Genomic DNA, 72,089 nt, shown 5'->3' on the forward strand with positions numbered 1-72,089 from the left:
TAAATGTTATGAAATACTTTTTGCCTCCTCTAGATTGAATAAATTTTAGATCACATACATCAGTATGAATTAATTCTAGAGGTTCGGTTTTTCTTTCAACCGATTTAAATGGAGCCTTAGTTAGTTTCGTTTCTACACAAATTTCATATTTATGATTAGGATTAATTTCAAACTTTGGTATATAATCTAAACCAATTAATCTACGTAAAGCATCAAAATTCACATGTCCTAATCTATCATGCCATAAATTTGACTCAAGAATATAAACAAAAGATGTGTTATTCATAGCAACTTTCGGTACAACTGTCATTACATTCAACTTAAAGAGACCATCACTCATGTATCCCTTACCAACATACATACCACTCTTTGTTAATACAAATTTATCAGACTCAAATATAAGCCTAAAACTATTTTTACTTAACAAAGAACCAGAAACTAAATTCTTCCGGATGTCAGGTACATGCAGTACGTTGTTGAGGGTCAATTCTTTCCCTGATGTCATCTTCAAGATTACTTTTCCTTGTCCAGCCACAGTAGAAGTAGAAGAATTTCCCATGAAAAGTTGTTCACCATTTGCAGCCTCATTGTAGGTAGTGAATATCTTCTTGTCCGCACATATGTGACGAGTTGCTCCAGTGTCACCACTCTTTGGGATTTCCAACCAAGTTAGCCTCAGACACCATAGCAGAGAGGTTGATGTTATTCACTCCGTCAGAGATGTAATCCAATTCTGTTACATTGATTTGATTGGTGGTCTTCTTACTTGTACTTCCATGATCCTTCTTAGGGCGGCGGCAGTCAGAAGCTCGATGTCCAGTCTTGCCATAGTTATAGCATTTTCCTTTGAACTTCTTGTTGCCATTGCTGTCGCCTTGTTTAGGACCATCTCCAGCAAACTTCCTCTTTTTGTTATGTGATTTATGAACTTGTTCAACCACATTAGCCTTGGACTCAATGGGATTTTTCCCATTCCTCTTTTTAACCTTTCGGTTATCTTCCTCAATTCTTAATCTTACAATCAACTCATCCATGGTCATCTCTTTGCGTTTATGTTTTAAATAATTTTTGAAATCTTTCCAAGCCGGTGGTAACTTTTCCACTAAAGCAGCGACTTGGAATGACTCGCTAAGAGACATACCTTCTGAATGAATATCATGCAAAATTATTTGAAAACTTTGAACTTAAGAAATTACCGTTTGGGAGTCTACCATAACAAAGTCTAGAAATTTATTAACGACAAATTTCTTCGTGCCGGCATCCTCTGTCTTGTATTTCTTCTCCAAAGAATCCCACAATTCTTTTGCTGACTTCAAAGGACTGTATACATTATACAGCATGTTGTCAAGGCCATTGAGGATGTAGTTTCTGTATAGGAAATCTGAATGTTTCCAAGCATCTACAGCGGCAACAACTTGCCGATCACTTTCACCCTCTTTAAGTGCTGGAGCCACTTCATGGAGAAACCGGGCCAAATTAAGAGTTGTAAGATAGAACAGCATCTTCTGCTGCCATTTCTTAAACTCGGTATCGTTAAATTTTTCCAATTTTTTTCCATGATTGATTGGTACATGAACATGGTTCTGGATAGGGACCGGTGTTGGTGTAACAATAGGAGTACCACTACCAGATGCAGTTTCAGTTGTAGAAGCCATAATATCTGATAACAAAAATCAGAAAAAATTAAAATACAAATTAATTTTCTAGTTACTAAAACCAGAAAATAAATTTATAATACAAAATAATTTTATTTTCCTTGTTACTAAAACTAGAAAAATAAAATATCACAATAATTTTCTGTAACACAATTAATATTCAGCAATTGTTAATGACATCAGTATGTTACTGCTAGTTGTCAAAGAAAAGAGACAGTATATTACTACTATCTGTCAAATAGCATAAACACTATTTGTTTTTCCAACCAGAATATGCCTTATGAAATCACAAAAAATTAAATACAATGAAGGTTCCAAAATGAATCTGTCTTAAGATTGTAGGACAATCTTCACTGTATTTAAATTAATTAAATTCTGTTGTGTACTAACAACAACCAGAATATAAAGAAATAAAGGAAATGAGAGAATTTGTTTGATTACAAAAATCAAACCCGAAATAAAAATAAAAATAAATAAATAAAAACAGATTTTATTTTGTTACAAAAACAAAATTAAAATCTGATTTAAATAAATAATAAAACATTGAAAATAAATTAAATAACTTACTTGATTTAATTTCTTCGAATTATAATCTGATCAAGTCCAGTGTTTGACACTGTGTCCTTAAGACAGATTCGTCCTCTCCACGGTGTTTTCAAAAATTGGACGTCTATCTCCCAGGATGAAATGATCTACTACAAATAATAGCAGCACTACAAATTGTTTGCTTTACGAACACACTAAGTGTTTACACTCTTTCTTTCAGAAAATAAATGCAGCAAAATGCAGAGATTTATATCAGAGGATGGAGTACGAAAATTGGAGTAAAATCCAAATGGGAGGCTAGTCTATTTATAGATGTAAAGGTGGCTATTGGTTTTGAGTTGAACAGGTATGAAACCTGTTGGTTTTGAATTCAAACAGATTTGAATCTGTTGGGTTATATTTCAAACAGATAACAAAACGGGAAGGGCCCTATTTGGGTGTGCAATAATACCAGACTGGTTTATTTCGGGAAGGGCCCTGTTTGGATGTACAGTAAAACCAAACCAGTTTAATTTTGAATTATGGATATTATTTTACCAAAAAATAAAATTAAATTCAAATGTTTTTGGCCTAAAAAGATTAGTATTGGGCCGAACAAGCCCAACCCAACCTCACACCACGCACCCGCGCCCAAGCCCAGGCCCAGCCCGCCCGACCGGACAGACGGCGGCGGCGCGCGTGCGTGTGTGGTGATTTTTGGGTCCAATGGGTCTATCCCATTTTGCCCATAACCTCTCCCTCTAAAACACTTGGGTACCCCTTGGGGTACACCCCAAGTACCAAACCCAAGCCTTATAAACCCATTCAAAACCTCCCACCAAATCAATGTGGGACAAGTCATTTTACAACCTTAAGGAATTTCCACCAAAACTCCATTTCCATGGAGCACACTTTGGCTTCAATTTCCCATTCACTCGGTAATGGTTTTGAGCAACCAAATATACCACGTGAATCACAACGCAGCATAGAACGCGTTACCACTTTGACCCGTGAAAATCGACGCACGGGGCCCACCTAAAAAATAGACCGAACTTAGGATAAAATTCTGGTTTTACCCAGAATTTATAACCATTTCCAACAATATAATCGAATCTTTTATTTTGCACATAGCCATGACGAGTAAGTATGACAAATAAGATAGACAATTAAAAAAATTGAAGACAAGACATGAGTATCCTTATATGTTATTTGACATTCATTTCATGCCCATAACTCTCCATTAATTTCATGTATATTAATAAAAATATGGCTGCACCAAGGTGCCAGTAGGGCATTATGCCACTCCATTTGGAAATAAAGTTGGGTTATAGATAAGGATGGCTGCACCAATCATTGGCATAAAAAAGTCAGATAAAACTGACGAGATTCATAAAGCCCCAATCATTTAGGTAGTTCGGGTACTTGCATTTGTTATTTTTAAAATAGTTAAATTATCACCAATACTTGCATTTTAATATTAACAAAAGTATTCATATATTTCCACGATAAATTTGAGATTGTTGATAATGATGAGAATGAAGAGGTTCTGAAAGCAATCGACAAGAAGTGTAAAACCCTTTACAAAAGTTGGCGTAACAAGATGAAGACGCATGACTCAAAGTTGGTAGACACTAGTGTTGACCCTTACACTAAGCCATACAAAGAGGTCTACCGTGAGGCTTGGGTATACATGATTAATCATGTATGGCTTAATGGCGATCATTAGGTAAAATTTCATAACTTAAAGAATCATGTTTCAATTTCAATTTAATTTTACTAATCAATTACTTCTGTAGAAATTGGCTGAAAAATGAAGGAATAGTCGATCGAAGTTATCATATAATCATACAATGGGCTCTACGTCATTTCAAGCTGCAATGTATAGAGAGGTGATGCTTTTAATATATTTAAAAGTGTGATTAAGTTAAAATTAATTATGTATGCTTACTTTTAAATTTATGGAATTAGGGTACCGCGAAGGTTGACATTGTAGACTTCTACAAAGATTCCCATTGGAGCAAGAGAAAATCATATTGGATAGCCCCAATATGTGGTGAATTACATGTAAGTATGCCAATTAATATAGTTACATATTTATGTAATTGGTTTTATTTGTTAAAGTTGTTTACAAATTGATAGGAAGCTTTGAAAGAGCGATGTGAAGAGTCTTCGGAGCCTGGGGCAGTACCTTTAACTCAGGAGTAGCTGTCAATTAAGGTTATTGGAACGAGTAAACGGGTTTCGGAGTTAGTTGAAAACCATCCTCATCCAAATCTTTTGTTAGTCCACAAGCACATGTTGAGGTGGTTTCGAGCCTACAAAAACAAATAGAGTCATTGAAGAATTTGGCTAAGATCCAGCAAGAACAAATTGCAGCCTAGAACCTAATAACACAAGAGCAAGCTAGAAAGATTAAAATGCAAAACTAAAGGTTTGAAGATATTGAGAAGTTTATGAGGATGCACAAAGATCAGGCAGACATGCAGGTTAATGAAGAGGATTGTTCATCAGAGGAATTTTATTGACAGCTGGCTCTGTAAGTATACTTTTTAGAATTTAATTTTCAAATCACTAAAAACGCTTCATTTAATATAGTTGTTGAAAAAAGTTGTTGCTATAATGCTCTTCAGTTGGCTGATTTGCTATGTTTGTTGATGTATTGTTCTTCTTGATTGTTATTGATTGATCCATCTTCTTGATTGTTGATGGTGGATTATATTTTTAGAAATTGAAATTTGTGAGTTAGATGAATCCAAGTATTATTCACATATTGTGACACACTACACAAGGGTTGGCACTTAATTAGCCATGATTTTCATTTGTTTATAAAAATAATAATAAAAAAGCCCGTTTCTAATATAGATTTGCATCTAAGTTGTGTGGATCAAATCCGGGATAAGGAATTAGTTATTGCTTTTGTGGTAAATAGAATGCCATTTGAACTTGAAATCAATTTAGATGCTTACTTGGATATTATGAGTTGTGTATAGATCTTCAATTTCATCTTCTATTCCATGGTGCTCTTTTTGTCTATAACAAGCTTTGCTCTAGTCTTTAGGATATTAGTACATCATACTAGATTGTGTATAAAATAGTATTTTCATGTAGTCTTTAGGATATTAGTACATCATACTAGATTGTGTATAAAATAGTATTTTCATGTATGTGGTTGACACTAGCCCTAATTGGCACATATCATCATTTGTGGGCACAATGTTATCAAACTATTCATATTCATTCTAGTTTTTATTTGAGCAACTTTTTGGCGTTAATGTAAGTGAAAGCAACCTCAAGTTTAAGATTTAGGGCTAAATGATTTCAATTTAGTCATGCAAGTAAGGGTAACACTTTGGATGAAATCTCATTCCATCGGTAGCTCCTACTCTGTTGATATTTGCTATTGTTTTGGAACCTTGAAATTGGATTTGATCAGTATTCCATTATGACAGAATTTGAGCTAGATTTTGGTTGGACAATATGAGACTGATTTACAAACTTGTAGAAATATTGCTTGTAATTAGTTCACATATGTCAAGTTTTAACTGGTGAATCACGTGTTACTTTTTGGTTTCAGTATATTGAAATCTTGTAATTCACTGTAGGAAAATTTGCTTCTAATTTGTTTATTTATAATGTGAAACCAATATTTTCAGACCAAGAACTTTATTATGAACATTTTCATATTGTAATTTCTTTTTCATATATTTGACAGATTAGCAATGGATGGAATATAGTTCGGGGAGCAACAAATGATTACATTTTGAATTTTTGGATATATTTTGTCATAGGTTTTTGTTATGAATTTGCAAGCTTGGGGGTTCTTTTGGAATTACATGTTTGAAGTTTGGGGCTGTAAGGGATTTGTACTTATTTTGGATGTTTTGGATTTGATATTTTGCTTATGTTTAATATGCTATTACTTTTGAATTAAGTTTATATTTTGAATGCTTTGTACAAGTGTGTTAATTTGAATTACATTTTGCTTATGTTTATAGGTTTATGAATTATATATTGAATAGGGAAATTGTAAAGAAAAAACTTATAAATAATTAATTTTTGGTGACAAGATTTTCAGTTGTAAATTTACTTTTGGTGACACTTTGTTTCTGTTGTTGAAAGTCTGTGTGAATAATTTTTTTAGAGACCCAAAACTTGATTGGTCACCAAAAGTTTTAACATTCAACAACCAATTCATTTAGTCGCTGAAAGATATTTTTAGTGACGCATTATATGTCGCTAAAACCTAACATGTCATCCGCTTAAGGCTACTTTTAGTGACCAAATGTTAATTTATGGCGACAAAATTTTAGTCTTTTGGCGACTGAAATATTTGGTCGCCGATTTATTTATGAAGGCAACCATAATTTATTTGGTCGCCGAACCATTTAGTGACAAGGTTTAAGCGACCGATTTTGTTGATGTCGCAAATACTTTCAATGACCTGATTCGGAGTTCCTTCATACTCTGCATTTAACGGTCGACAGGAAGTAATTTCTTTTGAAAGCATTGCCAACGCCGAGACAGAGTCTTCAAAGGCTTCCAAAGAGTGAAGATGTGGCAAGGCAATTGACAATAGAATCGGAGAGTGAAACTAAAGCATCAGCCGGCAACCTTTGCTGCTAGAAACACAAGTCACCGGAAACTAAGAACAATTCTTGCATTCTCTGTTTTTTTTTTAATTTGTTTTTTTTTTCAATATTTTTCTTGGGACTGGACACTTATAGCTTCAACTCTTTTTTGTACAACTTTAATCTGGGTTTGGTCCTTGACATTCAATAAAAAGAGTTTTGTTTTGTAAATCCGAATGGCATGAATGGCACTTAAGCATGAAAGCCATTTGTTTTGAATTTTGAAATTGAAAATGGTTGTATTTCAATGAGTTCTGAACTGAATATCGAGCCTATACCTAACCAAAACACAAAATATAACTCAAGGAAAGGGAAATAAAGCAAAAGCCATCCCAAATGCATCTATTTACACTTGCCGAAATAAAATGGACACAAAACAAAATATCACCGGTCGCCCGCCCGGTCAATAACCCGACTGAAGGATATCACTGGAGATAACTACTGTGCATTTCCGGTGAGTGCTTGACTTAAAGAAAAAGTACAAGTTAAGGTGACGAGGACACGAGAGTGCAGGGAAATGATAAAAAACCTGACTTGACTGTGCCCTTAGTTCATCGCTTTTGGCTTTTTCTTTTGGTTTTCCTACTAAGAAGATTTTGATCAACATGAGAGTTAGATTAACATGATTGTTCCACTCTTTATTTTGATATCATGTAAGTCAAGCTGTGAACATTGAAATTTTTCTTTTTTGGTCTAATGGTCTAAAGAATAGTCTGATTTTTGCAAAAATGGAACAATTTTTGATAAAATCAATCAGCTTCATTAAAAGTCCACAAAATCTATTTTTCTCAAATGGCCACTACCTGATCAACATAAAAGCAACATTTGAAATGCACAAACTCAAAATTATACAACCTGAGCCGGATATACTGTATGACCGCTAAATCTGTCTTGCAACTGAACCCGTCATGAAAAAGAGATAGAATAATCGAACTGAATGAAGATAACCCAATTGATCATGGATAGAATAGCCTAGTTGAATAAGGATGAACCAATCAAACATGGACGAAACATGCAGGTTGAAAATGGTTGGAGCCAAACTTCAAGATGAAACTGCTTATGTATCCGAAAGATAGGAATCGGGGCATATGTAGTTCACGGGTGGCTAAGGTTCACTCGGGTATTAACTTTATCCTTTTGTGTTCTAACTTTTGCCAAAGCCGCCCTTTCTGGGTTTTCGACCTTACGAGCTTTTTTCTTTTTTCATTTTTTTTCATTTTTCATGCTCTAATTTTTTCTTGGGTCACCCGTCTGAGTTTTCAACCCAACGAGCCTCTCAAGGGTAGTACTTGTTCAATTTGCCCATGTTGGTTGGTTGTGAGATCTCTAATTCATCTAAATCTATGAGAATGACTGCTACTCCTAGCCAGATAGACATGATGATGTAGGGACCTGACTAATTGGGTTTGACTTTGCCCCTTGGGTTATAGATAGAAGTTTAATTTTTCCAATCTTCATTGGCTTGGGAAACAATCTAGTTTGAATCTTCGATCACATTCAACCTTATTGCCCTTAGTTCTAGGGTTGTTTCCAATCCAGCTATACATGCCTCATATTTTGCTTGAGTTTTGGAAATTCTGAATCAAATTTTGAATCCTAGGAGGGTCGGACCTTAGGTTAAGAGTGATCCTATGCTGTACAATCTCAGGATCAATTCCAAGCATGTCATCGCAAGACCATGCAAAAACATTTTTTGAAACCTCTTAATAAAACGATTAATCACTCGTGCTCCTCTGAAAACAATGTAGAACCAATTTGGACCAAGCCAAGATCCTTCTCAATACCTACATTAACATAAATGATTTCATCTATGAAGGGCTTAGCGTATCTCTCTTCTTCTCAGTCGATCAAATTCCACAAATCTTGAGAAATTCCTTCATCTTGGTTTTTATCAAAATTCTGGAAAAAGTTTTGAAACTTTTTGGTCAATGCAATGATTTAGAGGCACAGAGAAGTATGTGAAAATTACTGCATTTTCATTTAGAACTTCTAGCTCAATCGTTGAAACTGACTTAAAAGAAACTAAAAAGGAAAACACAGAAAAAACAGTGATGTCCAGGTGATCACCCTAAGACTGACTCATTCCTTATTCTAGCTCCACAAATTTGCCGGAATCAAGTTCAAGCTTAATACTCAATTCAGAAAATAAAATGAAGTCATTCTCAAATTTTTTTTTAAAAAAAAAAAAACCAACAACAACAACAGTGCGTACCATCCACTACGTCTGGAAAAAAATGTGTGGAATCAGTAGGTGGTCCATCCTCGATCGCATAACTAGTTGCAACACCCCCCAAGTTCATTGACCCATCGTTGGTAGACTTTGTAGGTTTTTTGGGTGGGGTGATACGTCTTTGGGGTTGAGGTGGAGCTATAGCTTTGTTGTCAATGCGATCTTGAATTGCATGGTGTAAGTGAAAACAACGATCAGTCTTATGACCATGTTGTTGGTGAAGGTGTAGTATTTATTAGGGTCGTGTATGGCTAGTATAATATCAAGGAGAGGTCAGGGATCAAGGAGCTTGAGGTGTCCCTTTTCTATGAGGATGTCCATGGCACGAGCTGGGGACATGTGGAGTGGATATATGTGGGGGTCCAGATGACTCGACTATTTGTGGACTAGCGTTGGTGAAGGGATTGGCTATTTTGGCAATAGTGGCACTGACTGTGTTGAGTTTTAAAGATTTGGCCTTAGTAGGTAGAGGTGAATTTGGAACTTGATGAGTCACCAGAGGTGGTTCGGTAGTGGACATCCCAGATTAACGTTGTAATTTAGTGAGAGCATCACCATGAGTGGCAACCGTATTGACAATAACATCTGTGCTTCGTTGGATGGATAAAAATATGTTTGTTACATTCTCTGGAATTTGAGACATCACTGATTATGGTGAGTTGATTGGGGATGATCTAGCTAGTGAATGAAGGGTACTTTGAATAGTCTACCGGTGCGAGTCTTATAGAACTTGGGGGATATTGGACCATTCTGAAGCTATAGTGCTATAACTACCTTGCAAAAACAAAACGGAACTCCCAATCAGAATTTCGCCAGTATTCTGGCTCAACTGATCATTATACAACATGCCAAAAAACTGAATTCAACCCCACAGACTGAAATGCCTAAACCACTGCTCAAAATGTGAGAACCTCAAATCCCATACATTGCACATAGCAGAAAAGAGAACAAACACCCCTATAAGGGCTAGGGTTACCCTACCCTAGCTTTGAAATGATCTAGGGCTTAACTATTCAAACAAGTGGTATCATACATCCTAGAAATGGGAGAGCATCATGTCCTAATTTTGGAAGGTACTATAGCTTATTATATGTACAAGGTTGGCTCTACTCTAGGGGTTGAAGTCAAGGTGACATTACCAAAGAGTCCTTTGGGTCACAAGTAATGAAGATCCCAGGAAGTCAGAAGAGTCAATATAGTCTCTCTTCGAAGTTTGAGAACCTTAGATAGCAGAGCTACCTTTTTGACACATCTCAAAAGGTCATAACACAAGGCTTTAGAGTAACGTACAAATACATATAGTGTCACAAAGGCTTGCTTATGCTCCAACCAATATATGGGCAACACAGGGACTTTAAGTGCACCAATGCATGCGATGAACATATGATTGAAAATAAAAGTCATATCATGGAGTTTGAGTCAAGGTTTCATAAAATCCCCAGCAGAGTCGCCAAAAACTGTAACCCTCGACTTCTTTGATCTAGTCTCACGAGTGCAATGTGAAACATAGATAAGAGTCTAGATTTGACAACTTTTATACAAAATTCGTTTTAATACAAAATCTTTGCCAAAAATAGACTACATCACCAGATCTTAGACTCGCCACCTAATATTTTGAAAAAATTAGAAAATCTGTGACTCGTGCCAAGGCCACTGTTCGTCGTAACCAAAGATGCTTGGCTCGGAACTTTAGGTATGAGAGGAGAAGGTTATTAATTGAGTACCCCTGCTCACCTGATCAAAGATTAACCTCTACTAAACCATGATATGTGTTTTATTTGTCTTATATGTTCATGTTTAAAGTATTAATAAATCCTAAAAGTTAGTATGTAAAGCATACAAGTATAAACCATGCCATTCATTTTGGAGCAATTTGATTTCATGTGTTTTGAAAAAGTTTTGAAGATGTACAACTTAAAGAAATTGAGTTTACAAATATAAAAGTCAACATCATTCTAAATTAAGCAACACAATCTTCATCCACTGGTATTCATACAGTTATATCAAGTAAACAAGTAGCCTCATGGTAGGATGCAAAATGCATTAAGAAAAACACACACAAGCAGGATGCAAAAGCATAAAACTTACATGTTTACAGACGTCCTGCGAACAACTAAAAAACAAAGTTAGGAAATATGTATATATAACTTCCTAATGCAATTCACTCATAAATTCAACTAAAGATTCGGTTTCTAATCTATGACATGTGAATTATCCCAAGAAAATAAGGTAGCACACATAATCACATAGGAACTGATTAAATTCATAAATGCAAACTTAGCCGAATCAAGATGCATGAAACATGGATGTAAAGCATGAATAGGAGTTAAAACAAAATATGGTGCATATTCACAAAGGAAAGCAAGTAAAAAAATGGGATAAAGAGAAGCAGGGCGGTGAATTATTACAATATTTTGAATAAATAATTACAAACCAAATAAAAGAGGGAATAGGAAAATAATACTCAAATGAAAACAAAATAGAAGTTTCATGTGCCTTGAAGACCACCAAGAATTGGTATGCTCAATACTGAAAGACTACTCCGTTCCGTCCAAAAGAAGTTAACTAGTCGGTCAAATAGGCCGGCAGGCCAACTAGGCCTAGCAAAACCTGTCTTGTTTGCAACACCGAGAAAAAAACAAACAAGGAATATATAGACAAACAAAGAATATGTAGGTGGCTCAACTAACCACTACCAGTTAGCTTACAACAAAACTAATATGAAATTAAAGTAATATAAGATTAAAAAAAAAATGCAAGAAATGAAATAAATTGAAAATTCACCTTCCAAAGAAAGAATGTATTTCTTGATTTCCAAACTTCCTTTTGATCACCCTCAAGGTTGTGAATTATGTTCTCAATCCTCAATTCAAAAATTTAGAATTTTAGCTAGAATGACAATTTTAGGTTGTTTAAAATGTGTGTAGGGAAAGACGGTGAAGACCCAGATTTCACAATTCACTCTAGTTTTCTCACTTCGACACAAACTGAACACTCCTTGTTCAAAACTACAAAGTTGACTATAATGGAATTTTTGGGATTAATAGCAATGTATAAGGATGGTATAACAATGTAATGAAATTTTTGGGATCAAATAACAGTGTATAAGGAAGATATAACAGTTAATGAAATTCACAACTCAACTTCTCTACTTTGACACCTTTCTTGATCAAAGCTTAGACTCTCCCTATCAATCTAGTCCTTCGTCATCAAACTCCCCTCCCCAACAACATTTCAGATCTCTTTATATAGACACTACAACTGGATTATATCAGTGGAGGCAATCAAAAGTGGAAGAGAAAGCGGAGCATTAATGTCGTTAATGGATCAAGCACTCCCTTTGCTTTAGCTCTCTCTTTTTTGAAGGGTCAAGTTCTTTTGGCAATGGAACCTGAGCGTGTATGCATTTAGTCCATGAATATATCAGAAAATTAGATAATGGAATGCCCACACGAACTAAACAACAAAATCTAGACTGCACTGTTTTGGGGCGGTCGACCGGCCATAGAGGAAAAAATCTATTTTTCTCCGTTTAACCCAGTTTCACTCTAGTTCAGCCCAGTTTTGCTCTGGTTGTCCCACGGGGCTCCTTGAATCAAGGGATTATGTTTGTACCTTACATCAATTTAGTTCTACATTGACTTAATCAAAACTAGATCATGTTTAAGTACATAATTAAGGTCCCTAATCATCCACTATTCCATTTCATCCTAACTAAATCCAAAAATATTCAATTGAATTAGAACTAAGGGCATTTTGGACTTTTCACACCAAATTCTCTATAAATACACCACCACCCTTTACATTTTACACATCAAATACACACACTAACACAATCTGTTGAGAGAAAGAAAAGACAGCGAGAAAGTGAACTTTGGTGGTGGAGAAGAGGAAAAGAGAAGAAAATTGTGCAAACACTTTACATAGCTTCAAGTAAACCACAATACAACACCCTCTCTTCTATTTTTTTTTTTTTTTATTCAAATACATAATTTTAGAGGTCCTTTAGTATCATTTTTGTTCTAAAATTTTGATGTTCATATATTTAAAATTGATGAGTCGAGTTTTGATTCATCTTCTACTTGTATTTTCTCTTAATAGATAGAAACCTATCTTTTTCTACCCATACCTCACATTATCTCCAAAGGCACACCATCACTCTAAAAATATGAGTTATTAGTACATTATTTAATATGTTTTCATCATACGAGAAGTGAAAATTTTCCCTTAGTTGCCTTTCTTTCTCCCAAAATCTTCTTATTTTTAGTATTATGCATGAAGAACTGATTTTTACAGGTCATTTTCAAAAATTCTAGAAAATTGCAAAAAATCCCCTTGACCTCATTTTTACATCGAAACATTCCTTTAAGTGTTAGATTTTATGGAAAAAATGTTTTATCGAAAAAGCGTAAACGATTTAGAGAAAATTCGATTTTCATAACAGTTGATGAATCTGGACAACATTGGAGTATTTCTTAAATAACTAAAAATTTAGGAATGCTATTCCATTTTTGCAAAATGTTCTGAAAACTAGATAAAATGTTCTACAAACTTGAGAACGCCAAGTTTGGAAAAAATCTAAAAATGTCTCTTTAATTGCTATCTTTAAAGTGCACCAAATTTGAAAATTTACTTTTGTTGATGAATTCATGTTCTTAACTTCATGGATGTGCTTACTATCACTTGTGTTCATGTCTTGGTATGATATTTGCATGCGTTATGGTTATATCCCTCATTATAATCCCTTGAAGATGCTCGTGCTTATGTAGAGATTATTGTCTCAATAGCTTGTTCTAACTTTAACATAAAACATCTAACTCAATGGAAAACTTAATTGGGGGTGGTAATTGGGTTTCAATCACTTGAATAATATTATAAGATCATGTTGTGTTGAAATTGAATTGGTTGACAGGACGTGTTCCCTATTTGAAGTAAAGTTTTACACAAGTGTGTCACAGTACCCTAAGATGGAATGGAGCGTATTCTGACTATCTATGGATTTGGGTGTGGAATAAGGATGACAGTGAGGATCTCATACAGGGCTTGTCTCCCTGGAAATCTGTTGCTCCTTGGTAGATGTCATAACCCCATTCCGCCTCTAGATGGCCAGTAATCCGAGATTACCAAAGGCCAACTTACAAAGTTTCACACAATTAGAGTATACATATGGGGCTTACATGTGTGGAAGCAATAAATTTAAATCTAAGTAGTCCATAAGAGCGGTGCATAGATCTAATGAAATGTCATACATCTTAATAATGGTTTTACACCTCAAATAAAAGACAAAATAAAGTACATATTACATCTTGATCAAAATGCTTCTCAAGCCGAAATATGCAAAAGACATGAATCAAAGCTAAGAAGCATAATCTTCAAGATGTTAGCAAAGCGAGAATCCAAAACAAGCTGCAAACAAAACTTAGATGACATCGCCTTCTTGCTCATCACCTATATATATATAAAGGAGATGGTGAGCTTGGATACTCAGTGAATGATATAAGTAATAAATGTTTGAATGAATGATATTCGAGATCTTTATCAAAACAGTACATATCATAACTTGTACAAAATCAAGGGATGAACCAAGTTCATCTATCAAAGTCTTTCAAAGCTTCAAGGAATGCTTACTAGCATCAACATAATACAAAGGATGCCATTCCTGACAAAACAAGAGAATAATCGACCCGGAATCGATTAGACAAACCCACCCATACAAGACCGTTGGTGGCAAGGGAGATATCTCAAACAAGGGTACTAGTTGCATTATAGTCCCCTAGCACTGAGGACTTTCCAAGAATGTCATCAAAACAAAGGTAATACTTGATACAAAAGCTAATGGATAATCATTCATACTTGATCAAATATTTTTCCAAAACAAAACAAAGCAAAGCTTTTATCAAAACATTATAGCATAGCTTTATTAGAAATATCACTCACAATAGTTCTTCGGATGTAGGGATTAAGGCAAGAATCCAAGACCTACAATCATATAGCAAAGTCTACTGAATGCATTTCAAGAAGACAAGAAGGAATGCTCAAAGATGGTTGTGCAATGCATTCTTAAAACAAGCTTTACATGAATGAAAATGATCCCGACATTTTTTTCCAAAACCAAGTCAAGACAAAGCAAAACATGTGCTGGGAGTCAAAACACTATTTTTCTTCTAGGGAAAACATGCTGGGTACCAACCAGGTCTCGGAATGGATGCACAGAGATGATCTAGGCCAAAATGGCTTAGCTAGGTGAACTCAGGAAGTCTTGGCCGAGGTGTGACCTCCTAGGCCTAGGTGTGCGGCTGTCTGCCGAGATGTTACAAGGTGCCGACAGGGGTGTACCATGGTCGGCCTAGGTGTGTGGTGGTCGGTCTAGGTGTGTATGCAAGATAGGCTAAGGTGCAAGTGATCATACAAGGTAGGCCAAGGTGAGATACGATGCTTGGCCTAGGTGTGAGTTCTAGGCAAGAGTGGGTCTTAGTGACCACACTTAGGCAAATGAAGTCTGGAAATCTGGGTTTCCTCTTGAAGAACATGAAGAACATAAACATGAGGAACATGAATGCTAAAATCATAACTTCTTATTCAAAATCTGAGATTTCATGTTATGAGTTCAAAAACATGAACTTGGATACCCATACTTGAAGATTTCATGAAAACAAACACAAAAACATAGGACTTGGTATAAACTTTTTGATCAAAACATGGTTTTCTTTCAAAAACACAAGAACATCACTTTCTCTCTCTAAAACAAACTTTAAATCAATGCATGGTTCATGAATCATGCTAGATCATGCAATGTGATCATATCAACGTAAAGAACAACAAGAGTAGATCAAGAATCTAACTTCAAAACACAAATCGAACGGTTCAAACTCTAAGGATCAAGCTTGGAAATTTATTCTCACTCTAAGAACTCCTTTTTCCTCTTCCTAGAGTTTCTCTCTCTTCAAAGGCAAAGATATGGTAATGATATGCTTTCTCTACTGCCAGCTGACTTAACCCTCTGCTGGGACACGTGGCAACGTCTGGTTGGATCTCCTCAAAAAGGTGCCTGAATGACAAGACAAGAGTATGACAAAGTGTGTACAACAAGTGAGGTGACAAGGGCGTTCTGACAAGGCAAGGATCTCGGATCAAGACATAGGCTTCGGACAGGAAGGTTTCAATGATCTCGGCTAGGAAGGATAACACTTGACCTAGGTGTGCCACACCTTGGCCTAGATGTGCCACACCTCGGCCTAGGTTGTACCAGTCCCAGAATGAAAGGTTGCTAGGTTCAAGGATCATGGATCTCGATTGCCTAGATGATTAATCATCTCGGCCTAAATGATGCACATCTCAGCCAATGTGCCTAGGTGATAGTGGAAGTCAACCAAGGTGGTTCCAAGATGGTCCTAGGTGTTGGCGCTCAACGGCCTAGGTGTAAGAGGTTCAAAGTTGTGACCTAGGCTTGAGACAGCAAGGATAGATGACCTAGGCTTGAGATGACCTAGGCTTGAGACAGCAAGGAAGGAACAGAGCATGCATATAATACTTAGGCAAAACATGATAGCATCAAAACAAAACAAGAACCTTTACATAGGCAAAACGAATCAAAGTCTAAAGATGCAAGCTTAACAAGGCAAAATCATGTAAATGCTCATGAACATGACTAAGACAAAAATGAGGGTTGTTATAGTATACCATTGATGTTGCGACTCGAGTATATAATTCAGAGCGTAGGTATCCTTGGCGCTTATCCTGGTATAGGGCCAAGGAGAGGTCTAAATAACTTGATGTCCAACGCTTAGTGGTTGGTTAGGAACGATGATTCCGCGGGGAATCACCTAGAACAAACTTAACAAATAGTTAACCTAAAGAAATGAATCCTATTATAAGCTCTACTTGATTATTGCCTCTATTATAAGTTATTTCCTACCAATGTTATGATTGTGTATTGGATTGGGAGGAAGGGTGGGGTGTGTGTGTTTACTGAGTATTCCAAACTCATGGCATTTCATGCCAGGTACCGAAGAGGCCTTCGTAGATGACAGAGAACCAAAGACCTTTGAAGATTTTGGTTGTCTTAAGAATAACTAGAAAATATTTTGTTTAAAATCCATCTATAATATTTTGTCTTTTGAACGTAATTTTGATGGAATTTTGGGTTGTAAATAAATCCAAACTTTTGTAATTATTATTACTTACATCTATATGTATGTATTTTGAGAACCTATCCTTACCATTTAGTTAACTTATGTAGACCTTAGCCTTACCATTCAGTTAACTTATGTAGACCTTATGTTAATACCTAGTTAAGATCTATCAAAAAGGTAGCCTTGCTATCAAAGGTGGTTAGACTTGGAAAGGAGGGCATATTGACCCCTTCGACCTCCTTGAGATCTTACTTAGTTATTGACCAAATGACTCATTAGTGACATTTCCTAGAATTGTCACCTTCGGAAAATCCTGGAATTATTTGTTCATGTATTCCTTGATGTTCCTAATTTTTGGGGTGTCATAATATATGCAGAGGATTGAACTACTAAAGATGCTAAAAAACTATTAGCCTCTAAAGTTTCAACAATTTGACGATAAAGACGACCCAAAGCAACATGTTGTGCACTTCATGGAAATGTGTAGTGGCACTAGAATTGAAGGAGATTTGCTGGTCAAGCAGTTCATGCGTTCCTTGAATAGCTATGCTTTCAACTGGTACACAGAGCTTGAGCCAAATTCCATGGACAACTAGGAGCAATTAGATTAGAGATAGAGTTCCTTAGTCGCTACTACAATACTCGATACTCGATGTAGTGTTAGCATGATCGAGCTCAACAATACTCGCCAGCAACAAGAAAAATCGATCATCGATTACATTAATAGATGGAGAAGCCGTAGCCTCAACTGCAAGGATCGTCTGTCTGAAACTTCTACTATTGAGATGTACATCTAAGGAATGAATTGGAGTTTTTGCTACATTTTACAAGGTATAAAACCAAAGATTTTGAAGAGTTGGCCACACGAGCTCATGATATGGGACTTAGCAGCTCAATCTATGGAGAAGAAGAAATCGCAATTGAAGAACCGCAAAATGAAATTGAAGCAACGTCATGTGCAGATACAATGAGCATTACGCCTTTGGACTTCATAACTCCACCAAATCAACCAGTTGATCTTCAAAATGCATAACATTCAAAGCTCTTGGATACAAGTCTAAACTTTATGACGTCTTCTAAAAATTGAAGCTTCCGCAAAAGCTCAATAATGCACGAGCCTAAATTGCATGTTACTCCTTGTCCACATGAGTTAAAACTGTGAATGACAAAAAATTGAACTACGTCTGACTTGATCCTTTTGGGGTACATTGGCAGCTTGGACTTATGTTCAAAGTTCAGTCAACCAAATAAAAATAAAAAATAAAAAATTCAGTACGTGGTGAGCTTCTAAAGTAGTGGTCTCAAATCAAGACCCAAGAAGTTATTGCTAAATCGTCTAGCAAATCCCAAGAAGTCAAGTTTCGAGACCGACTCACTTTTCACACTTCTGGAATGTGTGTGCAAGCAAGTCTTGAGGGGACATTTGTAAGCATGAAAAATTTCAGCCAGTTACAAACTGCCACGTACTACAAAAGCTTACAAAATATGGCACAATTGTTGGCAAATTAAATATTGCCACATGTCTAATTGGTCTCAAATCAAGATTGCATGGTGATCAAATTAAATATTATCATGTGTTAAAATGATGTAGTACATCTTTGACTAATCAAATTAAGTCATAGTGATGCATCAACTAACTTTTTGACTGATTAAATTAAGCCACTTGTCACATTGAGGTGGTCAAGCTAATAAAATTATGGCACGCTATTAAAGTGATATTTTGATATTTATCTCTAAATAAATCAGAAATAATTATCAAAAAAGTTGAAGTCTATTAAGACGCTTATCCATCCATTCCTATAAATAAGGGTGACATCCACCAGAATGTTACATATAATTCTTCATACAAATTCTATATACATGTATCAAGTTATAGAAATAAAAATTTACATCAAGCCAAAGAAAAAAGCTCCATCGGATTCAAGCCTAGAGCCCTAAAGGTCTTTTCACCGAAGTTTTATCAATCTCTATAAAGTATAAAGCTCGGAAATTCAAGTCAAAATTCGTCAAATTGATCTTCTTCTACTAATTTGGAGAGGATTCTACAATTTGATTTGGAAAAAAAAGCTCTCAAGCTCTCAAGTCAAAGTTCTACAAATCCGTTATCTTCTTCGCGCTACTTGGAGGAGATTTCGCCGTTCAATTTGGAATAATATCCTAGAGATTATAATCACCTTATTTTAAATCAATAAATTTATATTTTCTTACTCTATTTTTTTTATCTTTATTTTGTAGACAAGAATTTGTATATATATAGTGATGTGATCCAAAAAAGTTAATTTTTCTAACACTTCTCAAAATTGTTGGCTTTGGATTGGGAAGGAAAGTCTTGATTATAGTAAAATTTGAAATGTTGATTTCTTAGGGCCTGTTTGGTAACCATTTCGTTTTCAATTTTTAGTTTCTTTTCACAAATATTTTAAAAACTTTCATAAAAACTTGTTTGATAATTCTTAGGGCCTGTTCAATTTTTTTTTTCAAATAATTTATTTTCAATTTTTTTTGTTCAAATAATTTTTTTTCAAATAATTTTTTTTTTCAAATAATTATTTTTTCAATTAATTTTTTTTTTCAAATAAATTTTTTTTAATTATTTTTTTTCAAATATTTTTTTTTTCAATTAATTTTTTTCTCAATTAATTTTTTTTTCAATTTGTTTTGAATTAATTTTTTTTCATTTTTTTTCAAATATTTTTTTTTTCAATTAAATTTTGGTCCAATTAATTTTTTTTTCAATTATTTTTTTAATTAATTTTTTTCAATTATAATGTGTGTGATCCCATGTCGTAAATAATAAAAATAAATATAAATAATTTAGGCCTGAACAAACATATTTTTTAGTTTATGTTTTTAAAAAATTTTAAATATTTTGTTCAAACCAAACGCGTTTGTAATTTATGTTTTTTTAAAAGTAAACAAAAATCAATTTATAAAATTTTTGTAAACATAAACAAAAAACGTAAACGCTACCAAACGCTATCTCAGTGAATAGAAATTCTGATCAAATAAACTAAAGTCAATAAAATACATTTTTACGATTTTTGAATTATAGTCAATCGTAATTATATAAATTAACAAATTTTACAATAATAATAATAATAATAATTATTCACAAGAGTTGTTCCTATCATGTTAGTTTAGTGGGTTAGTTTCAATTACTAAAATTTCATTACATGTATATATGTAAGTTAAAAAAAAAAAAAAATGAACTTTTGCTTGTTTTGGTTTTTCAAAAACACTTTTCGTGTTTTTTTTTTTTTTAATGAATTTTTTTTAATATTTTAAGATTTTTTTTTAATTTTTAGACACACCTAACATAAATATACATAAAAAGTATAATTTTGTAAAAAAATATTTTAAAAATTCACTAAATACCAAAAATATAAAATATATATATATATATGAGAATTCAGTATTTTTTCGTATTTTTCTATATTTATTAATTTTTTCACAAATTTTTTACTTTTTAGATTCATCTAAGTAAGATGCATCTAAAAAAGTAAAAAAATGGTTAAAATTTTAAAAATATTTACTTAAACAAAAAATATGAAAAACAAAAAAATTAATCCAAAAAATTCAAACCAAACACGCACTAAATTTTTTATTTTTTTAATAACTGAATATCGAGATAAGTTATGTCCGCATCGACTAATTAATTTGTATAAATCTTGCTCTATTTGACAAGTTTGGCCAATCATTATAAATCCACCATAACTTCACGATAAATAGTACAAGTAAATCATAATAGAATTGACAGTTGAGGAAAGTGGTTATGTTTTTTTCTTTCAAGAAATCAAGCAAAAGCAATGAAGTGGTCACCCAATAAACATCAAATCGTCCAAATGGTGTCAAAGTGCAGTGGACTTGACCAACCCCAAAGCTGGCTAGCATTCCCACCCACCAACCATCGGTATATTCAAAAAAATTTACTAAATATAAAAAAAAATATAAAAAATTAATATATTTCATATTTTTTTTATTTATTGAATTATTTTATAAATATTTTATTTTTTAGATATATTGAAGTTAAGTTCTAATTTTAAAAATTTATTAATGCTAAAATGTGAAAAAGAATTCACTAACAACAATAAAACATGAAAAATTAAAATTAAAAAAAAAAACTCAAAACTATATTTGAAAATTCAAAGTCAATAGAATGATGTTTATTTTAATCAAATTAATTCTAATTTTTCAAAGAAATTTAAAAAACAAGTTCTACAAACTCAAAACATATTTGTTTTTGTTTTCAGATTTTTATTTTAATTTTAATTTTCTAGAAAATATATAAAGTAAGTTCTTATTATTTTTGTTTCTAAAAACACAAAAAAAAAAAAAAATGCAATATGCAAAATGCAAAATGAAAAGAAAAGAACGGATCCGAATTTTCTAAATTTGAATTCTTTGTTTGAAGTTGTTGTATATTATGAATTGTGATTCAGTTTTTGCCACATAATGCATATGAGAAACTGACAATGTTGTTTTGTTTTGGACAGAAATATATATTCTCCTATATTTATACTATTATTGAAAGTGAATAATTTACTTGGTATTCATCAATTTTTTTTTTCATATTGTCAAGTGACCTTCTCCCTTCCATCCAAAAGGAAAAAAATAATAATAATTACAAGAGGGACATAAGATTTAAACATGTGACCATTAATTAACTTAATAAAGAATACTTTCACCACTTATGCAACATAAAAGATATGCTTTTAATTCAAAATTGAAATTCATATTTTAAGTACACTCATCAAGTGAACTCACATCCCTAATATGTATATATATATATATATATATGACAATGTTGTTGAGTTTTGGACTAGTTTTCCATGTTCCTCACTACCACCACTCGGATTTGGGAAGGCACAGCAGGTTATTGTGAGTGTCCCTAGTGGTTTGTGCCAAATTTATTTATTTTGATAATTTAAATTATTCATATTATAAAATTCGTAAAGTAGATTATTCATTTAACAAATTAGATTAATTGAACATTTGTAACTTTATAACAAGACTGCATTTTCTTTATAAAAAATAAACGATTAAAATGATTTTCATAATTTTTTTAAAACCAATGAGGAGTTAATCATGGGACTATTGATTTTTTATTATTATGATTATGTTTATGGAAGATATATTTGATGAACCCTACAATATAACGTTTTGAATCATCAAAATATGCTTAAAAAAACTCGTAACGACCTTCGCAACAAGGCTACTATACTTCATACCCCTGCTGCACCAGCACCATCACTATCACCATCACCATCACCATATGAGAAGGCTCCACACCACTCAAAAGTGATGAAATTCACTATTTTAACCAATCAAACTTTAATTTGGAGCATCAAACGAAATATAATTTCTCCCAATCATATGGTCCATCCGTACTGCACCTTTGTTTAACGAAACATGTTTATTGGCCCTGTTTGGTACAGCTTAATTTCAGCTTATTTCAGCTTTCAGCTTAATTTAAGCTATTTTGATGTGTTTGGTTTAGCTTATAGCTTATAGCTTATAGCTTTGTGGAAGTCAGAAAACAGCTTATTCTTTGAGTGGGGCAGGAGATGCTTTAAGAATAAGCTGGAAATCAGCTTAAGCTGAAAGTTATAAGCTATAAGCTGTTTAGGCATAAGCTATAAGCACTTTCCCACAGCTCTACCAAACAGGGCTATTATCAAATTAGGAACAATTACTTATCAGTGAGTGTTAGAGAATTGTATTATAAATAGACAATCTTTTTATAATTACAAGACAAATAAATGAAAGAATTTTAATTACAAAGGTGGTTAAATTGATGAGTTATGCTAGGGACCCCAAACAAATTATCAAATTTTCTATCAAATCTCTCACATGGGTGCGGGACCCATACACATTTGATTTGTGTGGATCCCACACACACATGTGATAGGCTTGGTAAAAAATTTGGTAATTTGTTTGGGTCCATAGCATTTTCCTAAATTGACTGTAGCTCTCTCTCTCTCTCTCTCTCATCCTTTCTTCCCTCCTTTCTCACTTTCTCTCTCTTTCTTTCTTTTTTCTTTTTATTTTGTTTTCATCTATTTTTAAAAAAACATGTACTAATAACTTTTAATATATAAATTTAATTTTTATAAAATTAATCGTTAAAAAAGGTATTAATGATATCTTTAAAATGAGACTAATATTAAATATATAATTTTAAATTTTAAAATAAATGAAAATACAATATTTTTAAAAATCATATAACTAAAATATAATTAAAGTTGATATGAAGACTATCTAAAATTACTTAAATAAAAAATATTATTTAAATCTCTAAGTAAAAATGTAAAAATTAAAACAACAAAGTTATTCTGAGGGAAAATGATAAAAAAAAATTTAAAAATAACACACTCTGTTTTGTTGTTTTGTTATGTTTTCAAAATATATATTTTAAAAATGTATGTAAATTAGTTCAACGAAAATAAAAAATAAAAAAAAACTCAAATTATACAATTAAAAATAAAAATAAAAATATTCAAACATACAAATATTTAAAAAAAAAATATATGGAATCGTATCAAAATGAAAATGATTTTTTTTTTTAACCAAAATACTTTTAATTTTTTTAGAGCAAATAAAATACCAAGTTTAAAAATTCAACCAAATATTTTATATTTCAACTTTAAAAATAGGTAAAAAAATTATTTTACAAAATTAATTGCATAGTACATTTTGACTTTATAAATAGTTATAAAAATAGTAAAAATTAGTCACAAAAAAGAATAATTCACATAGTATATTTCAACTTTAAAAATATTTGTGCTAGGTGCAAGTCCAATTTGTGTCAAGTGCAAATTCAATCTGTATGGTATAGCTTGTGTGGGGTTGCAAGTTGAATTTATGTGAGGTGCAAGTCAAGTTTGTATGAGGTGCAAGTCTATTCTGTGTTGGTGTAAGCCAAGTCTATGTAGGATGCTAGTCTATTGACATTTTTAAGTTTCTTACACATATTCGACTTGCACCTCATATAGATTAAATTTGCACTTGGATGCAAATTGTTGTACTTCCACTCCGCACATATATTTCTTAAAGCTATACTATGTGAATTCTTTTTTTTTTTTTTTTTTTGTGACTAAGTTTTGCTATTTGTATTTTTATAACTATTTATAAAATTGAAATATACTGTGCGATTAATTTTTTTAAATTATTTTTTGTAACTATTTTTAAAGTTGAAAATAAAATATTTGGTTGAATTTTTAAATTTTTTCTTCTATTTTTTTTTTCTAAAAAATTAATATAATTTGGTAAAGCAAATCATTTTCATTTTCGTATGATTCTACTTTTTTGAACAAAAATATATTTTTTAATATTTGTATGTTTGTATATTTTTATTTTTATTTTTATTTTTATTTTTAATTGCATAATTTGACTTAATATTTTTATTTTTATTTTTATTTTCGTTGAACTAGTTTACATATATTTTGAAAACATAACATAACAAAGTGTGTCATTTTTGTTTTGTTTTTTTTTTTTTTTTTTTATCATTTGCACTTACTGTAATGTGTTTTTTTAATTTTTATATTTTTACTTAGAGACTTAAATAATATTTTTATTTAAAAATTTTAGATAGTCTTCATACCAACTTGAATTATATTTTAGTTATGTAATTTATAAAAATAGTATATTTTTATTTATTTTACAATTTGAAATTATATATATATATATATATAATAAAAGTTATACTCCTACATGTTTTTTAAAACATAAATGAAAACAAAATAAAAAGAAAAAAAGAGAGAGAAAGTGACATATCTGGCATAGGTTAATAGGTTAAAATAGTCATACAAAAATAAAATAGATTAAAATTTAATAAAATAAAATATTATATTCAAACTATAATAATTTTATTTTTTCTCTCATAAAAATTAAAAAAATCAAAAATTCAATCAAAACGAAAATTTTTAACCTCAAGTTAAAATAATAATAAAAAAATCAAAAAAGACTTTTCAAACGAAGCCTAAGAAAGGACAGACCGAAGATGAGAGAGAGAGAGAGAGAGAGAGAGAAAGAGAGAGAGAGAGAGGAGGCGGGAACTAGGGCTGCAAATGAACCGAGCTGTTCATGAACAAGCTCAGCTCGGCTCAGTTCGGCTCGACTCGTTTAGTAAACGAGCTGAGCTCAAACTCGAATATTAGGCTCGTTTAATAAATGAGTCGAACTTGACCTCGCAAGGATTCAACTCGTTTATCTTTATTTAAATTATATAATAAATATATTATTTATATATTAAATAATATAAATAATTGTATAAATACATTATTTATATATAAATAATGTAAATAAAATATTTTTATTTAAATAATATGAATAATATTAAAAAAAAATTATCGAGCCAAGTCGAGCCGAGCTGAGCCAAGCTCAAACCCAATTTCTTATCGAGCCAAGTTTAAATTCAATAAACGAGTTCGATAAGTAAACGAGTCGAACTTGAGTTCGGTAAAACCCGACCATTTGCACCCCTAACGGGAACGGGATGAAATGAAGAAAGAGGGTGATGAGTCGGCGCGTGGAATCAATTTCCCCACTTTGTAATTAAAATTCTACCATTCATTTATGTTGTAATTATAAAAAATTTCCACTGATTTATAGTATAATTCTTCAACCCCACTGACAAGTACTCGTCTCATAAATTTTATTTTTTATTTTTTTGATGAGAAGAGGCCAGTATTATTTATCGAGAGATTTATTAGAATTTTTTTTTAAAATGTTTATATTTTAATTAGTTTATAAGATATTCTTATATTTCAATAAGTTTTATTTTTTGAACACTTTAAATACCAAATCTTATTTATCATATTTAAAGTATTTTACGGATATTTCTACCATTTTAAATATTTTTTAAACGGTTAGCGGTTTGGTGATATGAATATTCATATTTTACAATGTGAATATTCATATTAACATGTGAATGTTCACATTGACAGTGTGAACATTTGCATTAATAGTATGAGCATTCACATTGACGGTGTGAACATTCACATCATTGAACATTCACACTGTAAATGTGAACATTATTAAGAGTATTTTGGTAACTATGTCGCTTATAGGACTTATTGGAATATAAGAAAATAATGTGGACTAAATGGACCATAAGTAGATGAAAAGAAATTTATAAAAAAGTCTCTTATTTATAATAGTAATGATAGAGACCCTCTACAAAACACAATCTCATAACCTCCAAAATGATTTGAACTATTCATGTCATTATCAGACATAACTCTCAAACAAAACTCAAACACATTAATGATCAATACATCAGTAAGAGTACCCTCTCTGAACTTCCAAACATTTTCCTATTGACCCATTTTGGGAACATGGTAAAAAGCCACGTTTTTGGACAAAATGTCCAAAAATGTGGCTGCCAAAAACGCCAAAAAAGTCATTTGGCAAGTGCTAAAAACGCAGCCCTAAAATTACAAATTAGGGCCTATGAAAAATAAATAAAAAAATAACTCTCTTATGTTGGGTAAGGGTATTTTGGTCATTTTAATTTGATTTGACACCATAAATAAATATTAAATTAAAAAGCAAAAAGTCAACTTTTTACCAACTTCCCAAATCACTTCCAAAAAAGTCAAAAAACTTGGTAAAAAGCCAAAAGCCAAGTTTTTTGGCTTTTTTGAAAGTGATTTGGGAAGTTGGTAAAAAGCTGGCTTTTTGCTTTTTAGTTTAATATTTATTTATGGTGTCAAATCAAATTAAAATGACCAAAATACCCTTACCCAACATAAGAGAGTTATTTTTTTATTTATTTTTCATAGGCCCTAATTTGTAATTTTAGGGCTGCGTTTTTAGCACTTGCCAAATGACTTTTTTGACGTTTTTGGCAGCCACGTTTTTGGACATTTTGTCTAAAAACATGACTTTTTACCATATTCCCAAAATGGCACAATATTAGTTGGGTACGCAACAAGTTTGGGTAGTCATCCCACTTATGTCGTTGACAAAACGTGTAACAACCTCAGGAGTTTGAGGATATAATACAAGGTCTCCTTGGTTATCAAAACAACAACTTTTGCAATTTGATCTGCGCGAGTAGAGACGCTCCAATTATGTCTAGGAAGAGACCTGCAATCAGATATCAGAGGTTGAATCTATGGTGGAGTATATTTATTTGTCTCATAATATTATATGGACAGCGTTTGTTTCTCCCAAAGATGGGTCTCTGTCAACTCTCTCTCTCTCACGCAGGAAACAAAACCATTTGGATAAATTACAAGCACACACCTCAGGTTTATTTAAAATATAAATTAATTTTTATAATTTAAAGATTATAAATAATTTTTTATTTAATAGAATAAATAAATGAAAAATTTTAATTATTCTACAATAATAAATCTATTTGAATTGTTAACTGAAATATATTTTTAATATCATTAAAAATTATTAAATAACTTGATGATTTATTAATAAAAATGAATCATTTATTATATGACTAGAAACTTGAAGGGGGGGGGGATGTATATATTCTAAAATCATAGAAGACAATCTATACTTTAGATAAATCTCAAAAGGTATGTATAATTTATGTAAAAAATTTAGATGCATAGCAAGAACGGGACATGGTAAACAAAATTTATTTGGATTCGGCACAAATTTGACATCTGTTGATTTTGGTCAAGTTTGGCAACCCAAAATAAGTACATACTTTTTATCTTTTTTTCATCACATCATCTCTCTACTTTTCTGCATATCTTTTCATAAAAAGACAAAAAGTACACTAATTTAGGTCATCCCAAACAACTCATTTATATCTTGTTCTCTCTCTATGCACATACATACCTGCTACTGAAATCCACATGTAAATATGTATGTATGGGTGCCACATCTCTTGTTTAAAAGTTTTGAAACAGCCGAGGAGACCTTGAAATTGTATTCCTTTAAATATTAGCATCAAATGAGGAAGATTTTGTTTATTTTTTTTTAATTGGGATGAGAGAAACTATACTATAAGATTTTTATTAAATTAGACATTAAACAATGAAAAAAAAAATGCAATCACATGACCCAACAGCCAAGACTCAATTATGTAGTTTATTATTTTTTGTAATAAAAATAAAATAAAACGAAAGAGAAGAGAGGAGAAAAGCTTTCATTACTCATGATAGTGAGATTTGAACATAAACAACATTGAATAGGAGAAGACCTTATTCATCACATCAATTTCTTAGCCTTTGTTTGGCAAGTGGGTTAGCTTTTTGACTTTTTGACTTTTTTAGTCTGGGACTAAAAAGTTTGGTTTATGAAGGACTTTTTGACTTTTTTAACTGTTTTTGTGAGAGAAGAGTGTAATGATTATGGGTTAGATTTAATGTTTTGTTTTTTGTTACTAAAATAACTTATTTTGTTTTTTGTGGCTATTTTAACCCCTAACCCACCAAAACTAACTTCCTAAACTATGCCTTAGTCAATTAAGTGAATTATATTAAAACGATAAAAAATAAGATAAAATAGAGTACAGAACTATATGTGGGGTAGCAGAAACTTTGACGATCATATTGACTGAGGAAAATTAAAAAATTAAAAAAAAGGGAGAAAGAAAAGAAGAAAAAAAAAATTTTAAAAGGAGCAAAAAGGGAAGGTAAGAAAAAAAGAACACCTAGATTGCATCTCACGTCAATTGGAATTTCCCTACACGTAAGGCAATCTGTTTCCCGTTGGTGAATCCAAGGCATAATATATAATTTAGAGTAATGATTCATCCCCCTTTTCCCCCACCCCCTTTGACCCCCTCTCTCTCTCATTGGTTACCTTTTCTTTTTCTTTTTCTTTTTTTTCCTGCTCCTCCAATCACCCCCTGCCACATGGCAAAGGGGGTGAGGGGGTGACCCCCAAAAGGGGATCCCAAGCATTATTCTATAATTTATTGAATAATGTTGTATATATCAATTACTGTACCAATTACTGTATCAACTAATATACAAATTCATGATTTGATATAATTTAAGAAAGTTTTGGTATTTATAATTTATAGGGGTCAAAATAATGTCATACTGAGAGATTTTTTTTTTAAGGTTCCTAATATTAAAATTTTACAGTATAAAGGATATTCAATATATTCATAATGTCTAAAGTCCCTCAATATCGATTCAAAGAAAATTGTCCAATCCAAAGAAAATTCAAGAGTAATCCAGAGAAATTGCCAAATCCAGAGAAAATTCACAAGGCTTCATTATTATTCAAATATCTTCACTATTTTCTCTAGTTTACAAATCTCTTCAAGCTTTTAGTACTCTTTTCCCACAATTCATCTTTGATATCTCTACCACTGCCTTTGATGAATGCGGTGGTGGTCTGAGTAGTGGTTTCAAACCAGAAAAAATTGAGAAATTCTAGACTTCCCAAACCCAGAGAAAATTGAAATTTCTCTGAATTCAAATTTTTGCAACCTACAACTCAAAAACTAGTACCAATTGTGGTGCTAAATACCAACATTATGACAATCTAATCCACAATCTTTTAAAAATAACTCACAACTAATACTGATCCTACTTCAATATCAAGATTCTAACTTCTATCACTCAACAAAATGCACTTGAGAATTTCTCTTTTGTCCCCCTTTGTCACAGCATTCTAACATCATAGAGAAAATTATTTAATGCGGAGAAAATTGTGTGTTGACTCAACTAAAGAAAATTGATCAAACCAGAGAAAATTGCACTTCTCTCTTCTCTTCCAAAGAAATTCTAAACCAGAGAAATCTAGAGAAAATTAAACATGTCAGAAAAAATTGTGTTTTGACTCAACTAGAGAAAATTGATCAAACCAAAGAAAATTTTTGTTCTCTCTTCTCTTCCAACTTCATTCTCCATCTTTCCCAAATTCTCTGGTTTGCTTATAATTATTGTTTCTCTTTTGTTTCTGAATAATAACGAAGCCTTATGAATGCACCCTGCAATAAATTATAGATTTATGGTGATTTAGTAAACTAAGGTCACGTTTGAGTATGCAGCTGTTTGTACAATTCACAGACAAGTCAAAAAATGTATGGTTGTATAATTCCAATTCCAATTCCATAAACAACTGGACCATTTAGAGATTCTGATTAACAAAACTATAAACAAATCAGCAGCAAGTACATACAAATTAAGAGTGAATCCAAAGGAATTCACAGAGGCACAATCGCATCAAAATTTTTCTTGATTGAAATCCACAATGAACTTCAAGTTCATATACAAACTCTGTTAAATCACACTCTATAAGCATCAGCTCATCAAAATACTTTTCAATTCATAAAACTACAAAATGAAAAAATCAAGTGCACACTGAAGTGTTCTTTGACTCATGTGGATTTTATCGTGGAAATTGACAGTGAGAATGAAATCAGAGTTGGAGTGATCGGCGGTGATGTTGAGAGAGGTGGTGGAAGATGAAGAGATCCAAGTGCCTTCGAAGCGATCTCTTTGGACGTCGAGGAGAGGAGTAAGAGAGGGAAAAGTGGTGGAGAGACAATGAAACCTTGGCTATTTGATATGAGGGATCAAATTTCCCTATGATATATGGGTGTTGGGGGTTGAGGGACCTTAGACATCATAAAACAATATTATGGATCTTTTTCATTACAAAAAATTGGAGAGAGATCTTAGACTAATTTTTTCTCAAAATAATGTCATAACTAGTATTGATACATTAGTAAATACACTAATTAGTGCATGTAGTATCACCGTAATTTATTTTATTTGTAAGGCTAAATTACACTTACCTCCTCTTATTAATAACATAATTGTACAAACTTCCCTTATTGTGTCAATAATAACATTGATTTTCATTTCTTTTGAAACTATTGCCATGATTCTCTTATTGTTAACTTTTCCTTAGGTCATTTAACAGAATTTGTTAATATCATAAGTAATGAGGTCAAAAATGCCAAGAATGCTCCTTAATTACATTATCTATAAAAATTAACAAAGACCCATGCATATTTTAGCAATTTTGTACAAAATTTCTAAATTCCATACAATCTTAAACAAAAATCCTAAATTGTTAAAATATTATTAAAACATTTTTAAAAAAAAAAACTAATTTTCATTGATACAACAATATCACTAAAAATAAATTTTCTTATAGAAAAACTCTATATCACATGAGATATATTTCACACTACATAAATAATAAAAAATTTATTATTTGAATTAATGCATTTATTGTTTGAATTTTTAAATTTTTTTTATTAAAAAAATTTAAAACAAATAAACTTCTTTATTTATTTATTTTTAAAACAAAAATGAACTCCTTGAAATCCATCAAACGATCCTTCAATGTTGCATATTTCTTTAATTAGATAATCTTTTACTCTATAATTTAGACATGTTTTTATTCTATAACACAAAAGAATCTCAAGTCCTTCGTATTCAATTCATCAATATATATAAAATTCTAGAATAAAAAAAACTTTACAGATTAACATATTATGTCTCACCGTTATTATTAAACCTTAATTTAAAAGAATATATGTAATCAATTAAAACGATTAGATCCAATGTTAGTTTTCTTAAATAATAAATAGAAATCCATTCTATTGTGAAATGGAATCGTTGCCCATTTTATTACATAGAACCAAGACACATATAATGACCAACATATATACACAAGAACAATTACATATTAAGAGCCAATGCATGACCATTAAACCTTATACTAAAATTAAATAAGCTGTTTATTAAAAAAATTACAAAATATAAAAAAATTCAAATTCCAAAAGAAAATCACCAATTTATATTTGAGCATATAAATTATTAAAAATATATGACAGAAAATAGCTACTTTGAGACATTGGAGTTTGAATAAAATTTTCCAAAACATCTATTTTAATAAATATATCTATATATATATATACACACTAAGTGCATATAGGCATTTTGAATTTTTTCTTATGAAAAGTTTTGAGAATTTAATAAAAATTTGAAAATACATATTTTTAATAAAAAAATTTATCTTAAAAATACATATAGATATTTTGAATATAGTTATTTTGATTTTTTTTTTATTAAAAATACTTATTTTGAGAAATAATTAGTGATAAAAAATGGAAAATTACATGTTAGTGATGTTTCAAAAAATAAATTAAAAATTCATGAAAAAGTTTATAAGTTTACATTTTAATGTTTATAAAGCCTTCCATTAATTTGAAAATATATTTTTTTTAAATATACACTGATGTGTAATTTTTCTTTAATAAAAAAAGATAAAAAAATAAAAAGAAGGTGAATTGGAGAGTTGGCAGTATTAGAACTATGGAGAAGATGAGAGACGCATTTTCATCATTTCGTTCTAAAACTTAACAGCATCTACGGACTAAATGACATAAGAAATTTTTTTTGAAAATGTCGAAAAAAATAGGGAGAAATTATTTATAAGTCCTATTTGGAAGACTTATTTAATGTGAAGTTTTATGAATCTTCTTTTAGAGTTTTAAGTCGTATGTAAATAGGAATGTATTCCATAAGATCCTATGAATTGTAAATGAATGATATTTGTGTACTATTATATCCCTAATTTGTTTCTAATGTCACGTTAGGTTTGGAAATGTCACATTGAGTTTGGGATGTTACATATTATATTTACGTATTGAATTTCAAATTTCTAACCATATAGATATGATCACAATTTATGACAATATTGGATTTTTCATATATGATATTTTCATTAATTAAGTTATTTTGAATTTCAGAATCATATGGCAATGCTATGTTGATTTGGAAATGTCACATTGAGTTTGATATGTTACACGTTACATTTAGGTTTTGAATTTTAAATTTTCAACCATATAGATATAATCACAATCTATAATAATATTAGATTTCCCATATATAGTATTGCCATTAAGTAGTCCATGTATAGAATTACCATTAATTAGGTTGTTTTGAATTTCAAATTTTTGACCATATAGATTTGATTACAATCTATGGTAATAGTGGATTTATCATATATTCAACTATATAGATATGATCACAATCTATGATAACATTGAATTTTCTATATATAATATTGCCATTAATTAATCCATATATAGTATTGTCATTAATTAGATTATTTTGAATTTCAAATTTCTAACCATGTAGATATTATTACAATCTATGGTAATATTGGATTTCCCATATATGGCACTCCCATTAATTAGGTTGTTTTGAATTTTAAATTTTTAACAATGTAGATATGATCACAATATATCGTAATATTGAATTTTCCATATATGGTATTATCATTAATCAAGTTATTAATTAATTAAGATTGTGGGTAGACGTGTCCATAAGAAAATCACAAGATCTATTGGCTTATAAGTTTTTTTATAGGACCATATTTTGTATAAGTCTTTCAAATAGGATTCATAAATAATTTATCCACAAATCTAAAAAAAATAAATAATTTATCCAAAAAGTAAAGGGGTCGGTGTAAATTTAGAAACTATAGGGATGTCATTGTAATTATGCAAAATCTCAAGAGAGTTAAAGTGTAATTTTTGACCAAAAAAAGGTGTAATTTATTCCATTTATAATATATATACATCGGGGGGGGGGGTGGGGGCTGGTTTCCTGAATTCCGCAGTTGAAAGTGTTGAATGACTAAACAAGCTAATTACCCAATTCAACCTTGGCACCAGGCGGGTTATGAGATTTAGGGGGCAAAGCGGATTTTGGAAATGTGACCTCCTCTTATATTGGAGAAAAAATAATTATAAATAAAACGATAAGTTATAATAATTTTGGGTATAGCTTCTGTTCAGTTTGGGATCGGATTAGACCGTACTGTTGGGTCTGTGGGAGTCCACTACGGATCCCGTTTTGATAATCTGGACCGTTCAATGTGTAGAAATCGTCGAGTACTATATGGTTGTAAAAAATCACATTGATCGGATATCGATAGCTATATGATCAAATCAGTTCCATATTAAAAAAATTGGACGGTGAACAAATTAACGGTTGATAAAAAACTGTTTTGATCACATAACTATCGATATCCGATCAACGTGATTTTTTATAGACATATAGTACTCGACGATTTTTACACATTCAACGGTTCAGATTATCAAAACGGGACCCGTGGTGGGCCTCCACGAGCCCAACAGCACGGTCCAATTCGGTCGGACTGGACAGAAGCCATACCCAATAACTTTTTTATTTGTTTGTAGTTTGTATATATAATTATTAAAACTATAAATAAAAATTTACTTTCATATATTAAGATAAGAAGTAATTATTACAAATAGTCAAAAAATAAAATAAAAATCTAGTCTTGTTGCTTTATAGTTTAGTAATATCGAGTTTATAATTGAATCAACTGTCACATAAATATTACTCTTCTCACATTTTTAGCTGCAAAATTACTAATGAAACTTGCATAATCGAATTTACCTACCATATCTTTTTCAATGGCTAACAAAACTAACCCATTCAAACTAGTATTTGGACCTTTATATATATATATATATATATATCTAAAATACAAAATTATATTTGGAGCTCCTATTTTGAGCCCGAATTTGGAGCTCAAGGCGCAGGCGTTTCTTGCCTGCCCTCAGTGTCGGGCCTGCTCGACACATAACTTTAAATACAAGCTTTGGGGCGCAAAATATTTTCAACGGTTTGAGCTAGGTTAATTTGGAAAGATGGTTAAAAACTAAATTTTAACTTTTAATTTATTTTGGTTTATATTGTCTCTCTACTTTTTTACAAGTTTTTTCAAAAAAAATCACAAAAATCAAAAAATCAAAAAATCAAAAAAATCAACTTTTAACTAACTTCTTAAATACAAATAGGGCTGAGCAAGAAATCCGTGAAATCTGTAATCCGATCCAGTCCAGTCCAATTCGATAGGTTTGGATTGATTTTTTGAATCCGTGGTTCGATTCCGGATTGAAGAATTAAAAATCCGTAATCCACGGATTAGTTCTAGATTGAACCCCACAGTTCCGGATTGGAACCGATCCGGACCGTATACAAATAGTCTATATTTTTATTATACATCCTCCCTTATAGGATCTTCTTTTATTCTATATAAAATCTAAACTCAAACCTAAAACCGTATAATATCTTCTTTTATTAATTTTATTTGTTAGTTTTTAGTTTTAATTCATAATGGTCTAAATACTTATGGTGAAACCAGTCTTCTTATGGTTGTTTAAATTCTAGAACAGTATGTCGCTATTATAAAAAAACATGTTGTTATTGTGAAACTGATATAGCATTATATTTATATTTTTATAAAATTAAAGTGTTATATATATATTTTTTTGTTATTTAATTATGTGAATCTGTGGTTCTAAACCAATCCAATCCATATTTAAATAGATTGGTTCGGATTGGTTCCATGATTTAAACGGATTGAATTGGTTCCAATTTTTCAGGAACCGTAAATAACGGATTGGTCCTAGTTTTATCCCAATCTAATCCAATCCAAACCATGCTCACCCCTAAATACAAATGTGAAAGAGAAAGCACAACCTCCCACACAAGCATACTAGAGTTTTGGTTTCTCTTCTAAGATCAAATATTAACACTACGGGTATGTTTGGTAACATTTACGTTTTCAGTTTATATTTACAAAAATTTTATAAACTGGCTTTTGTTTATTTTTTGAAAAACATAAACTACAAACACGTTTGGTAATTGACAAAATGTTTAAAAAATTTTAAAAATATAAAAAAACCTGAGAAATGGCAAGTGGTGGCAAGTGGCAGCAGAAGACGATGGTGGAAAGTGGTGACGGTGGGTGGTGAGTAGCTGGCGGTGGTGGGTGGTGGCGGTGGATGGGTGGGTGACGGTGGCGGGTGGTAGTGAGTAGGAGGTGGTGGTGGCGGGTGGCGGGTGGTGGGTGGTGGTGGCAGGTGGGTGGCGGATGGCGGGTGGTGATGGGTGGCGAGTAGGTGGCGGGTGGTGGGTGGTAAGTGGCCTTTGGCGGGTGGTGGTGGGTGGCGGGTAGGTGGCGGGTGGTGGTGGGTGGGTGGGTGGGCGACGATGGCGGGTAGTGGGTGGTAGCGAGTGGGTGGTGGTGGTGGTGGTAATGGTGGCTGGTGGTAGCGAGTGGGTGGTGGTGGTGGTGGTGGTAGTGGTGGCGGGTGGGTGGCGGATGGCAGGTGGTAGTAGGTGGTGGCGGGTGGGTGGTGATAGTGGGTGGGTGGCTGGGTGACGGTGGCGGGTGATGGGTGGTAGCGAGTGGGTGGTGGTGGTGGTGGCGGCGGCGGCGGCGGGTGGTGAGTGGTGGTAGCAAGTGGGTGACGGATGGCGGGTAGGTGGCGGGTGGTGGTGGTGGTGGATAGGTGGGTGACGGTGGCGGTGGTAGGTGGTAGCGAGTGGGTGGTGGTAATGGTGGTGGTGGCAAGTGGGTGGCGGGTGGTGGTGGTGGTGGTGGGTGGGTGGGTGACGGTGGCGGTGGTGGTGGTGGGTGGGTGGGTGACGGTGGCGGTGGTGGTGGGTGGGTGGGTGGCGGTGGTGGTGGTGGTGGTGGGTGGGTGGGTGACGGTGGCGGGTGGTAAATGGTAGCGAGTTGGTGGTGGTGGTGGTGGTGGTGGTGGTGGATGGTGGGTGTGGGTGGTGGTGGCAGGTGGGTAGCGGGTGGGTGGTGGGTGATGGTGGTGGTGGTGGTGGTGGTGGGTGGTGGTGGCTGGTGGGTGGCAAGTGGCTGGTGGTGGTGGCTGGCTGGCAGTGGCAGGTAGTGAATGGTGGTGGCAAGTAAGTGGCGGGTGGTGGGGGCAGGCGGTGAATGGTAGTGGTAGGTGGTGGGTGGTGGCGGGTGGATGACAGGTGAGTGGTGGTGGTGGTGGTGGTGGTGGCGAGGGTTGGGTGGTGGTGGCGAGTGGGTGGCAGGTGGGTGGTGGGTGGTGGTGACGGGTGGTGGCTGGTGGTAGCAGGTGGGTGGTGAGTGGTGGTGGCAGGTGGTGGTGGAGGGTGGGTAGTGGGTGGTGGTGGCGGAAGACGGTGGTGGAAAATGGTGGCGAGTGGTGGCTAATGTTGGGTGATAAAAAAAAAACTAAAAACTCAAAATTGAAACACATTGTTTGTGTTTTCATTTTTTGGCCAAATTTATAAACTGAGACTACTGATTTATAAATAAAAAATTTTACCAAACAAGTTTTTATTTGAGTTTTTTAAATTTTTGTAAATATAAACAGAAAACTGAAAACGTAAGTGTTACCAAACGGCACCTACATGTTTAGATTTAAAATTTATGAAGGTAAAAAGAAAAAAAAAAAAAGAGAAAAAAATAATAAAGAGAACTCTGCCTAAATCCTTCTGTTATTATTAATTTACCCTTATTATTAAATTGAGCTGAAATTGTTGGTTTATTTGCTGAAATTGAGTATAAATTTAGCTGAAATTGTTTCATTATTTGATAAAATTGAGTTGATATTAACCCGTAATGAAGTAATTATTCAGATGAGATTGAACTGAAATTAAAATTTTTTGTGGATTTTGTTTAGGACAAAAATAATGTCTTACCTGTCTTTTGTCCAGAAGGTTTTATTTCACAAACTATTTGGCACAATGAAGTTTAATTTCAAATGTAGTTGACAGAAACAAAAATTTAGGCCAAGTTTGGCATATACAAAATAATCCATCTTTTTATCTTTTTTTATCACATCATCTTTCTACTTTTCTACACATCTTTTCGTAAAAAGATAAAAAGTGCACTTATTTAGGTCATCCCAGACAATCCCTTAGTAAGAGAATTAATTTCCATAATCCAAAAAATAGGAATGTATATTAAACACCATTTACTGTATAAGAATATTTACCCAATTACATGATCAGATTATAGCTAACTTGATGACTTCAATTTTCTTGCCTAAAATTGAGCCACGATCTGCAAACCGAGAGAGAGAGAGAGAGAGAGAGAGAGGTGGAAAAAGAAAAAATCAAATATCCAAAATGAAAATGGAAAAACTGAGGTAGGTACTTCTAAGTTTAGCTTTGTTGAACGGAGGTAAACACCATTTAACAGGCTTGATGTGAACATTTGAACAAGGTATAAAGCTTCTTCAGAGAACTATAACTAGGAATTCTATCTCAAATCTCATTGAAGCAAAAAAACATCTTCTAGTCATGCAGGAAGTTACAAATTGATAGACTAAAAAATGTGAACATGTCATATCTTCCTATTGTGTTTAATGAATTGACGAACATCAAACAAAGTTTCAAGAATTATTCCAAATTTCCACAGCCAATCCTTTCCTTTTAACAAAAATATTCACTTCAAAAAGTTCTTATGAACCCTTCTGCATAAGGTGGACCAAACCAGCCTTGAACGTCTGTGTTGTTCGTATGTTAAAACCCTGATACATGACAAGGGTCCTTCATTAATTGGTGTGTGGGGATTGTTCAAGAACTGGAAATGAAGCATTGGTTTTACCACAACCAAGTGATTCTATATCAACCGAATTAATTATCTGAAGATGCATCAATTGTAGGAGAATTGCACCAAAATTCTCCAACGGTATCAGCTTCCAACTACGTTGTCCCGTTGAAAATGCTGTAAATATCACTGGAGATTGCCACAGTGCTCGAAGACACAGCAGTAAAAATCATCACCCACGATACCAGTCTATCTTTCTTTGTTGATATTGCATGAGTATCCCTGTATGAGGAAGTAAAAAAAATATATATATCATCATGATGCATTAGAGACAAGGTAATGTCATATTCTGTAAATCTGAGATGGAAGGTTCTAAAATCAACATGCAGATACAACAATTCAATCTGCAGATTCTCCCTTTTTTAAGAAGTGAAGCTATTTGATTGAGTTTTTTAGTATAAGAAAACAAATTATGATCCTGGTACTTTACATGGCCCAAAAAACTTCAACAACAGGAAATTCTTGCCAGTAAAAAAAATAAGGGTCAAGTATGGCTGTGAATCTAAATTAAGAGGCTTTTAAAACCAAAATGTCCTTTTTATTTCCAGAATAGATGGAAATCCTTTAGAAAATAGTTTGAATCTTTTCTACAACATTCTAAATCAAAATGAAAGTTAAGTTTTAACAATGGAAAATAATAAATATATTTGAGGATTTTTTTTTTTTTAATAGAAAGGTACAAAATCATCCAACAATGTGCCTTTTGTATACTATCTCAGGATCCAAATTGAACTAATCTTATTGTGCTAGCTACAAAATAAGGCCAGTAAGAAAGGAATTGTCGAAATACTGTTAGTCTGAACCTTAAACCAGCAAATTTTATTTTTTTGGACCATTATGGATCTGAAATACAACGAAGCATGTTCACATTTCTTGGAATGGACTATTGCTAAATGTGGCAACTTGCAAGTAAAGTAACTATAATCATTGTGACTCACCTAAGAGCAACAGCAGCTGGAAAAATGAATCCAACGGAGACAGTAGCTGTGGCACCAGTGAACTGGAAGGCATCCCATATGCTAGGCACAAAATTGGCTCCCAGAAAAATGAAACCCATGAGAGCCGCTGTTACTGAGAAGAATCTCCTGTTGTCAAAGGCAATCGGAATGGCATATGGAAAAAGTAGACCATCTAGGTTGAGGCGAAGGGAAAAGAATATGATTGGGAAAACAAGCATTAGGTGGATGCAATAACTCACTCTCACCACATCATTAAGCAAGGAACTATAAGGGATTCCAAGATCAGCGTCAAAATTGGCAAGTACATCATCCAGTGTGTGATTCCCAAAGAGGAGAAATCCAAAAAAGCTGGTAGCAAGATAGACAGATAAGCATAATGTGATTGATGTCCGGACAATTGACTTCATCTGGCTGGGGTCTTGTAGTTCATTGTCTATTGGGTGAACTGTAAAATCCATTAGAACAAGAAAGAATAGTAAATTATGTGGAACTGAGCAATTAAATATATCTAAATTATTTGAAGTCTTGCACAGAGATAACTATGGTATATTGTAAGCATTACATTTCATGCAATGCTATAAGTAGGTGCCATCTTTGCAACAAATAAGAGCAATGACCATCTATGAAGACCTCAATCAGCTAAATTAAGTATTTAAGTTGCAGGTAGCAGATGGCCATTTTATTATAGTGGGCTTCAATCAAATGCTACAATGAATAAAAAGTAGCCACATATATTATTACTCTTCAACAACAAATACCTGTGGAAAAGGTTTTTCTTCAGACTAATTGCAAAACTTGAATTTCATCATAAAGAACAGGCATACCAATCATGAGCATGTCTCTACTTCAACCTTTGTTCACATTCATATTGTCAAACAAATGAGACTAGATAGGGGAAAAGAACATTTTAATGCATATAACAGGAATATTTGTTTAACAATAGCATCATCTAAAATATAAATCAATAGCACCTCCTTGGTAATTGGGTATTTTTAACCTTTTGTCTTCAAACTATAAAAGTAAACTTAAGAAATCCACTGCATGACCCCATGACCCCTATAACAGAAACTTTTCTTAAACTAGGCTTAAAGAATAAAGTTGGGACTTTCTAGTGAAGTTAACAGTCAACTTGTTCAGAACTTGATAAGTTGGCAAATCCTATTAAATAAAAATATCACTTTCCTGTTGCATTCTTTATTTTTAAGCTTACCAATAGCTTCATTTCGGACTTACAAACAAAGCATCACAAAACCAGGTAGCCTGGAAGTCAAGTCAAGAAACATATATAACCATTTTGGGACAAAATTGAGTATTTGGTTTATGAGGTCAAAAGAATACCAAACTTTGAAGGTTATAGAAGTTTTTGTGCTTTTCGGAACTAAAACATAACAGAGAGGATGAAGAGATTAGAACTCACTATTATGGTGGCAGATATAGGCAGTGACTAGTATAGGTACAGTTGTGAAAAGCTTCCAGAAAGATGCCTGATCAACAAGTTCAGGCAGCAAGCGTGGCATTTCAATGCTTCCATTTCTCAATTTAACAATAGCTACTCCTGCTGTGATCACTACAAATACGACAGCCAAACCAACAGACAAGGCTGATGTGTACCTCAATGAATCTGAAATAATAAAAACAAAAAGAATCAGTGAAATTGTCATTTATTGCAACAAATGATATAATAACTGCAAATAAGTGACAAGATGTAACAATATATATCAAAACACTAAGAAGCACGGACACGGATACAAATGCGGATACGGGACACAACGATTTTAAAAAAATGGGGACATGGACACGGCTGGGACACGGCAATAAAATATTTTTTCATATATTTTTATTTGCATTCTAGATTAATATTACATTCACAAACAATCAGTATTAATAAAAATAACTAATTCTACATTTAAAAAAAAAAATTTAAATTAATACTTATAGTTTATATCTTTTTTTTATAGATGATCTATTAAGTATTTAAATCTATAAAAAAAAATAGTAAACATTCACCATTCAATATTCGTTAAAAGTACTAAAGAAAATGGGGGAAAAAGACAACTTGGCATATCCCTAGTCTATCCCTAAAGTATCCTGGCGTGAGCCCTAAAAATAAATTAATTAAATAAGGTGCCACGCCATGTGGCGTGTCCCATACGTGTCCCCAAAGTAGCCGCATGTCCCCGAAGTGTCCATGTGTCTGACATGGATACGTCATTTGTTTTGAAGTGTCGGTGCTTCATAGTCAACCCATAATTATATAAGAGAAATTGTCATTTATTGCAACGAATGATATAATAGCTACAAATAAGTGACAAGATGTGACAATATATAATAACTCTTGTAGTTGATTTGTATTTATTGTCTTATGAAGTAAAAATTGATTACATATATATCAATACATTCGTCAAGACGTGACAAATGATGTTTATCACTAAAAGAAAAATTTATCATTGAATTTTAGGAGAGTAGTGAATGATTTTCAAAATTTCAGGATCATATTTTCTGATTCCCGATACGTGATGCTTGATACTTTGGATGCCATTACACTGCGACCGATACTAATACGTATCCCAATACTGCTATTTAGAACCCACCGACAAAAAAAAAAATCTAAACTAAAACTGGTGCCTACTGAAAGCATTGATGTCAAGAGCAATAAAAACAGCCTCTGAGGTTTTTTTCTCCAACATTCCAACTGTGCAAGCTTGTCCAGCAAACCAAAGGGCTTTCCATTAATGAAGTTTGGAAAGTGTTCACCAGTACCATGTTCATTGGTTCCACAGCAATCTAAAATATCCAATTGGATACTTTCACCATAAATACAACCAATAGCTTTGCAATAATGCTTCCAAATTTCCTTTTACTGATCTTCATTATTTTCATTCTAGTAAATTGATTGGAATAGTTGTCCTCTCCCCAACGCAACACTAAAAGCCATTGCATTGTGTTGTTAGGCCTGGTAGGGCTCTTAAGTCTTAATACTGATGATAACAATAAGATGCAAATAAAGAGATTTCTTGAATCTTCAAATATAAAATAGGAATTCACTTTGTTGGTTAAGTGTAACCAGTCTCATGATGCTCATTGCACCTAATGACTTGGTGTACCAACTAAAGGTAATCAATAACCCCATCAGTGGATTGGCAGGTTCTTAGAGGAGGGCTGTATTGAGCTTAAGTAGGCACCCATTGACTTTGAAAGCAACGTCAACGCCAAATGTCAATTTGTTTAATCACACATGCTATGCTGAATGTGAAGATAAACAAACTGAGCTTACTACAATGTTTACTTTTTGAATCATCACTTATTCAAGCCGGTTTAGTTCTTTTACTTGCACATAAACTAATCACAGAATTGGACACAACCCTCTCACATGGGTGTGGGCCAGACACAACCTTTTCACATGGGTGGTTCTGTGATCAGTTTGTGTCCTAGACTTTTTCAAGGTGGTTTTCTAGTAGAAAAACAATCTCACCTCTTCTCAACCCCACCTAAACTACCTAAGCCATGCTTACTAGAGACACAGATAACTGAATTTTGCGTTTTATCTTCACATTAAGTAAAATTAAAAAAGGTTATACATATATATAAACGGAGACACTATTCAAAGACTCACCAAGGCGTTTGAATGAAATAAGAGGAGCAAAAACAAGGATGGTTGTGAGAAGCAGTAGGACGGAACGTTTGTCCCACCATTGTTGCCCAAACCATTCCTCCATCACACCTGAATAGTGGATCCCATCTGACCATGTCCCTGACAGCACGTCACCTGTTCACAAACTCACATTGCTTGATCAGTATCAAACAGTCAAAAATGAGCAACAAATTAACCAACAAAACAGTGTCAAACAAAACGTAAACAAAGAAGAGCACTAGCATCCTTAACATGTAGGCGAAGGAACCTAGTTACCCAATTGAAGGGTGAACCGTGACCCAATTAAGAGCAACTATGGCTGCGTCCAGAGCAAGGTACAGCATATTACTCACAAGGGTGAATTACAGTTTTGATCTTCAATATGACATTTGTGTCATTTTGGTTCCCCAATGTTTAATTGTGTCAATTTAGTCCCAAAGCTATAGAAAGTGTTTCAATTTGATCCACAATGTATAGAAAGTTATCCCCAAACCTCTTTTCGTCATCGACGGCATTAAAGTCAAGGGTAAATGTATAACTTTGGTGATCAAGATAAAACCGATCACATATTTTAGGGACAGGATAATTTTTTACATTAACGACACCACATATTTTTGGGACTAAATATGTAATATTTTAAGTGAATTCCACTCTTAATCCTGACTTTAATGCCTATTGATAGAATTTGTTCGGAGATAAAACTGAAACACTTTTATATATCAGGGACAAAATTGACATAATTTCAATATTAACGACTACAATGACACAAACTTCATACTTTGAGAACCAAAAAAAAAAAAAGTAATTGAACTAGTATTTTATCTTAACCAAGCCAAAATTACTCTGGCACTAGTGTCTGCTCAATTCAAAACATATAAAACCTAAATGTATGATCAACAAAATAAACAAAAATTTCAAAAAACTGATTTCGTAAATTGGAAGTATGATCAACAATAGAAAGAGAGGTCAATGGATTGTACCAATGATGATCATGTAGACAACGAGCGTGCCGAGATTGTTGATGACGATACAGGCCTGCAAGAGGTTTCGTCCTGCACCACCGAACGCATCGCCGACGAGTCCCGAGTAAGAGAACGCCTTGGAAGCTCTGCTGAACCTCAATATCATATCGATCGAAGCCTCCGTCAGCATCGCGCCGAGAACGATAACGATGAGTCCCGGGACCATCCCCAACTGCTTCAGAGTGGCCGGAAGGGCCATGATTCCGGCACCGACGACGGTGGTCGAGAGGTTAAAAACTGCGCCGGAGAACGACGCGCCGCCGAAGCCGCCTTCGGAGTGTTCGGAGTCGCCGTGATTCTGAGGGAGGAAGGGAGTCCTAGGGCTCCGACGGTGCTTCCGGTCGGCGAAGGTCATTTTCTTAATTTGCGATTGCGAATTTTGGGGCTTCCGATTTATGGGATGGACGATTTTAGATTCGGAAGAGTGGACAAAAGCAAAAGCGAGCTACTAATTTTTATTAACGGTTTTTTAATGCGGGGAATTTTACGCGGGAACTAACTTGGACAACCATTTTCTTCCTGATACGACGAATGAGTTGATGACACGTGTAAATGGTCCCACTAAATAGCGTGGAGCTTCGTAGACTCCGATCGTTGAAAAGTAAATGAGGCAAGTGGTCACTTGCCATACCAAACCTACTCAACAATTAACAAATGAAGAAAAAAAGTTAATATAATGTTGTTCGTGGTCACCATCAACATACTGGTTTACTCTCCGATGTACCCGAAAAAAAAAAAAAAAAAAAAAACATACTAGTTATTATTGAAAATTACAAACATATAGATCAGATAATACCGATATAGATAAATAATCATAAATTAATTTTTAAAATTAAATAACAATGTAAAATTTATTTAGAATATGTAGTAAAAATAATTTAAAAATAATTAAATTGTATTCATTTTTATTAGAGTTACATATAAGGAAAAAAAAATTCTTCTGTCGTTAATTGTGTACTCTAAGTTCTTAATATTAGGAGTGAGCATGGTTCGAATTGGACCGAATTGGGATAAGATCAGGACTAATCCGTTACCTACAGTTCCTAAAAAATTGAAACCAATCCAATCCGTTTAAATTATAGAACCAAAGTGAACCAATCCATTTAAACACTAATTGGATCGGTTTAGGACTACAGATTCACATAATTAAATAATAATAATAAAATATGTATAGCACTTTAATTTCATAAAAATATAAATATAGCGCTATATTAATTCTACAATAGCAACATGTCTTTCTATAATAGCGACATACTGTTCTAGTATTTAAACAATCATAAGAAAACTGGTTTCACTATAAGTATTTAGACCATTACAAATTAAAACTAAAAACTAACAAACAAAAATAATAAAAGAAGATATTATGCGGGTTTAGATTTGAGTTTAGGTTTTATACGGAATAAGAGAAGATACTATGGGAGAGGATGTATAATAAAAATATAGGTTATTTGTATATGGTCTGGATCGGTTCTAATCTGGAACCATGGGGTTCAATCCGGAACCAATTCGTGGACTATGGATTTTTAATTCTTCAATCCAAAACCGAACCACGGATTCAAAAAATCAATACGAACCTACTGGATTGGAATGGACTGATTCGGATTACGCATTTCACGGATTCCTTGTTCAGCCCTACTTAATATAAAATATATGTCATAATTTAAAAAATTTAAAAATTATATTTATGATAAAATGTAGGGCAAACTTCACTTTATCCCCTGTGGTTTGGGCCGGGTACGGTTTACCCCCTTGACATTCCGAAATCATCACATAACCCCCACGTGGTTTGTGGATTGAAATGCACACTAACTTATGTTAACAGAAGTTGTAAATTGACAATTATATCCTCCTTATTCTTCTCTCTCTCTCTTCTTTCTCTTCTTCTTCCTCCATACCCATATTTTACATATATATATATATATACACATATCAAACCCATATTTTACTGTCCAAACTTTTTCTTCATCATACCCAGAAGTTGAACCACACGCCATGTATCACACCTCGACATAAAGCTACGATCTCCCATATCCTGGTGACAATGCTGGCTAACTCGAAGACATGGATCCGCTGGCGATGCTCAACGCTTTTGCAACACTTTGATACAAAAGTTGCACACAGAAGTACACAGCCCAAACAATAGCGATAACAAGTAAAAACCACTGCCGATTCCACACCCAAACACATAAACCAAAAATCGACGTTGGACCTAAACCAGCAAAGACTCAGGCTGGTGCCAGAGTAGCTAACAAACTCAAAATCTAAATTATGGTGTGATAAACATCATCAGACCTCTGCAACAACAATAAGGATAGTTGTGAAACCTTTCTTGTTTGAATTCATCTTGTTCCTTCGAAACTAAAAAGCATACACAATACAATGACTCCAAGAGGGATGGAGCTTATGGCAACAAATAAACCACCCCATTATTTCATTAAATTACTTGTGTCTTTTTTTTTCTCTTCCCATTCTTTCTTTTTCAAAATTATATTCACACTTCCTGTTATGAGCTTGGTCTTTCATATAAAAACAAAAAAAAACCAAGCCATCTAACCTTCTCACAAAAGAGAAACAAAACCTTCTCACAAAAGAGAAACAAAAAAAACGTAAGAGGAAAAGAAAAAGGAAAAGAAGATGAGCAGCAGGGTGGGGAATGTGTACCCCACCCATGAATGCAAGAATAGTTGCAACAAAATATGGTATGATGGTGATGGTGATGGTGTGGTGGTGGCCAATGTGATGGTACTAATTTAGATGGAATGAAGGGTTATTCTTCCCAGACAAAACAATCACAGTTCGCTAGAATACTTGAATACTTGGAAGATCTATATAAAAAAAAAAATAGAAAGAAAGAGCAGAGAGAGAAAGATTTATGTTAAAAAAAAAAAAATAGAGAAAGAACAATGGTATAGCGATTCCAGTTTTGACCCAACCTTTATTGTATTCCAAACTCAGGTTTCGTGCTTTAGTGTTGTTCATCTCTTTTTCCCTTGTTTTCCTTTAAGTTTGTCTTTTGGATTGTTGTGGTTGTGCTTGGAACAGGTTGGTTGCTTGATTTTCAAACTCTTGTTGCCCAAATTTTTGCTCATCCGCTCGAGCGGCACTTCTTGCACTCGAGCAGACTTTACAAACTTTCAATACTTTTGCAGGTCTGCAAAACTACTTGGAGAGTGTATTCTACGCTTGAGAGGTTCTTTCTACGCTTGAGCGGCCATTTCTTTCGCTTGAGCGGTTAGTCTGTTTCCTGTAAAACTACTGGATGTGTGTTTTCTATGCTCGAGCGTCACTTCTTGCGCTCGAGCGGTGAGGGTCTTTTTTCATTGTGTCTTGGCGCTCGAGCGGTACTTCTTGCGCTCGAGCAGAACAACTCATTGTGTCTGGTACTCGAGCGTCTGTGCATATATTAGTTCACAATTGCATCTTTTTACATCTTTTCCCATCAAAACCCTAGATCGAGACCCCCTTTCTCTAAAACACTCTCTCTCTCTTTCTCTACATTTTCACCTAGTTCTAGTGATATCTCTATCCACTTGCCTTTGTTAAAAAGTTAGAGCATCCCAAGGGCTACATTTTGATCCGATTAAAGCTTGGTTTTGGCGTTCTTGAAGTTTCTTCATATCTCCCTTTGGTCTTCTAAGCTTGAAGTAGTGATTTTCTACACCTTCTTATGATTTTTAACTTAGTCATTGATTGTTATGTAACAATAGTGGATTTTAGGAGTATTTTGGACAAACCTAGGGTTTGGCATGTAAAATCAGAATAGGGGTTTCTAGTGAATGTGACATAAATGGTCATGGGATTTGAAAATGAGGTTATATTGTGTCACAATTGTTGATTTGACATTTGGGAAAGAGGAAAATTAACCTAAAATGGTTCAAATATCTATTTTGTATATAAATAAATGAAATTGGTTTTATAAATATGAAATTAGATGAATGTTGATGTAAATTGTGGAGTTGGATATGCATTACCTCACACTTTTGGAAATTTTGAATAAATTATCGGTCTTGAGATTGAATATCTGTTTAGAAATATCTGTAATTGGGCTATCGGTGGAGGATAGCTATGATTGTTGTACAAATTGCATGAGGATTAGGTGAATTAAAACTAATCTTTTGTGGGTTGTCATTGAATATGACTATGTTTTAAATACATTGTATATGTATGATTGGTTGAGAGGAGCAAGGAGAAAGGAGATGTACTCCATGTTTAAGAGGAGATAGGGGATGGACTCTATTGAATTAAGTTGGTCTGTGTGTCCTGGATGAAAGTCTTGAAACTGCGCGTATACATGGGTGTTGATCCTGCGGATGAAATTTTCGTAAAATAACAAATTGAAGTGTTTGTGTGATAATTGTGATAATTTGGGAACCACTGAGTTATATTCTCAGATGGGTTGCTTGAAAGATAATGAAATTGGCTCATGAAGTGAGATGAAATGAATTAATTTGAATTGACGCGAAGAAAAAAGGATTGAGATGTGGATTTTGGTACTTTATGATTATATAGAATATGGATTTATATTAGATGTGATAGGGGTGGTGAATATGATGCACCTTTTAATGAATTTTGTGCACAACATGACATTATTCACCAAACTACAGCACCCTATTCTCCGCAGCAAAATGAAATTACTGAAAGGAAGAATAGAACCCTAAAAGAAATGATAAATGCCATGTTACTAAGTTCAGGCTTACCACAGAACTTGTGGGGGGAAGCAATATTGTCTGCTAATTATGTTTTTAACAGAATACCCCACAAGAAAACCAACAGTACTCCTTATGAATTGTGGAAAGGTCGACCGCCTTTCTACAAATACTTAAAAGTGTGGGGGTGTTTGGCAAAAGTTGAAGTTCCTATTCCTAAAAAGACTAAGATTTGACCAAAAACAGTAGATTGTGTGTTTATTGGTTAAGCTCAGAACAGTAGTGCATATCGATTTCTGACTTATAAATCAGAAATACATGATATAAATGTGAACACTATTATAGAGTTTAGGAATGCTGTATTTTTTGAACATGTCTTTCCTTACAAGAAAGGACAGGAATTAAGTTCACAGGAAAGAACTTATGATTGTACACAAAGTCAAGAGACTAATGACAATCAAACACAAGAGGCTAGTAATGGTTTCGACCAATAGGACTTAACTGATGATGAACCAAGAAGAAGTAAGAGAGTGAGAACATCAAAATCCTTTGGTCCAGATTTTCTAACATACCTGCTAGAAAATGAACCTCAAAGCTTTAAGGCAGCAATGACAGGTCCTGAAATACCTTTGTGGAAAGAGACTATTAATAATGAATTGAATCCATTATGCAAAATCATACTTGGGAATTGGTGGATCTTCCGTCAGGTTCTAAACCTCTTGGATATAAATGGATATTCAAGAGAAAAATGAAAGCAGATGGTTCAATTGACAAGTATAAAGCAAGACTTGTAGTAAAAGGTTACAGACAAAATGAAGGTCTGGACTATTTTGGCACATATTCCCCTGTGACAAGAATAACATCCATTCGCATGCTTATTTCTATAGCAGCGTTCGTTTAATTTAGAAATACATCAAATGGATGTTAAGACAGCTTTCTTAAACGGTGATCTAAATGAAGAGATCTATATGGAGCAACCCAAAGGGTTTGCAGTGTCGGGGCAAGAAAAGAAAGTTTGTCGGCTTGTAAAATCTCTTTATGGATTAAAACAAACACCTAAGTAATGGCATGAAAAATTTGATCATGCAATGCTTACTAATGGGTTTAAGATAAACGAATGTGACAAATGCGTCTATGTTAAAAACACTGACCTAGGATATGTCATAGTTTGTCTTTATGTGGATGACATGTTTACCATTGGAAGCAGTCAAAACATGGTCAAATCAACTAAGCAAATGCTTAACAAAAGATTTGATATGAAAGATATGGGGGTCGCAGATGTTATATTAGGAATGAAAATTACTAAAACATCTGACGGAATATGCATTATCTCAATCACATTATATTGAGAAAAATTTTGGTAAATTTATCAAGGATGATATGAATTTAGCTAGAACACTTGTAGACGTCAATCTTTATTTATCAAAAAAATAAAGGTGATGCAGTGTCTCAGTTAAAATACTCCTAAATCATTGGAAGCCTAATGTACCTAATGAATTATACTCGTCCTGGTATAGCTTATGCTATCAGTAAATTGAGTAGGTACACTAGCAATTCCGGAGAAGACCATTGGAAAGCGATCATTCGGGTTCTTAGATATCTAAGATTTACTCGTGATCATGGTTTGAACTTTACTCGATATCTAGCAATACTCGAAGGTTATTGTGATGCCAATTGGATATCGGATACTAAAGATTCAAAATCCACTAGTGGATATGTCTTTACTCTAGGAGGCACTGTTGTTTCTTGGAAGTCCATTGTCACGACCCAAACCCGGCCCTATGGGTTTAGCACCGTAACCGGCCAGTAATCCGAGATTACCGAAGGCCTGCAGAACAGTAATACAGTAAAACAGAGTACAGGGCCTGGCGGAAGCCAATACAATAAATAAATAGTGTCCATTGAGCTGTGACAGTCTGTATGCAAAAGGCTTTTCATACATTTTCACATAAACAGTACAGAACAGTAAGTACAATATTTGCATCCATTCAAACTAGGGACTCAACCCTACAGAACAGTACAGAAAACATTCCGTCTGTACAAAACAGTACGGTCTATACAAAACAGTAAAAGAGTACAGAAGGGGGAAAAACAGACAAAACACCCCCAAGCCATAGCATGGCAACTCGGAACCTCGCAGTGAGGCACAAAGGCTGGCTTGACAAAACTGGAGTAACCCTGACGCCTCTAGCTGCGGTCTGGTGCCTGTACACCTACATATATATATGAGCAGTGAGCTAAAGCCCAGTGAATAACACAATATGTAAAGAGGTTAAGAATGAATGTCCTTACAGTATGAAAACAGTTCATTTCAATCAGTCATTCAGTTGTTCAGTACAGTAAACAGTCATATGTGGTACATCCATTAGCATAACAGTGACAGTAGGTCTTAAAAGACCGAACAGTAATGATGGCCATCAGTCAGTAAACAGTAGTGGTTCCACAAGGAAACCGACAGAGATCTCTGTGACAGTAACAGTAACAGTAAACCGTAGATACTAAGGATGCCACAGTACAGTTCAGAAATAAAGGACATACATTCATTCAGTAAATAATACCAGTTCAGTAAACAGTTCAGTTCAGTATTCAGAAGATAATCAGTTGAACATATCTTTACACAATTGTTACTCACAGAGTTCTGGGCTACAGTGTGCTAGAGCGTGTCTCCCCAGTTGCCAACCCTACACAGTTCACAGGTTGAACACACACTAAGCTACACAGTTGGGAAATCTTATAACTTAATCCCTAATTTGCCTTGGTGTGTTCTACAATGATATCCTCATCTAAATGTCTTAAACTAGGCCTAAGAATGCCTAGGATGGGATGAGGATGCAAAAATACACTTAGAAAATATTTTGCAAACTTTGCTGAAAATAGGGGCTTCGCTCGAGCGAGACTTTCTACGCTCGAGCGTAATTCCAAAATCAAAGGCTTCGCTCGAGCGAGGAATCCTTCGCTCGAGCGGTCTGCAAAACAGTAAAAGTACTGGATGCTGAAATTTTACGCGCGATCGTCGCTCGATGGTCGCTCGAGCGGAGCCCTGGACAAAGGTGCTCGCTCGAGCGGGGAATCCTTCGCTCGAGCGAGGAAGCCAAATCTGGAATTTCCAGATCTGCCTCCCAAGCTCAAACCAAGCATTCAACCACTCCAAACTCGACCTCTTGGGCCCAAATTCTGGAAAACATCATTAAATTCAATGTATAACAAGTTTCAAAGCTCAATTTATGAATTCAAGCCCCAAAGGTGAGTCAATTAAAACCATATTCAAACCCATTTTCAAGAACAACATTCAAACATGTCATGCATGAGTTTTAAACCAAATTAAAGCTCCAAAGCTTGATCAAATGAGCTCATTTCTTTTCAAATCGGATGGAAACATGGTCTATAACAACAATATGAGCATGCATGCACTAATGTCCATGTAATCAACCTCAAATTGCAACAATACCAACATGCATGCAAGAAATGATCTTCAATCCATCATTTATGGACCAAATCATGACTTAACTCTACAAATTAACATGAACCATGCAAGAACTAGCTCAAACACATCAATAAAGGTTGAGTTCTCTTACCTAGAGCCTCAATTACAAGTGTAGGACCACAAAGCAACAATCAACCTTCAATTCTCTAAGTTGTTTAAGCCAAATCTCAAGAACTACACAAACTCTCACTCTCTCTCTCTCTAAGTCGGCAAAGCAAGGAGAAAGGCTGATGAAATGTTTTGCTTCAATGTGTGCAAGGCTCTAGCATCACTAGGTAGTGTGCCACTAAGGGTGGCAATATGGTAAATAAACCGAACTCTTTAATTAGCTTATTTTAATCTAATTTAATCATACCTAATCAATTTTCAGATACTTATACCATAAAATCACATTAAATATGAGGGTCACGGAACATCAATCGGTTTCTAATTCGGCCGCCGATAAGGCCTTCAATTAGCAGTTTAAACATATAAACATGAACAGATAATCAGACAATCAAACAGATAGAATGCAATTAACCATCATATACTCAGTTAATTCAGATTCCAATTTCAATCAGTTAGTTCAGTACTTTACTCAGTTCAATTATCAGTCAGTTATCAGTCATTATCCGTTTCGTTTAACAGTAATCGGTGATTATCGGTAATCAATCAGTCCTTAATCAGTAAACAGTATGAGGGTCGTTACAGTCTCCCCTCCTTATAAAGAGTTTAGTCCTCTAAACTCGAGTTACCTTCATTTTGGAAGAAAACAGGATTCAGTGGAAACAGTTCAGGATATCGTTTAGCCATGTCATCTTCCCTTTCCCAAGTGGCATACACGCCACCATGGTTCTGCCAGTCAACTTTCACTAACGGGATCTCTTTGTTCCTCAGTTTCTTGATCCGTCGGTTTACAATCTGTATAGGCCGTTCCTCGTAAGTGTAGTCATCACTCAACACTACGTGGGTAGGCTCTATTACATGGAAGGGATCCCGGAGATAGTCTCTCAACATAGAAATGTGGAAGACGTTATGCATATGCTCCATTTCAGGAGGAAGCACAACTTGATACGCCACCGGATTGATTTTCTCAATGATCTCATATGGTCCGACGTATCTCGGTGCTAACTTGCCTTTGACTCCAAAACGAGCCTGGCCTTTCATTGGTGTCACTTTCACAAAAACATGATCACCCACTTCATACTCTCTGTCCCGTCTTCTGACATCTGCATAACTTTTCTGTCTACTCTGTGCAGTTTTCAGTCTTTGCTGTATCAGTTTCACTTTTTCAGTTGTTTCATACACAATCTCGGGCCCAAGCAACGGCCCATCTCCAACTTCTGCCCAGCAAATTGGAGATCTACATTTTCTGCCATACAATGCCTCAAAAGGCGCCATACCAATACTCGAATGGTAGCTGTTGTTGTAGGCGAATTCAACTAAGGGCAAGTGACTTTCCCAGTTTCCCTGATAATCAAGGACACACATTCTCAATAAATCCTCCAGAGTTTGGATGGTCCTTTCTGATTGGCCATCTGTCTGAGGATGATAGGCACTACTCAGTCTCAGTTCAGTACCCAGTGCAGTTTGTAGGCTTTTCCAAAACCTCGATGTAAACTTCGAATCCCTGTCAGAAACAATAGACACAGGCACTCCATGCAGTCTTACAATTTCATCAATATAGATAACAGCCAATTTGTCCGCATTATAGATTGTCTTGACAGGTAAGAAGTGAGCAGATTTGGTTAGTCTATCAACAATAACCCAAATTGAATCCATACCTTTTCTGGAGCGAGGTAAACCAACGATAAAATCCATCGTGATATGCTCCCATTTCCACTCTGGTATGGGTAAGGGTTGCAGTAATCCGACAGGTCGTTGATGTTCAGCTTTGACCTGTTGGCAATGAAGACATTTGGATACAAAATCAGCAATTTCTTTCTTCATTCCCGGCCACCAGAAATTCTGTTTCAGATCTTGGTACATTTTCGTATTCCCCGGGTGGATAGACAATTTCGAATTGTGGCCCTCTTGCAGAACTCTTCTTTTCAGTTCAGTATCATTTGGTACACATAGTCTTTCATGAAATTTCAGTACATTATTCTCATATTTGAATCCCGGTCTCGGTTTAGATTCTCTTTCTTCGATAATCTTTTTCAAGAAGTCATCCAGTTGCTGTTTCTCTTTAATCTCCTCGATCAGTGCCGGTTGAGCAGAAATAGCAGCTAAGATTCTACCTTGTCCTCTCAAAACAATTTCTATTTCAGATTTTTCCAGGTCACAAAGCAACTCTTTCTGCCCTGTAAGCAAACAGGCTAAGTTTCCAATCGATTTCCGGCTCAATGCATCGGCAACGGTATTGGCTTTTCCCGGATGGTACAGTATCTGTAGGTCATAATCTTTAATCAGTTCTAGCCATCTCCGCTGTCTCATGTTCAGTTCTTTCTGTGTGAAGAAATACTTTAAACTCTTATGGTCGGTGTATACTTCACATGTCACCCCGTACAGGTAGTGACGCCAAATTTTCAGTGCAAATACTACTGCAGCAAGTTCCAGATCATGGGTCGGGTAATTCTTTTCATGTGGTCTCAGTTGTCGGGAAGCATAAGCTATAACCTTCCCATTCTGCATTAAAACACATCCCAAACCCTTATGAGAAGCATCACTAAATACAGTATAACCATCCGTACCTGAGGGTAAAGTCAAAACTGGTGCAGTCACGAGTCGAGTTTTCAACTCCTGGAAAGCAGATTCTCTTTGGTCAGTCCAGTCAAATGATGTCCCCTTTTGAGTTAACTGAGTCAATGGTAGGGCAATTTTGGAGAAATCTTTGACAAATCTTCTGTAATATCCAGCCAATCCCAAAAAGCTTCGGACTTCAGTCACATTTGTTGGTCTAGGCCAGTTCACCACAGCTTCAATTTTCTGCGGATCAACAGAAATTCCATCTTTGCTAACAACATGCCCCAAAAACATAACATGGTCAAGCCAAAATTCACATTTAGACAGCTTAGCATACAGTTTCTGTTCTCTTAAGGTTTGTAGGGCAAGTCTCAGATGATGTTCATGCTGTTCTATGCTTTTGGAGTAAATCAATATGTCATCGATAAATACAACAATGAAGTCATCAAGGTACGGTTTAAAAATTCTGTTCATGAGGTCCATAAAAGCAGCTGGTGCATTCGTGACTCCAAAAGGCATAACCAAAAATTCATAATGTCCATACCTCGTTCTAAAAGCAGTTTTATCAATGTCTTCCGGTTTAACCTTCAGTTGATGATACCCCGATCTGAGATCAATCTTAGAAAACACTTGTGCACCCTGTAACTGATCAAATAAATCATCAATGCGTGGCAAAGGGTATTTGTTCTTTACAGTTACCTTATTCAGTTCACGGTAGTCAATGCACAGTCTCAGTGAGCCATCTTTCTTCTTGACAAACAAAACAGGAGCACCCCATGGCGAAGTGCTAGGTCTGATGAACTTTTTATCTAACAGTTCTTGCAATTGCACTTTCAGTTCCTTCAGTTCAGTTGGAGCCATTCTGTAAGGAGCTTTAGAAACTGGTTGTGTTCCGGGAATCACATCAACGGTAAATTCAATCTCCCTGTCAGTCAAGTCTCCTGGAAGATTATCTGGAAAAACATCTGGAAATTCCCTGACTATAGGAATACAATTCACATCAGTTTTAACACTATCATCAGTAGACACAGTCAGTACAGAACACAGATATCCTTTACACCCCTTTCTAATTAATTTAACAGCTTTCACTGACGAAATCAAATACGGAGGAGGTACTACTCCACTCCCATTAAACACAAATTCAGGCAAACCAGGTGGACGGAAAACAACTTGCTTGGTCACACAGTCAATAGTGGCATGATATTTTTGTAACCAATCCATCCCCAATATTACGTCAAAATGATCAATGTTCAATGGCAGTAAATCAATAAACAGATGCATATCCCCAACAATAATTTCACATGCGGGGTACATATAAGCACATGTCATGGATCCCCCTACGGGTGATGATACGGCTAGCAGATAGTTCATGGGTTCTAAGGGTCTATCCAATTTCCGTGAAAAAGCATATGATACATAAGAATGCGTAGACCCCGAATCAATCAGTACATATGCATTTTGAGTACAGATAGAGAGAATACCTGACACAACGGTCTCGGTATTCTGCACATCTCCCGGTACTAGTGCGAACACTCGGCCTTGCCTCATAGGCTCTTTCCCGGTAGCTCTGGGGTTAGGCTTTGGTGCTACAGTTGATACTGCTGCGCTTGGTGCAGCTTTACTACTGGCTTGTGGAGCAGAGGGGCAGTCTTTAACCATGTGGCCCACCTTGCCACACCTGTAACAGGCTCCAGATATTCTGTAGCAAACCCCTTTGTGCTTCTTGCCACATTCAGAACAGGGTGGTATGAAACCACTCCCTTGGCTGGGGCTAGTTGTCAACCCCGTATTCTGTTTCTTGTTGGCTGGGTTGTGCTTGCCTTTCTTAAATTTGAAACTCTGCCTTTTTCCATGCCATTCAGTCGTTGGTGTTTCAGATTGTTTCACCGCTGCAATGTTCGACTCGGCCATCAATGCCCGGTCGAGAACACCCACAAAAGTCGGTAACTTCAAAACATTTATCCGGTCAAGTATTGCCACATTAAGGCCACCTTCAAATTTTCTGGCCTTCTTATATTCAGTATCCACCATGTGCGGTGCATAACGGGCAAGTTCAGTAAATTTCGTCTCGTATTCTGCAACGGACATTGTGCCCTGCTTCAGCTGTTCAAACTCAGTTACTTTCCTATCCCTGACACACTGAGGGAAGTACTTTTCAAAGAAGGACTCCTTGAACTGAGCCCAAGTCATAACAGTATTTGTATCACGGATTAACATCCACCACCTTCTAGCTTCTTCTTGTAAGGTGAAGGTAGCTAACAGTACTTTGTTTGCTTCTGAGCACGGAAACACTTCGAACAATTTTTCCGTTTCCAGAACCCAAGCTTCAGCTTTTAATGGTTCAAGGCCTCCCTGAAAGGATGGCGGTTTCATCTTGCTGAATTTATGGGTGAGAGCAATAATATCCCCATCATCCACATTAACATTAGGTTCCGGCTGTACCGGAGGAGGAGGAGGTGGGGGCGGTTGGTTCTGTTGTTGTTCCAGTCTAGCAGTTATCAGTTCTATCATTCTTTCCATTCTTTCCATTCTTGCCTCGGTAGACGAGGATTCAGGTTCATTTGCATTATCCATTTCACTATAAGCAGTTATAACAGTTTTAAACATAAGCAGTCATTTGTTTACCAGTTTAACACATTAACAGATATTCAGTCATAACATAACCACACACTTATCATGCTCATGAGATGCCCTAATCACTTTTCTAGGACACCCTATAGCTCATTTGGACACGTGTGTGCGGTATAACTCGTGGTTAAGTATCGCTCTGATACCACTCTGTCACGACCCAAACCCGGCCCTATGGGTTTAGCACCGTAACCGGCCAGTAATCCGAGATTACCGAAGGCCTGCAGAACAGTAATACAGTAAAACAGAGTACAGGGCCTGGCGGAAGCCAATACAGTAAATAAATAGTGTCCATTGAGCTGTGACAGTCTGTATGCAAAAGGCTTTTCATACATTTTCACATAAACAGTACAGAACAGTAAGTACAATATTTGCATCCATTCAAACTAGGGACTCAACCCTACAGAACAGTACAGAAAACATTCCGTCTGTACAAAACAGTACGGTCTATACAAAACAGTAAAAGAGTACAGAAGGGGGAAAAACAGACAAAACACCCCCAAGCCATAGCATGGCAACTCGGAACCTCGCAGTGAGGCACAAAGGCTGGCTTGACAAAACTGGAGTAACCCTGACGCCTCTAGCTGCGGTCTGGTGCCTGTACACCTACATATATATATGAGCAGTGAGCTAAAGCCCAGTGAATAACACAATATGTAAAGAGGTTAAGAATGAATGTCCTTACAGTATGAAAACAGTTCATTTCAATCAGTCATTCAGTTGTTCAGTACAGTAAACAGTCATATGTGGTACATCCATTAGCATAACAGTGACAGTAGGTCTTAAAAGACCGAACAGTAATGATGGCCATCAGTCAGTAAACAGTAGTGGTTCCACAAGGAAACCGACAGAGATCTCTGTGACAGTAACAGTAACAGTAAACCGTAGATACTAAGGATGCCACAGTACAGTTCAGAAATAAAGGACATACATTCATTCAGTAAATAATACCAGTTCAGTAAACAGTTCAGTTCAGTATTCAGAAGATAATCAGTTGAACATATCTTTACACAATTGTTACTCACAGAGTTCTGGGCTACAGTGTGCTAGAGCGTGTCTCCCCAGTTGCCAACCCTACACAGTTCACAGGTTGAACACACACTAAGCTACACAGTTGGGAAATCTTATAACTTAATCCCTAATTTGCCTTGGTGTGTTCTACAATGATATCCTCATCTAAATGTCTTAAACTAGGCCTAAGAATGCCTAGGATGGGATGAGGATGCAAAAATACACTTAGAAAATATTTTGCAAACTTTGCTGAAAATAGGGGCTTCGCTCGAGCGAGACTTTCTACGCTCGAGCGTAATTCCAAAATCAAAGGCTTCGCTCGAGCGAGGAATCCTTCGCTCGAGCGGTCTGCAAAACAGTAAAAGTACTGGATGCTGAAATTTTACGCGCGATCGTCGCTCGATGGTCGCTCGAGCGGAGCCCTGGACAAAGGTGCTCGCTCGAGCGGGGAATCCTTCGCTCGAGCGAGGAAGCCAAATCTGGAATTTCCAGATCTGCCTCCCAAGCTCAAACCAAGCATTCAACCACTCCAAACTCGACCTCTTGGGCCCAAATTCTGGAAAACATCATTAAATTCAATGTATAACAAGTTTCAAAGCTCAATTTATGAATTCAAGCCCCAAAGGTGAGTCAATTAAAACCATATTCAAACCCATTTTCAAGAACAACATTCAAACATGTCATGCATGAGTTTTAAACCAAATTAAAGCTCCAAAGCTTGATCAAATGAGCTCATTTCTTTTCAAATCGGATGGAAACATGGTCTATAACAACAATATGAGCATGCATGCACTAATGTCCATGTAATCAACCTCAAATTGCAACAATACCAACATGCATGCAAGAAATGATCTTCAATCCATCATTTATGGACCAAATCATGACTTAACTCTACAAATTAACATGAACCATGCAAGAACTAGCTCAAACACATCAATAAAGGTTGAGTTCTCTTACCTAGAGCCTCAATTACAAGTGTAGGACCACAAAGCAACAATCAACCTTCAATTCTCTAAGTTGTTTAAGCCAAATCTCAAGAACTACACAAACTCTCACTCTCTCTCTCTCTAAGTCGGCAAAGCAAGGAGAAAGGCTGATGAAATGTTTTGCTTCAATGTGTGCAAGGCTCTAGCATCACTAGGTAGTGTGCCACTAAGGGTGGCAATATGGTAAATAAACCGAACTCTTTAATTAGCTTATTTTAATCTAATTTAATCATACCTAATCAATTTTCAGATACTTATACCATAAAATCACATTAAATATGAGGGTCACGGAACATCAATCGGTTTCTAATTCGGCCGCCGATAAGGCCTTCAATTAGCAGTTTAAACATATAAACATGAACAGATAATCAGACAATCAAACAGATAGAATGCAATTAACCATCATATACTCAGTTAATTCAGATTCCAATTTCAATCAGTTAGTTCAGTACTTTACTCAGTTCAATTATCAGTCAGTTATCAGTCATTATCCGTTTCGTTTAACAGTAATCGGTGATTATCGGTAATCAATCAGTCCTTAATCAGTAAACAGTATGAGGGTCGTTACATCCATGAAACAAACTTGCATCGCACGATCCACAATGGAATCCGAGTTTATTGCTTTAGACAAAGCAGGAGAAGAAGTAAAATGACTTCGTCACTTCTTAGAAAACATTCCAATGTGGCCAAAACCCGTGCTAGCTATTTGCATTCATTGTGATAGTCAATCTGCAATAGGCAGGGCACAGAATCATATGTATAACGGTAAGTCACGACATATTCGTCGTCGACATAATACCGTAAGGAAATTGTTGTCAAACGGAATAATCTCAATAGATTATATAAAATCTAAAGAGAATATTGTGGATCCGTTAACAAAAGGTTTGACAAAAGAGCTAGTGCATAGTTTATCAAAGGGGGTGGGACTAAAGCCTATTACATAAGAGTTGTCATAATGGTAACCCTACTTATATGACTGGAGATCCCAAGAACTAAGTTCAAAGGGACAACTAAGTTATGTATGGCTTGCCAAAAATCACCAAGGGATTAAAATTTCTACTCATTCCTATGGTGAGAGTGATATCTGCAACATATGTTGTTTGCAGGGAGCATAAGGATAAGCTTTGCTTTTAATGATTACTTATATCTTGCGTAAGGCATAAAATCAAGACGAATATAAGGAGATACTCACAATAAGAATCACCTATATGAGTGTTGAACTAGGGCCGGTTCTATAAGAATGAAGAGGCTAAATTCTCTAGAAACACTCATGAAAACCAACAGCGTTCAAGGCTAAAATGAACACAACAGTGAGTAGGGGTGGGCGCGGGTCGGTTGCGGCCACGAAACCTCCAATCCGCCATCCGTCCGCCAGATTGGCGGATTGAAGAAAATCAATCCGCATCCGTCCGCCAATCCGGCGGATGTGGATTGAGCGGATTGGCGGTTTGGGGATGGATGCGAATCGGTTTGGCGGTTTAAAATTTTATAAATTTTCAACATAATTCAACTTGTGCACTTCCTTAAAAAAAAAAAGAAAAAAAAAAAAGTATTACAGTCAATGACTTAAAAAAGTATTACAATCACTGTATGCCTTATCCAAAGAAAGAAAGTTTGAAACTTTAGAATATCACGATCACTGTATGCTTCATCCACATATTACAATTACAGCATGATTCATCCCTATAAAGTATTACAATCTGTGATTCTTAAAATATAATAACAATTCAAACCACCAAAACCATAAACAGAGCAGTAGTAGAGATTGAATGTCTCTATATTGTTACATCTACATATGTTTTTGAAAACAAAAACCAACCAGCATATATCATATTTTTTATTTATTATTTTTAGAGTTAGATTTAAAAACTAAAAAATATAGATGAATAATATGTTTATTTTTTTCAATTCAAAAATATATTCAAGTTGAAAACTTTTTTTCAACAGAATATTTAAACTCTTTTTCAATTGAAAACACAAACATAATATTTAAACAAATTGAAAATACAAAGTCTTATAAATTACTACAGGTGCTCGCAATTTGGCGGTTTGGCGGTTCGGTTGCGGCCAAAAAATCTCAAATCTGCCATCCGTCCGCCAAATTGGCGGATTGGAGAAAATCAATCCGCAACCGTCCGCTCATCATCACGCATCCGTCCAAAATGCGGCGGATCGGTTCGGTTCGGTCGGTTTTGGCGGATCAGTATATCCGCTGCTCACCCCTAACAGTGAGAACCACGATGTGTTAGAAGATATTTTGTGTGAAATCTATTGTCTTGGCTTACACAAACAGCTGAACAATTCAAGGCATCGCATCCATTGGTTAGCCAGTAAGTCCGATAGGTTATCATTAGGGAAGGTTCAAGGCCGAAAACTACCTATCCTGATGCAAGATATTTTCAACTTGTACTCTTTTGATAAAGTCTGCATATTGTTGCATGTCCGTTGTCATCAAATTCTATTCATGTGGGGGATTGTTGAAAATGGTTATAAAATTCTAGATAAAACCAGAATTTTTTCCTAAGTTTGATCTATATTTTAGGTGGGTCCCGAGCGTCGATTATCGCGGATCAAAGTGGTAACGCATTCTATGCCGCGTTGTGATTCACGTGGTATACTTGGTTGCTCAAAACCATTACCAAGTGAATGGGAAATTGAAGCCAAAGTATGCTCCATGGAAATGGAGTTTTGGTGGAAAATCCTTAAAGGTTTGAATAAGGCTTGTCCCACATTGATTTGGTGGAAAGTTTTGAATGAGTTTATAAGGCATGAGATTGGAACTTGGGGTGTGCCCCAAGGGGTACCCAAGTGTTTTAGAGAGGGAGGTTATGAGCAAAATGGGCTAGACTCATTGGACCCAAAAATCACTACACACACGCGCGCCACCGTCCGTCTGGTTGGTCAGGCGGACTAGGCTGGGCCTGGGCTTGAGCGCGGGTGCGTGGTGTGAGGTTGGGCTTGTCCGGCCCAATACCTATCTTTTTGGGTCAAAAATATTTGAATTTAATTTTATTTTTGGTAAAATAAAATCTAGAATTCAAATTAAACTGGAAATAATCTGGTCCGATTTTACTGTACACCCAAACAGGGCCCTTCTTGTTTTTATCTGTTTGAATTGTGAACCCAACAGATTCAAATCTGTTTAAATTCAAAACCAACAGGTTTTATACCTGTTCAAACAGGTTTGCACCTGTTTAATTCAAAACCTGCAGCCACCAATCCATCTATAAATATGACAGCCTTCATTTGGATTTTGTAACTCTAATTTTCATCCTTCATAATTCTACAAACATTCTCTTCATATTACTGCATTATTTTCTTCTGTGAGAGAGTATACACACTTAGTGTGTTCGTTAGCCAAACAATTTGTAGTGCTGCTATTGTTTGTAGTTGATCATTTCATCTTGGGAGATAGACGTCCATATTCTGAAAGCACCGTGAAGAGGATGAATCTGTGCTTAAGGACACAGTGTCAAACACTGGACTTGATCAGAATTATTATTCGAATAATTAATCAATACACAACAGAATTTAATATATTTAAATACAGTAAAGATTGTCTAACAAATATTTCTACTGAAAACCAGTAACCAAGCGACCCAATTGGTCTCATAGATCTAAATATCGGCCGGTACATACCGTGCTGGCCGATTTGTACCGTATTGGCCGATTTGTACCGGAAAATCAGAGCACCAATTCGAATATGGACCGGTATAGTGGTGAGAATGAAATTCGCAGTCGTAGCGTCCAAGTCCTGGTATGTAGCGGCCTGAATCCGATACAGAGGGCGATACAATCCAATACAGTTTCATAGTCATCGGTACGGATGAATTAGCGTAGAGAACCTGCAAAAGCAAAAGTAATTGCAGAAAAGAAAAGAAAAACCCATCACATACATCACTTAGACCTTTCACTTCAAGTGTTTTGTCTTCTTCAAGCAATTTCACACTTTCACGGACCATAAATTTCCTTTGGTTTACAGATTTGCAATTTACAATCAAACTTCTTTGTGGCTTGGCTCCATAAATCTAAGCTTCTTTGGGTTATGGAGTTCACTTCGACCTTCAACCTTCTTCAAAGAAGATTTGTCCCTGAGTTGCAAGTTGTAATTTGTGTTGTGTTGTGCTCTGTTTTTGATAAGTTGTGGGTTTTGCTATACTTTGTTTTTTGTTTTATATTTCATCACTTTTTTTTTGGGGAGGGGGGGGCTTGTTTTAGTGTAAATGTTTAGGGTTTTTTTTTTCTATTTATTTGAAAATGAGTTAAAAGTGTTCCTACATATCAAAATTTTGATTAAAATTTGACAAATTAAGACTAAAAGAGTCCAAAAAATGTATAAAATTGAGTTTTAGAGAGATTGCTAATGATTTTTAAAATTTCACGGCCGCGACACCTGATTCCCGATATGTACTGGCCGATACTATCGATACCGATACTTCGCGATCGATACCGTTACGTTATCCCGATACTGTGATTTAGAATTATGATTGGCCTATGACAGCACTTTTAAGAGGCTCATGACCGAAAAGGAGGTATTCAGCCCACTTCTAATATAGCCTGCTAGTGTCTCCCGAATATTTTACCTATAATCACTTTAGCCCAAAGCTTAGGCCTCGTTTGGGAACAGGTTAATTTAGTAACTTTTTGGCTATTTGGCTAAAAAGGTAGGTAAAAAAAACTTGTATGTTTGGGATGACTTTTTGACTAATTACGAAAAGATGTGCAAAAAGTAGAGAGAAAAGAGAATTTTTGACTTTTTGATATGAATTGTTGACTTTTTAACTAATTTAGTAACTTTTTACCTAATTAACTAAAAAAATAAGTCCCCAAACGGGGCCTTAGTTCTTATCCGTAGCCAAGCACCAATTGAGTTTAGCCTTCACAACTTCATTCACCAGATCAGTTTGACGGCTTCCCAATTTTATTAGTTGTAAAAGAAACAACTTAGAAATGTCAACTGTTACTATAGAGAAAATATGATATGCAAATAAAGTTAGGGGGTAATGGAAATTTGAAAAAAAAAAAGGTTATATATTAATGAAATTTTTTATAATTTTAATTATTACTATTTATAAAATTTATCATTAATTTGTAATTACTTTTTGACAATACCACTGATGTGATATTTTTCAATAAAATTATACATGTAATTATTTACCTAATAATGGGACAAATTTAAGTCTTATTATTTTGAATTAAGATAAATTATAAATACACTCTCTTAGATTTATTTAAAATATAAATTATTTAATGTGATTTGAAAAATTAAAAATATCCCCTTATTAGAATTTTTATTTAACAAAATTAACTAAAAAAATAAAATTCTTAATTACTCTTATACAATAATAAAATTACATGAATTATTGATTGAAATAAAATTTTGACATCATTAAAAATTATTAATTGACTCTATAATTTATTAATGAAATTGGCAATTTGTTATGAAATTAGAAATTTTAAAAAACGGGATGTAATTTTTAAAATTACAGAGGGCAATTTGTATTTAAACAAACCATAGGGGATGTATTTATAATTTATCCTTTAAACTAAAAGAACTATTGTCATAGTTAATTATTTTAAAAATCCACTACTATATTAGAATATTTTTTAGGATTAAATTCATTTTACCTCTTGTGATTTGATACTGGAGTCCTTTTATTATTCAAATATAATTAGACAGTCATAATATAGTTTTGGACTAAAGTGTCATCGTCAATTTTTTTCATTCAAACTAACGGAATGTGTATCACATACCATTTTTCAAAATAGGCTTGGTTTTTTACAAAAATAAACCATTTTCTCAAAATTTAAAATTAGATTAATATGTTAATTAAAATATAATTAAGGATTGATCTAAAATATAAAATATAATTAAATATAAATATAAATAAATAATAATCAAGAATTAATCTAAAATATAATTAAATTAAAATTAAATTAGCATGGTAAGAATCACAATAAATAATTAAAAATGTAAGATTAAGCCTCTGTTTGGGAAATGAGTTGACTTTTTGACTTTTTTGACTATATGAGCCTGGGCTCAAAAGCTTAGTTTGGGAAGGACTTTTGACTTTTTGACTTTTTTGATTTTTTTGTGAGAGAAGAGTGTAATGATTATGGGGTTGGATGGAATGTTTTGTCTGTTATGGCTCATGAGCCTATTGTGTCTTTTATGGCTCATTGAGCCAAAAAAGTCCAATGAGCCCTTGCCAAACCAACCCTAAGTGTGATCTCAAATATAATTAAATTAAAATTAAAATTAAAATTAAATGTTAAAAATTATAATAAATAATTAAACATTTAGGATTACCGGAGATGGGAAGAAGAAGGGGATGGAGAGTATGGTCATGAGTAGAAGGGAAGGAGGTTGTCAGTGGCTATTAAGAGGAGGCGAGAGATGACGTGTGATGTGACTATTAAAAAATTAGGTAAATGACACCTTTTGAGGGTGGCAGGAGAATACAGTGATACTCGTAACCTCTAAATTAAAAGTTGTAAACACATTTTTAATGAAGTAAAAAAAAAAAAAATATGATTGAGGGCCCGACGTTTCGGGGCTCGAATGCCCCGAAATTCCGTTTAAGGTAAAAAAAAAAAAAAAAAAAAAAAGAAAAAAGAAAGAAAAAAAAAAACAGTTTCCAAAATTAGAAATTAGGGGCATTAGGGGCAAATTTTTTAGGGCCACCAATCATTTTTGCACTATAAAACAGTCCCGTTATAGAGCCTGAATTTCTCGAGCTCGAATTTGCTCGAAAAATCAAACGACGTCGTTTGGATTTTTTTTTGCTTTTTCTCTTTGAAGATGAGCAGAGAGAGGGAAAGTTGAGAAGATGAACATAGAGAGAGAAGAGAAAGCTGAGAGAGAAGAGGGCATTCATCAACACAACAACAACACATTCAACAACAATACATTCATCAACAACACAACATCATAACTTTTTTCGAATCTGAAAAAAAAAATTTCAACTACACAACATACATTCATCAACAACATCAATCACAAAAAAAAAAAAAAAAAAAATTAAATTCAATTGTCGAATTTTTAAAAAAAAATTAAAAAATCCAACAACACAATATCATCATCAACAACAACAATCATCAACATCTTCATCTTTTTTCGAATCTGAAAAAAAAAAATTCAACTACACAACATACATTCATCAACAACATCAATCACAAAAAAAAAAAAATTCAATTCAATTCAATTGTCGAATTTAAAAAAAAAATTAAAAAATCCAACAACACAACATCATCATCAACAACAACAATCATCAACATCTTCATCTTTCAGATCTAGATCCACTAGAAAAGAAAAAAAAAAAAAGTAGAGAGAGCAGAGGCAAGAGACCCACCAGCATCACCGTCGAATCATCTTCTTTTTCTTCAGATCCAGATCTTCATCTGTATTCGAATCATCTTCTTTTTCTTCAGATCCATATCCAAATCAACAAATCATCTTCATCTTCCTCTTCTTTTCTTCCTCTTCTCTCTCTTTTCTCTCTCTCGCCTGTGCCTGTCCCTGTTCAAACAAGAAAAAGAAGTAAAAGGGAAAAAAGCAAGAAAAGGAAGAAAAAGAAAAAAAAAAAAAAAAAATGAAACCCAAAACGACGTCGTTTTGGGTTTCGAGCCAACTTTTGAGCCACTGATTTCGGGCCCTCAAACAATTTTCACTATAAAAAGCGTATTAGGAGGAGTACTAATGTTGTGGTAGTGGGCCTCGCTCACTTTCTATGTCTTGTTTTCATTTATTTATTTATTGTTATTTATAATACATTAGTATTATTAATAATATATTTTTTAATAGTCTAAATTATTATTAAAATAAAAAAAATAAAAAAAAACTGACAATAATAATGATAGTGAATGAGGCCCACTACCACGTTACTATTGGCATCACTAGTTAAGCATTTTTGCGGGAGAATATTTGCGAATATACATTATGAATCAATCATATCATAGCATTCTACTTGACCGAGAAGCAGGGGTCATCTGACTATGCTTGTGAAGTGGTTTTTTAGGTTTTTTTTTGTTTTTATTTTTATTTTTTGTTTTTACTAAAATAATCGTAAAAAATAAAATAAATTTTTTAGTTCAATAAATAAAAATATCACATCATATTAAATTTATAATTATTATATTTTTTTTCCCACAAAAAAGTTAAAAAAATCAAAAGTCTTACCCATAACTCTAGACTAAAATAATTAAAAAAATTAAAAAGTCAACTCACTTTCCCAAACGAAGCATTAGGAAGTAGACAAAAAAGTTAATTTATTAATTTATTGATTTATTTGAGTCATATTTATCATATTTGTTTTCAATTTTTTAAAAATACTTTTTAGAAAATTCTACTTTCTTATTTTTCGTATTTTTTGTTTTTATTGAATTTTTTTAATATTTTAAGTAATTTTTTTTAATTTTTAGACACATAATATAAATACACTCAAAAAGTATAATTTTCGTGAAAAAAATTTTTAAAAAATTCACCAAATACCAAAATACAAAAAAAAAATACAAAAAAAAAAACAAAAAATTAGTATATTTTTTGTATTTATTAATTTTTAAAAATATTTTTTCATAAATATTTTACTTTTAGATACATCTATATAAGGTGCATCTAAAAAAATTAAAAAAAATACTTAAAATTTTGAAAATATTCATTAAAAACAAAAAAACACGAAAAATAAAAAACTTAATTTTCAAAAAATTGAAACCAAACATACTGATTATTTTTTTATTTTTTTTAATATTTTTTAAAATAATAAAAAAAAGCAAATAATTTATTTATATATTTTTGGTTTCACTTTCCAAAATAAGCCGATGTTGAAGCAACAGTGAGTGTGGGTGCTCTTAGCAATAGCGGAAACACACGTGTTTGGAATGATTTTCAAAATATAATTTTACTCTTACATTCTAACTTTATGTTTGGATACGATTTTTAATTTGTATTTCCACAATAAAAAGAAAACTCAGCAGAAAACTCTGTTTCAGGCGTAATTTTCAAATTTTTTTTTTTAAAATTTGGCCTAATCGGTCGTCCCACCAGACGTCCCACCAAATGTCCCACCGAACGTCTAATCGGTTGACTGGAACAGTGCAAATTTTTATTTTTATTTTTATTTATTTTTTATTTTTTTATTTTTTGCAATTGACATATGCAAATTTTTATATATTTGGAAAAAATATTTTCCTAATTTTTAAATTTTTTTTATATGTTTTAATAGAATTTTGAGTTATATATTTAGTTATGAATTGTAAGTTTTTGTATGGAATATCATATGTCACATCAAAATTTTTTTACTCAATTTAAAATTATTTTGAAAACTTTTTTTAAAACTCTTTTACCAAACAAATTTTTCACATTCAAATCATAATTCTAAAACTCACAAACTCAAAATAAAACCCCTACTTTGAAATCATTGTTAAAAAGTTCTACCAAACGCAACAATAGATGATACGAACATGATTGAAGTTTTTTGGGCATTATCATTGAAGGATCTTCTCCAAATTTTTGAAACAAGTACCAATCTACCATATCAATTTATTGATGACAATGATGTTATGGCGGGAGCTTTTGAATCTTGTACATGCTTTTATTTTTCCGTTATCATATCACTTCGTCCACGGAATGATTTCATTTCAACAAAGAATATTATTGATGAATTCAACCTCTCTTCTTCTCCCAGTTCAATTACATTCATCCTAAAATGCACCCGTTTAGGGGCTTTATGCACCCTCTCACAAAAATTATATAATTTTGTTATAAAATTTTATAATATTAATTACAAATGTGTAATTTCATCACAAATTTATGTAATAAAATATTTAAAATGGTGTGGTTGATATTGCAAAAATGATATTTTTTGTTATATTCATTTGTGAAAATGTTATGGATTTTGTGGTTGATATTCATATACTTTCTTTTTGTTTAAATTATATGTTATGAACTGTAATATTTTACATGGTACTTTAATAACCAAGGTATGATGTCAAAATTCTAAATAAGAACCACTTTCATTAGTTTTATTTTTTGAATTTGAACAGTTCAAATTATCAATGGAAGTTTTATAGTTGGCCCACAGAGCCCAACAACACGCTCCAGTCCGATCGGATTCCCTATTTCATACTATTTTGGTGCACCAGTTATAAATTGATTTTATTGATTTTTTTTAAGTAATTTAAAAGGTTGTGTCAACAAATTTACAAAAATAAAACACATAAAAGTATTAGATGAAATTTATTTTAAGTCTAACTCACATCACACTCAAAATAAATTTTAACTATCCAAGACATTTTCTTTATGGGCTGGCGTTGGTCCAGTTCGCCATCGAACTGGACCGTGCTGTTGGGCCCGTGGGGGCCCACTATGGGCCCCGTTTTGAAAATCTGAACCGTTCAATATGTAGAACTCGTCGAGTACTATATGTTTGTAAAAAATCACATTGATCGGATATCGATAGCTATGTGATCAAATAAGTTTTGTATAAAAAAAAATGGACGGTGAATAAATTAACGGTTGATAAAAAATTATTTTGATCACATAGCTATCGATATCCGATTAACGTGATTTTTCACAAACATATAGTACTTAACGACTTCTACATATTGAACGGTTCAGATTTTCAAAACGGGACCCGTGGTGGGCCCCCCACGGGCCCAACAACACGGTCCAGTCCGATGGTGGACTGGACCAAAGCCAGCCCTTTTCTTTATATGTTTTATATTCTATTTTTTTTGCACTTAATATTATCACCAAAAAAAAAAAAATTGTAAATTTACCAAGTGTTTGGAAAATTAAAAAAGAAAAACTAAAGATTAACTTCACTTCTAAGGAATTAGAGATCCATAAATGATCATCCTGTTCGGAAATAAACTATTTTAGTTGACTATTTGGTTTTTTACAAAAAAATGTGTAAAAAAAGTAGAGAAAGTGATGTGATAGAGTGTTTTATTTTATTGATTATTTTAGCCCGAAATGGGGCAACCCATCCTAGAGAAACCTGTATTTCAACTTATTTCTCCCTTAGAGTGACTGTGCTAGCAAAATTAACTACATTTACAACATTTTAAGCTACACACAAAATCACTATATAAAACAGAAACCCATATTAATATATTAATATGAAATTATCTGAGAAAATAATCTAAATAATGACCTATGCTTTGTTTATAAATTAATTCATACGCCATGTGCATCACAAACTAGTAATATAAAACATCTGAAAATGACATGTGCAAAGAATTGAAGAAAACTAGAGCTGTAATTCTCAATCAAGCGTAAATTTCTATTAGAAAACCCAATTGGTATTGTTATATGCTTCTACATCTTATGCTTTACTATGGTTTTTTTGTTTTTATTTTTTGGAGAATGGCTAGATGCCTCTAATTCCACCGTTTGGCATAAATGAGGAATCTTCTCACTCCATACACTTTACATTGTCAAATTCCCAGCAAGACGACAATGAGTCACTGAGTTTCCTTGTCAAACCATATGCGAAACACTAACACTAGTGGCCTATTGTTTTTCTTCATCGTTAAGTTTGAATGTTGTGTGAATTTGTAAAAATATTTATAAATTAAAAAGAAAAAAATTATGTGAAAAATATTTTATTTAATTTTTTCTTTTATATTTTTTCAGGAACATGAATGGCATTAAATGTTATTATTTGCAATTCTTTTGGAACATGAAAGACAAATGTTGGGTAATGCTAGAAATCTCAAAAGTTCTACTAGAATTTCTACCAAATATCTCACATGTTCCACACTCATGTGAGACATTTAGTAGAAATTTTGGTAAAATTTTTGCAATGTCTAACTTTTTTTTTTTGAATGTTATTATTTGCAAATGTTATGCGATGGCAAAGTAAGGACGAAAATATAGGGGTAGAATTTGCGACACTGCTACGAGTCAAGGGTCACTGCTGTACGGCTCGCACAGCAGTGACTCCATCTCCCACTGCTACAACCTTGTTTGTTTTTCTTTTGCAACGGTTGACAACTTTCTTTCTTTTTTGGGTAAATTACAATAACACTCTTGAGGTTTGAATTTAATACAAAATTTTCTTTTATGTTTGGAAAATTACACTAATGCTCCTGAACCTTTATATGTAGAAACTAATAAAAAAAATGTAGGTATTTTGTTCATATTACTTCAGAGAAAATGATAATCACCTTGTTTGGCTTTGAGTTTTCAAAAACAGTTTATGAGTTTTCACTTCGTATTTTTATATTTTTAATAAATTTTCAAAATATTTTAATCATTTTTAAAATTTTTTTTTTTAGATCACTTGATCTTAATATACTTGAAAAGTAAAAAAATTCTACAAGAAACTTTAAAAACTTCATTAATTATAACAAAATACGAAAATGTATTGAATTTTTGTACTTTCGTATTTGCTAAATTAATTTTTTTTTCACAAGTCTTATACTTTTTAAGCGTATTTACATTAGATGCATTTAAAAAAAAAATAAAATATTTACAAAATTCATTAAAAATAAAAATAAAAATAAACTCAATTTTTT

General features: G+C 33.9%; 1 protein-coding gene across 1 annotated transcript; it reads right to left on the bottom strand.

The window, feature by feature from the left end:
• Positions 1 to 38,164: 38,164 nt before the first annotated feature.
• LOC114291099 (amino acid transporter AVT6A) lies at positions 38,165 to 44,639 on the bottom strand. The gene is made up of 5 exons (XM_082874083.1): positions 44,110 to 44,639; positions 43,112 to 43,264; positions 40,916 to 41,119; positions 39,478 to 39,943; positions 38,165 to 38,761 (listed from the first exon to the last, which is right to left on the bottom strand). The coding sequence occupies exons 1-5, from the start codon at positions 44,504 to 44,506 to the stop codon at positions 38,635 to 38,637; spliced, it is 1,347 nt and encodes a 448-aa protein (XP_082730209.1). The 5' UTR covers positions 44,507 to 44,639; the 3' UTR covers positions 38,165 to 38,634.
• Positions 44,640 to 72,089: the final 27,450 nt, after the last annotated feature.

This window comes from Camellia sinensis, chromosome 6 (genome assembly GCF_055761805.1).
Source record: "Camellia sinensis isolate YWXY chromosome 6, ASM5576180v1, whole genome shotgun sequence".
Taxonomy (NCBI): Eukaryota; Viridiplantae; Streptophyta; class Magnoliopsida; order Ericales; family Theaceae; genus Camellia; species Camellia sinensis.

Coding starts and splice junctions, on each gene's coding strand:
- LOC114291099 (XM_082874083.1), bottom strand. CDS start 44,506: ATGACCTTCGCCGACCGGAAGCACCGTCGGAGCCCTAGGACTCCCTTC. Junction 43,265..44,109: donor TGTCTACATGATCATCATTG/GTACAATCCATT, acceptor GTTTGTGAACAG/GTGACGTGCTGTCAGGGACA. Junction 39,944..40,915: donor CTATATCTGCCACCATAATA/GTGAGTTCTAAT, acceptor TGGATTTTACAG/TTCACCCAATAGACAATGAA.